This window comes from Epinephelus lanceolatus, chromosome 11 (assembly GCF_041903045.1).
Source record: "Epinephelus lanceolatus isolate andai-2023 chromosome 11, ASM4190304v1, whole genome shotgun sequence".
In the NCBI taxonomy this organism is placed as follows: domain Eukaryota; kingdom Metazoa; phylum Chordata; class Actinopteri; order Perciformes; family Serranidae; genus Epinephelus; species Epinephelus lanceolatus.
Window position 1 is genome coordinate 12,102,152 of NC_135744.1, and position 72,089 is coordinate 12,174,240.

General features: G+C 43.2%; 1 protein-coding gene across 1 annotated transcript; it reads right to left on the bottom strand.

Annotated features, from left to right (window-relative positions):
* Positions 1 to 7,596: 7,596 nt before the first annotated feature.
* Positions 7,597 to 29,876, bottom strand: fgfr4 (fibroblast growth factor receptor 4). The gene is made up of 21 exons (XM_033643974.2): positions 29,200 to 29,876; positions 26,201 to 26,395; positions 20,913 to 21,085; positions 20,645 to 20,795; positions 20,497 to 20,547; positions 19,539 to 19,808; positions 18,959 to 19,048; positions 18,687 to 18,853; positions 18,418 to 18,541; positions 17,347 to 17,537; positions 17,007 to 17,145; positions 16,603 to 16,796; positions 16,290 to 16,435; positions 15,839 to 15,960; positions 15,643 to 15,753; positions 15,233 to 15,423; positions 12,581 to 12,703; positions 11,963 to 12,033; positions 11,602 to 11,739; positions 11,092 to 11,197; positions 7,597 to 10,643 (listed from the first exon to the last, which is right to left on the bottom strand). The coding sequence occupies exons 2-21, from the start codon at positions 26,286 to 26,288 to the stop codon at positions 10,467 to 10,469; spliced, it is 2,823 nt and encodes a 940-aa protein (XP_033499865.2). The 5' UTR covers positions 26,289 to 26,395; positions 29,200 to 29,876; the 3' UTR covers positions 7,597 to 10,466.
* Positions 29,877 to 72,089: the final 42,213 nt, after the last annotated feature.

Sequence of the window (72,089 nt, forward strand, 5' to 3'; positions counted from 1 at the left end):
GCATGACGGGCGTGACATTTAACACAAAAGCATCGGCTTCTAGTGGGATATATAATATAGGCACCTGCAGCACTTTATAGATAATAACACTGACATTAACATGGCAATAACAATCATTTTCGGTCCCTCTCATATCCCAGCTGATCTCATCCTCTGCTCGGAAGGTAAGGAGTTCCTGGACCTCACTGTTTTCATTATTTGTGGACATTTTAGGCCACTGTTCTTCTTCTTTGAGTTAGCTGCTAACTGCTACGAGCTGCCTTTTAAATCTCCCGCAGTGGATCGCATGCATAACACATCAAAACAACAAACTTGTGCCAGTCATGATTATAAAAGAGGCGTTGATTTACTGAATACCAAGCGTGTGACCTCAGTGATGATGAATGAATGCTGGCTGGCTTTAAGGATGTTCAATCTTCACAGGTTGTCCAGGAAAGATGGTGATGGGTAATAAATCCAGTACACACACTAAGGCTTTGTTTACACGGATGCCGATACAAATAAAAACTGATTTTTATTTATCCCGTATAAAAAAAAAATCCGGGTTTACATGATCAGTTATGAAAACGATATCCCTGTTTACACGAAAATGCAAAAACAGCAGCTTTTTGCTGCAATTAGCACGCCAGGCCAATAGGTGGCGATACGTCAAACACCATAGAAGAACGTTCTGTGCATGCACAGTGATTTGTTTTCCTCTTGGCACTAGTGATTAAAACAATGATAAACTACATTTTAACCTTATGTAGCATAGTTAGCTGCTATGCACTTACTAATATTGGGTACAGCAGACGTCTTTGTGCGCCAATGTAGCGGTGATGTTGATGCAGCAGTGCTAAGTTCATTTGTAAGCTCCTAAGTAGTCCCAAAAGTGCTAACAAAACGTGATAACAGGCGCCTAATGGGCATGCGCGAACTGGGTTACAATGTTTTCCAAAATCTCCATCTATCCTGCTTACATGTCTCCATAGAAACAGATATTTTAAAAACTTTCATTTTGGAAGCGGTTTTTGAGCATTGAGAAAAACGGCAGTAATGTGTAAAAGATAGGGTGCAAACGCAAAGATTAATACCCTTTTTCAGAAATATACGCAACCGTATAAACAGGCCCTAACTGACATGCCGCTAATTTACTGTCGGTTGGTTAGAATATCCCTTTGTGACGTGGTTACTACAATAAAAGGATTTAACAGAGAACATGTACATATGTTAATAATATGTAATAATAAACATGTTACATATTGTATGTACATAAACAGTATGGCATGAAATACACAATGAAGTGAATTAAGATAAATCATTACAAAGACGAATAGGTGAGGAAAATACTTCCCTTATTACTGTAGGGGAGTGTCGACCTTCTGAACAGTGATCCCATCCTGCTGGCTGTCCTGTTTATACAGAGGGTGTTTGGGTGCTGTTACTACTGCTGAGGCCGGCTTAAGGCATGACAACTCTGTCCCCCCATTCTGAAAAGAGCAGAAAAAAGCTCTTGAAGGTCTGCAGTTGTCGGGAGAGCTCCTCAGAACTGTTTGGTTTGCCAGCATAGCGGAATCAAAAGAGATGTGATGGGCGTGACATGGAACAAAACAGCGTCGACCTCTAGTGTGACATATAAGATACATATAAGGTACAATCATTTACTGTCCCTGTTATAGGGCTGCTGATCTCGTCCTCTGCTCAGAGGGTTAGGAGCTCCTGGACCTCATTGTTTTCCCAATTTGCAGACATTTTCAGCCACTGTTCTTTGTCTTTGAGTTAGCTGCTAACTGCCATCAGCTGCTTTTTAAATCTCCCACAGTGGGTCACACTCACATCATTTGTGCTTTTTGACCTGTTGGACTTCTTTTTAGTTCCCAAAGTTCAGTAGTTATCGTGTAAATGTTGTTGTCATAACCAGCAGAAATTATGGCCCAAACTGTAATTCGAGAATTTCACACAAAATCTGCACTAAAACTTGACTTGTTTGTGCCGCTTCTTTGACGTACCACATCATCATAATCATACAATACCACATAAATGTGTCAGATTGTTTTCATTTCAGTAATTTAAATTAAAAAAATAAACAGAGAGCCAGCGACAGACATCGAGGGAAACAAATGTGAGAAAGATGAAAGACAGAGACGGGCACAGAGAGACGGCGAGACGGAAGAATGACGAGATGGAGGTTAAAGGTCAAGAGGAGGGAGGAGAGGGCAGCAGTGATCCCATCCAGCCAGGGCGTTTGATGTGTGTGTGTGTGTGTGTGTGTGTATGTGTGTACATGATCATGTGTCAGTGTGTGTGTGTTATGTTCTATGTACATGGTGTGTGGTCTGTACATGTGTGTGTCTTATCTCACATGTACAATAAATCTTGATCAGTCAGAGTCTCTGTGTCTGTCTCTGAGCTCTCCTGCTTGAGCTGATTAATCTCACAGTCTGGATGTCTGGAGGTGTGTGTGTGTGTGTGTGTGTGTGTGGGTGTGTGTGGGTGTGTGTAAAGTTAATTACTACCAGCATTATTTTTCTAAGTGCCATTACAAACTGCAGAAAATAAGAAAAGTTCAAACTGACAGACGTTGAGGTTGAGGTGTGTGCGGTGGTATCAGCTCTTTCTGAGGAGAAACTGGTTCTTGTAGTTTCTGGGATTCTTGTCCGTCTCTGGCCTTTGAGATTACAGATAGAAATGAAAACAAAGTGCTGCTTGGCACAAACTCATATAAATGATCACAGAATGTTGTAGGTTGTTTAGTTACACAATGTCTGCAAGCGACTCGCTCTTCTTGAGAGTGCTGACGTGCTTACAATGATGAGCGAGAGTGTAAATGACCTTCGCCACATTCTGTTGTAATTTGCTTTTATTTGTTAGTTGAATTGTAAAAGTGTGCTTATTTTGAAAGGCAAAAGCCAGGAAGTTGAAAAGGTAAAGGTGGATGCTTTTATTTTTGAAAGGGGTTCATTTCCAGTAGTGTGAGAGAAACCAGACTAATTTTGTGTACAGCGTAAATATGTCTAACATTGCTGTTAGCGCAGTGTGCGTACAGTTTGTTACGCTAAGAAAGAAAGGTAATATTTTGTTTTCGTGTTGTTTCATTGTAGCTCTTACGGTGCGTCCATGGTATGTTTGGACGCTTTCCTTGCATACTTCACATTTCCTGCTACCTTATACCTCTACTCCACTACAAACGTTGCACTTCACTCCATTTACTTAACTGCTAACTGCTATGCATTAAGTTTGTCACATCCCGTTCCGGCCGTTAAGGTCATGTGTTCTTGTTTTCAGTTTTTTGAGTTATCGTTCCCTCTTCTTTTCTTTTCATCACTCACCTGTGTCTCTGGTTGTAGATACCTCACTCTCTGCCCTCTTGTGTTTTCCACATGTGTGATTGTCTTCCCTGCCCTGATTAGTTTCACCTGTCCCTCATTACCTCCCTTGTGTATTTAGTCTGTGTGCTCTCCTTTGTCTGCACCAGTTCATCGTCACTGTTACTAGTAAACATTCCAGCATTCATTCCTTGTGTGCTCCTAGTCCTAGGGTTTTTTTTAGTACCTTTGCCTTGGTTTTTTAGACTGAGTCCTCTTAATCCAACTCTGATATCTTCAGTAAAACTTTTTCATTGTGTCTTTGAGTCGTACTTTTGAGTCCCACCACTGTTGTAGCCAGTTATTTCCTGACAGAATGTATTAAATATGATGCATTGTTGTTCTGTTTTCATTTATGATTAAACCTATTAAAACTAACAGGAGAACCTCGATTGTCTTGTTGCACATGATAAAAACTTGAGTGTGTAAATCATTATCTTTAGATAAAATGAATGTTATCTTTAAGGATCTTAAAGGCTGTAACACTCAGAAAGGGGCACTTTTGTATCATGAGTACTTTTGGTGCTTTAGATGCATTTTGCTAGTAATTCTGTACCTTCAGAAGAATTTCGAACACAGCATTAATTCATTAATTAATGAATTAACATTCAGTAGTCCAGTTAAATAGCTCGACTGAACTGTGTTTGTAAACATAGTGACTGACATTAACATGACAATAACAATCATTTTCTGTCTCTGTTATATGGCGGCTGATCTCATCCTCTGCTTAGAAGGTAAGGAGCTCCTGGACCTCATTGTTTTTCCAGTTTGCGGTCATTTTCGGCTGCTGCTCCTCATCTTTGAGTTAGCTGCCAACTGCTAACAGCTACTTTTTATACTCTTGCACTGGGTCACGTGCATGACACGTCATCAAAACATCCATGATCCCATTCTGGTGCATTTAATTTAAAACCAAAACATGATCTTTTCCTAACAATTACCACTGACCACACTGTCACAGTTCAAGTGTCTTAAGGTGTGTTTTTTATTTCATTCATTCATGCTGTTTCCTGTTTTACTTTGAAACTCATATCTCCTCTGGTTTCAGATCACTTCACTTCCTGCCCCTGTGTGTTTTCCCTCCCTTTCGTTGACTTCACCTGTGTCTGATTGTCTGTCCTGCCCTGATCAGCCTCACCTGTGTCTCGTCATCCTTCCCCTCACCACAGTATTTAGTGTGTGTCTTGTTTTCTCTTAGCGTCAGTTCGTCTTAGCTCTTTGTGTGTCGAACATGTCAGTCTTTTGTTTTGCCTGTGTCTTTTTGTTGTTTTTTGGATTTAGCCTGATTGACTCCGCCTCTGCCTCATCCCTATTGGATTTATTTGTCTCCACTGATGGTCCTTCTGTGTACCAAACCTACCCTTTGACCAGTAAAGACTGTGATATTTTACCTGAACTGTCTCCAGAGTCGTGTGTTTGAGTCCAGTCTCACCTGGTTCACCAGTTGTTACACACACATTAACCACAGTGTTGTTGAAAGGGACAATATATCTGTTATGTCAAAATGTACAAATGTTAAATATCTGTGGTTTGTAGAAACGTACAACCAACTAAAAATCTTAAACGCACTGAAAATAAACACACAATGAATGAGCAGTCGTTTGTCACACATAGTAAAGCTGGAATCATGCCTTTGCAAAGATATGTGTAAATGTCACACTGCAAATGTATGCAAAGGAAGATGTTTTGGGTAATCCTAACCGATAGTCAGAGGAGCCAGCGTAGATTCAAACAGAAAATAAAAAACATTATGTGACTTATATGTACAAGTATAAAACAAATATCCATGTGAAAGGCTACAAATCATCTACAGGCACATTTGCCTCCGTGAAGGCCAGAGAATTAAAGCAGACAAATTTCACTAAAGCTTGCTCTCAAAATCCTGGATGAGCCTCCAACTGTCAAAGAAGCCCCTTTTAAACTGCGTGGAAAACCCACTAACAGCAGCTAACATCTGGCTTTTGTTTGTCACCCCCGGGTGAATGACTCTGCACGGCTCTGTTATGGGTCTTTATCAGCTCCAGCTCCGATTGGCATTGATGGAAACACAAAACTCCTCATCACCAGTGAGATGCATTGATGCACCACTACAAAATACTGTCTGTCTCCACCCAAGCAGTGGTCACATATTATTCAGAGCAGTTGACCCTGAGTTTGAAAGAGACACTGAGTAAGTTTATAAAAAAAGTGACCACTGCAGCATTTTCACTGGCCTCCATGCTGCTCTCTAATGTTTACTAACCTGTTTTCTGGCCTGTCTGTGATGTCGAACGTGACACACCAGAATAAAAAGCAAAGCCATTAGGCCTGTAAAGTGGGTGAAATCAGGCGAGCGTTTAGACAGACAGAGCCAGAATGGCGAGTTGATCCGAGGTGCCCAATTTTCCGCCTTGTAGGGTAGTCATATTGGCGGAACCCTTTTAGTTTAAACAGACCGAGGTGGCCCTCCGCAACGGGAGGGGCTGTTGATGACTTGTGGGAGGAGCTGTTGATGACGCCGCAAGTGCGACCCACTGGTGGTGGATAAACAGGAAACAGCTGATAGCAGGAATTAGCAAGCAGCTAGTAGCAAGAGGAAAATGTAAACCTGACAGACACTGTAAAGATGAGCAACTGGGGAGACAAAGAATTGTGCAGCCTCCTTGCCCTCACAAATGAAGAGGCCATTAACTGTCAGATGACGGAACGGTGAAGGACGGGCCGACTTAAGCCTGATTTATGGTCCTGCGTTAAATCAACGACGTCGCTACGTCGTAGGATAAGTGGCTACGCAGAAGGCTCACCGTAGCCCCCGGCGTAGCCTGACGTGCACCTCCCCAAAAATGTAACTACACGTCGAGGCGACACAGACCCAGCGTAGACCGAGAGGGCTGTGATTGGTTTGCTTAGTAGCAACGCATTTCCTGTTCCGTATTTCCAGATTGCGCCATCCCCGCCATCTTTAAACATCTTCTGTTGCGATGTAGATGTTGCAGCATTAAGGCCCATTTATGCTCAATGTTCAATACGGATACGGATACGGATACGGACGGAGCTGTCTGTCCGTGCTCTGCGTTCATTTCTCTGTGACCGCAGAGCGGTAGGAGGCTGCGGTAGGAACGCAGCCTCCTACCGCTCTGGCGGTGAATTGCACCGCGACGAAATGGAGTAACGGAGAAGTTCGAAGGGTTCACGACGGCGTCACGACAACGATGTAGGTACGTCGTAGGTACGCTGCAGGACCATAAATCAGGCTTTGCGAGAGAATCGCTGAAGGACTGACTAGCCGTGGCTTCCCTCCACGTCTCTATTTATGTCACACACTGAGCTACACGTTCTGTTACTTGCTCAAGCTCCTCATTGCCCCGAAAAAGACGCATTCTGTATAAACAAAAGTAGGTAGGCAACATTTTGCTGCACTGCCTGATTTTGTTTTTATACTGCCAATGCTGAAAGAAGACTGATTGGGCTTTCCTGTAAATTTTCACAATTCCTATTTAAAAAGGGCTACTGAAATGCTTTAGAGGTGAGCCGTAATTTATGGTTCAACCTCCATTTTACATGAATTCTCATGTAAATCAGCATCATATCAGTTTGACCTGTCCCCTCAAACTACAGTCAAACACAGAGAAAAGAAATACAAGACAACAGCTTTCATTACAGATCAGTCAGATATAATCAGGGCTTCACAAATGTACAGAGCAAGTCAGGATGAAGTTGGACACAAATCTAACCAGCATGCTCTGAGGCAATTGCTGGTGATTGAATGTGCTCAGGTCTGGTCCATCTTGAATGAGCTTATTTATGTCTGGTGCAGAGCTACGTATACGGCTCTATTCTACCACCAAAGGGAGAGGAGTGTATGACCTATTTTAGCCCGTTGTCCAGTGTTTAAAAACCTACGTACACGTGTTGATTTTGATGGAAAAGTTGTAAAAGAGTTTGAAGAAATGTGAGAAATTCAAGGTCTATGCAAGAGGTTTACTTAAACAAATTTAACTTATCAAAACTGGCAGTTACATAAAATAATGGGACGGATGAATCGGAAATATATTAAAAGCATGCAACCCAACAAAATGTTGATATCAGCTGCAGGGAGAGAGAAGTAATGAGCATGTGGCCTCGTAGCTGCAGCCAGGTGACCCAGATGAGCTGACGAGCCTCCACTGTTGGCCAGTTACCTCCTGAGAGTCGCTCTCACGCAGCTGGAGGGAAAAGACAGCGAGATCACTTCTGGTTTTGTAGTTTTGTAGAAACATGACACACCAAATGCTTTATTTTAAATTATACTTTATTTCATATAAAAACAAAACAATAAACAAATAAATTAGATATTTCTAAAATAATTCTCTTGAGGAAATGTTTAAGAACGCTGTGATTGTTTACAGTTTGTATCTGGGAGATAACTGGAATGTAAAGACGACAATGTATCCGGACACTTTGTGTGTGGATGTAAATGTAAAAAGAGCTTCATTCCAAAATGAGACACCAACAGTCAGCTGCTGGATGACAGCATGAACAGTTAACACATGAGCAGAGATGATACATGAATCCTTCATTGACAGCAAAGGGAACTGGTTTTACACACAGGGAGATGATGATGATGATGATGATGATGATGATGATGATGATGATGATGCATTTAAAGCATTTTGGAATGCTCCATTTTTTTTTTACAACACATGAAATAAAGGGACCAGAGAGAAATGGAGTGACACAAGGAATGATGCAGGAATCAGCTAAATGAAATGTGTTTCAGGAGAACCAAGGAGGCCGTGAGCTTAAAATCAGCGACATTTGAAATGAATTAAGTTTAATTTCACAAAACAAGACATTTTTTCTGTCTTCTGAGGAGTTTGGTCATTTCCACTCGACTGTCAGTGGGTATTTTGTCTGTGTCTCAATTGTTTCGTCCATGGTCAGATTCAGGAGGTGCACCAGGACTTAGTTGGCATTTTTTACCCCACAGGGGAATTTTCTGCAGCTGGTCCCGGTGCAGTGAATCTGAATCAAGATTTGTAATTTAAAAGATGGTGGCTGTGGGGATAAAGATAGGGGCGTTTGGGGGAGAAGAGGACACATTACCATAATAAGAGCCTCTTCATTTGCACACAAGCCCAAGCTATCCCCACACCACCACCACCACCACCACCCCCACCAAAAACTCCCTCTGGTCCATAGTCACACCCATTAAGCCTGCAAAGCCTTCATTGTCCGGCCAGGCTGCGGACCTGAGGACCCCTCGCCAACAGATTGGGCTGGGTGAAGGGTTACAACCAGACAAAGGAGGCTCCCTCCTCATTCTCCTCTATTTGAAATCAATCACACTGGCTTTCACATTCAGTGCCCCCCTCTCCTTGTCAGCAGTGACAGTGGGCTTGGGCCAGCTCCCCAACAGAGTCCCCAATGCCGAATCGTCAGTCCTCCTTTCAGGTCGAGTCCTCAGCCTGGACACACTGTCTCTGACAAAGCGGTCATGTAGACTGAAAGAGCAAAGCTGTTGTTAGAGGAAGACCAAGTCTCAAAAGTGCACTAGTTGTTTGAACATGTAAATGAGTCTTGTGACCTTTGAGACTTTTCTCAAAACTGGTTTTAAAGGGATAGTTCAGATTTTTTTGAAATGGGGTTGAATGAGGTACTTATCCACAGACAGTATATTACATACAGGAGATGTCAGTCGGCAATGGAAATCACTGTCTGGTTTAAGGTATAGAAGATACTCTCAACATAGCGTACACTTAACTGATACATATATATATATTTTTTGGTGGAACTTTTTTCAGGAGGCTAAAATACATTTTGTTGCTGACCCCTCCACAGCAGTAGATGGCTGAGCTTCCATGTTGGACTCCAGCTCCAGGATAAGTACCCCAAACAACCCCATTTAAAAAACTATCCCTTTAAGAAATGCATTCAAGCTGGTGGTTTTCATCTAACAAGAGCAACAAGAACTGGAACTCCTTCTGGTATTTAACCACAAATTGTTTTCCCTGGTCTGGAGGTCAAAGCAGTTTACAACAAAATGACAAATGGAGGTTTCATTCCAAAATTTCCAAAGTTGAATTCATCTTTAAAGGTCCAATGCATCAGTTTTTGACCACACACATTAGAAGTTTGAGCTGTTGATGGAAAATGACACTTTTGTTTTTCAAATTTGGTCAAAATTCAGGCGTTTACAAAACGTTGACAAAAGTAAGAGCATCTACTGTTAGTCAGTGATGACTCTGCTGCTGGGTTTTAATTTGGGAGATCATTGGAGATGATTAGGACTGAATATTTTGGAGTGAAACCTGAACATGAAGATAGCTGCGACAGGTTTGGCACTTTGAAACACTTGGTTCAATTCTTCTCTCCCTTCGCCTCCAATAACCTTCATTTTTCGTGTCATTCAGAATAATTTATAAAAGGCAATCGTCTTTCTGCTGTTGATATGTACATACAATATTTTAATATTCTAATATATTCACAGGAAATCGTAAATTCAGGCACTTTGCTGCCACTACAGCAACGTCTTAGCACAAGAGATCCTGAGATTTAAGACCGTTTTCTTTTTTAAATAAGCAACACAAAAGTAAAATAATCTTATATAGAGAGATTTATATTTAACAATCAGTTTCTTCTTTTTTATCATAGCAAAATAAATCTTTTTTTTTTTTTGTTAAAAATGTCTTTATCAGCGAGATTTCACGCCCTGGTTTTGGGTTGCGTGAGGAGATCATTGTCCGTCGCCTCTGATGACCACAGAAAGCATTTCGAGGAGTACCAGGGTTGTCTTCTGTTGGGTTTAGTGCCGCAGTTTTCCAATGTTTGCAACTGTTCTTGGGCACAGAGCCAGAGCTGATCCTCCAAAGTACCACATTGTGTTTGTCCTCTTTTCTTCTGCTCACGATGAAATGTTTCTCTTAAAACCTTCACCAGGTGATGAAGCCCACCGGCCTCAGTGCTCCACGTGCTTACATGTATTTCTGTGTGTGTATGAATGCCCATCTATATCTAAGGGCTTTGTCTGGAGTCATAATGGAGGTCCAGTGAAAAAGAAGATAAGTTAACTTTGCAGCAGTGGACCTCCAATATGGCCGCCAGTGGATGTGTTAGTGTTGTGTTTGTGTCTGTGTGTATGCGTGGGTGCCTTCAGTTGCGAGTCTATCGGAGCGCCGTCTTCATGTCTATCCGAGAGCGCACGTCCTGGTAGCCCAGGAGGCAGGGGTCGGTGGACAGGGCATCATGGGTGAACACAGAGTCGTTGTCGGAGGAGCAGGAGCTGGACGTGTCCTCACACGACGGGGAGTACTGCTCGAAGGGCGTCGACAGGTCCAAGTACTGAAGAGAAGGACAGAGGTCAGACATTAGGGATATGTTAGAACTTATCCACATTTAAATGTTTGTAAAATTGGGAGTTAACAGCTTCTCAATGCTTAACTGCTGCCGTTCCACTTTAAGACCATCTTACTGTTTTGATTTTAAACATAAAACTAAAATTTTTTAGTGCAACAACAAATCAATCACACAACTTGTCGACCCCTCTGCAGCCAAACCCAGTTTGATTTTATTTCTGTTGTTTGGAGTTAATAAGGCCTGGATTCTGCTCTGTGTGCATTCACTCTCTGTACTGATGACATCTGGACAGCAGATTGTGAAAAGGAGGAAGAAAATGTGTGTGTGTGTGTGTGTGTGTGTGTGTGTGTGTGTGTGTCTGTGCACGCACATACATGAGTGTATACAGTTTCATAGGAGGGAGAAGGTGTGTGAACGTGTGTTTGAGACTCACCTCGTCAGAGATGGACAGCAGCACTCTGTCCAGCTCCTCCACCAGTTGTTTGAAGGTCGGCCTCTGGGTAGGAACAGCATGCCAGCACTCGCGCATCATCATATAGCTACAGAGGACAAAAACAAAAACACAAGTGTGAAAATGATCTCTGTGATTTAGAAACTCTGCAGTGAGATAAAAGTTTAACAGTAAGTGTTTGTGGACTAAACAGTTGTGGGGAGCTCCAGCGATAACTGCAGAGCTTCAGGAGTTTTTTTCTGTTCTTTCTTGTTTTTAGTGCCCTTAAAATATACATCCTGTCCACAAAATCTTTTTGGGTCAAAGAAATGACTCCATTAGTCCCCTCTACCCCTGGATGCTAGAGTAGAGGTGGAGTTCATGAAAAATGATGTATGCTTTCTATATCATATGTTGCACCATTTGTGTCGAAGTGAACACCACTCTTTCACTGCTGTTACCCAAAAACATCCTAAAAAGAGACTGTTTGGCTGAAGAGGAGTTGCTGCTTACAGTTCATGTGTGCAGTTGGAGGGTTTGTCCATGCGGTGTCCCTCCTTCAGCAGCTTGAAGAGCTCCTCCACGGGGATACCAGGGTATGGTGAGCCGCCCAGTGTGAAGATCTCCCACATCAGTACGCCAAATGACCACCTGAGCACAGACGAGAGGAAACACAGAGTGTTTATGACAGGACACATGGTTAATTTTGTTTAGTGCAGGATACGAGGGTGCACAATTATGTCACTATAACTGAGTGTTTCAAGGTACAGTTTTTCAGAGGAGCTCAGAGTTGATGAGCACCATTTGATCAGGAAAGGTAATAACTTCACAGAACTTTCCTGCAGTGATTCTGAGTATGAGAAGCTAAACTTACACGTCACTCTGGTGTGTGTAGACTCTGTCGAACAAAGCCTCTGGTGCCATCCACTTCACCGGCAGTCGTCCCTGCAGAGCGGACATGGAACACATTTACCACAGCGACTCAACACTTTCCATCATGAACACATTTTTCTGTCTGTCTCACTGTATAAAATTGTTTCGCTCCATGCATGCTCGCTCACAATCCTCCCCCTCCTCCCTCCTTGTCTCCCCTTTTTTTCTAATTAAGTCCCATTAAGCCTGCTGCCAATCAGAGGGAAACATCAGACATCATCTGTCTTGAGGAGTATTAAAGCTGTGAAAGGAACCATGGAGGCTGGGAGGAACCTGACTGGGGGGCAGACATGTTTACAAGCAGTTTTTTTTAATAAATCCCAGCATCCACTTTCACATTTTAACAATCCAAATGTCTTGACATTATGATATTTGATTTGTTCGATCTTTCAGAGGAAATGTTCATGTAATTTCAGAGGTTCAGAGGTCAAATATTTACAAGCAGAACATAATTTAGCTTCACTTTTACTTTCTGTCACTACTGGAAAACAGAAGTTCTCCACTGGAAAGCTACAGGAGCGAAAAACAAACAAAAAAAAGATTCTTGAAAACTACTCACGTTGGTGGTTTTCTTGTAGTAGTCGATCTGGTGGACTCCTCTGGCCAGGCCAAAGTCGGCGATCTTCATCACGTTGTCCTCAGTCACCAGAACGTTCCTGGCTGCCAGGTCTCTATGGATGCACTGCAGAGAGAGAGAGGAAAGACAATTAGAGACTGACACAAACCCTGAAGTGAGCTGAGAGCCGACTGCTGGGTCTCCACATCATGTCTCATTTGAAATGTGGGCTAAATGTGTCACTTTTCTTTTTTCGTTATGTCGCCTCTTTTACTCTGTGTTGTTCTGACCTCTGCTCTCCTTTTGGTAAAAGTATAAACTGACAGTCCTGCCTGAACCAGAAGGTCAAACTTCATCATCAAAGCTTTTACGTTCATGAAATGCTCTTTTGAATGTCGACTTGTGACGCGGCACGTCCTCATCTGTTCCAAGCTGTGGTTTTGGAGCGTCATGTAAAAACATGGAGGTAGAAATGATTCACAGCAGATCTTCAAAAATGAAAAGACTCAAAAGTATAAAGTCAACACACAGTGCCTCATTTTAGTGAACGCTACAAAATGAAAATGTCTTTATATAGAAACCCCGGAGTCTGAAGAAAAAACAACCCCTTTGGGAGGAAAAAAAGAAAGGCACTGTTTGCCCACATTGAATGGATGTCATTAAGTTTATTTTGGTTTTCATTCGAAATAGACGTGGGATTTGTGGGGACGTGCGAAATGAACCAGTCTTGGTTTGTGGGTCTCCCCATAATGGAGGGTTAGTTTCAGGCTCCTGCATTCCTAGGAGGCCGTAGAGCCAGAAACCTGATGCCTACACCCAGACGACGGCTCTGGTGCCTGTTTGCTAACAGATTTATGGCAGCGCTAAAAAGGACAAAGCCCTGCTACGGAGGGACGGACAGATGGATGGAGGAGAGTAAACAGGACTGAAGCTGCAGCAGCTCTCTGCTCAGGAATGCCTGTCTGAGACACCGGCTGGCAGACAAAGAGACGTGTTGATAAGAAGTGCACAGACAGAGAGCATGCTGGGAAAATGAAAGGAGTAGAAACGTGGGGGGTGGGGATGGGAAGAAAGGGACAGACAGGGGATGGCAAGAGAGGAAAGAGAGAGAGGAGAAGGCTGGTGCTGCCATTCATCTGAAGGCCAAGTGCCCAAATCCAAAATAAGACTGAATCACACAAAACTCAATCTGAATCACAATCCCCTTTTTAACGTCTGATATTACAAAGCATTTCACTGTCCTGCTTTGATTATATGGCTCTATTTCCCACCCAGGGATGTGGATTTGTTTCACTGTAACGAGCTCTGATTCGTAAACACTCCTCTTAGGTTCCTTAAGAGCACCCAAAAACCATAAACCCACAGCTGGGCTCACACCAAAAGTATAATTTCTATGTTTCAGAAATCTCAAGTTATATTGGAGTACTGAACATGTCTCTACGCAAGCATGTGGATACTTCTGCTAAAATTAGCAAAAAATACAGGTTTGTAGTTTACAGTAAAAGCTACAGTAGAGCACAAAGAGCTCTGTGATCCTTTTTACTCTCATTTGATAAATCATTTCATCTATTAAATGTCAAAAATCATTTTAAGTTACCAGAACCCAAGATCATGTCTTCAAATATGTTGTTTCTCCAGACTAAAAGTATAAAATGTACTTTATAATGACATAAAGCTGAAAAATGGTCAAATCCAAGATGCTGGAAACACAGAAATTTGGCTTTTTTTAACTTAACTAACTGCTGATTGGATTAATCGATTATCAAAATAGTTGTTAGTGAACTTCCTGTCAGTCAGCTGGTTATTTAATTGAATCGTTTCTGCACTAAATCGTAGTCTCCTGACAAACTTCCCAACTATTAGTGAAACTCTCCAAGCACAAAGTTTACAAAAAAACAACCATATAATTATACCACCAAAATGAAACTGAAACAGTGTTTGACTCGAGGTATACCTGCCTCTTGCATTCATAAGCAGATTTTGAGACAATGGGCCCCTGGGCACAGATATGCAAAGGGCCCCACCACCTCTCCCACACAGGAGCAAGACACACAAGCCCTGTTTAAACTGTCTGTTCAAGGCACAGATATTGTGGCATTATGTCGCCTCGCTGTGCTGTGCATAAGGTGCAATCACAGATGGGGGGGCAGAGGTGTCTTGTCTTTAATCCACCATAGGAGGTAGTAACAGCGCTGAAACTGTGTTTGTAAGAAGAGGTCAGCCAGCAGGACCGGACCATGGGCAGGACTGGTGTGATGTTTTGTGACATGTGCTACTTGTGTGACCCATTAATAGCAGTTAGCAGCTAACTCAAAGAAGAAGAATGGTGGTCGAAAATGACCACAAATTTGGAAAATAATGACTTCCGAGCGCTCCTTACCCTCCGAGCAGAGGATGGTATCAGCTGGCATATAATAGAGATGGTAAATGCTTGTTATTGACATGTTATTCCAAGGTTACTGTTTACAGAATGCTGTCCTAACACTTGAGCCCCTAGGCTTGTGCCCGGTAGGCCCATTCAGTAATCCATCCATGCCACGCTTGCAGAAAAGATTTAGAGCCACCGGAGCTTCAGCTAGTTTCTCAGATGATCCTTCTTCTACTAGTTATTACTAGTTAGTTAAATTAAATTTCTGCCCTATAAAGTGAACGTACCCTTTTAGAAGCCAGGTACTCCATCCCTCTAGCCACCTGGTAGGCGCAGGACAGCAGGTCTTTGAAGGTGAGCTGCTCCTCAGGCACCTTGGTCACATCAAAGGTGTAGTCCATGCCTGGGGGTCTCCGGGCCCGCAGATACTCCCTTAGACTTCCTTTGGAGGCGTACTCCACCAGCACATACAGAGGGCCTGAGGGGGAGCACAAACAAGATGAGGGATGGGGGTTGTTTCTGTTGTTGTTGTAGCCTGGAGGCCCAAGACCACCATTGTTGAAACACTCATTATGTTTAGTTGTTTGTTGAGATTTACAATAACAACAGGACGGTAAGAGCAACCGTTTCACCTGAGCCCCCAGTTGAAGCGGGGTAGGAGATAAAACAAACAATAAAGGTTTCGTCAGACACTCACCATCCTGTGTGCAGACTCCGAGCAGGTTGATGATGTTCTTGTGTTTGTCCATCACCTTCATCAGCTCCATCTCTGAGATGAGGTCTGCCAGATCTTTGTCTGTGGCATCGTCTTTGAAGAAAAAATAAACCTTATTTAGAGACGACTTAAGCTGATGTCTCGTGGTATTCTTGTGCCTGTATCATTTCTCCCCCACCTTTGAGCATCTTAACCGCCACAGTGGAGGACGGATCCGGAGAGTCCTTGTTGATGCCGTACGCCTCAGCTCTGACCACCTGACCAAAGCAGCCTTCTCCTAGAGGTTTGCCCAGTGTTAAACTAGAGAGCGGAAGAGCGAAAGTTAGTGACAATAAGTATGGCCATATGAAAACTGTACAAATCCATAATTTGGGGCTCTGGTTTCTTAAAATATAGGTTGGGTAGAGCCAAAAATGGGCTGCGGGCTTTTTTCTTTTTTGGTCCCCACATGATCCGAGAGCTACGATGTTTAAATCCGTCCCAGAAGCCAAACAAAACTTAGAGAAGAAATATTCTCTTTGCAAACCAAATTCTGTAAATACACCTCTCTCCTGATAATTTCAAACGTAAGAATAGAGTGTACTTTGCAAATGGTGACAGAAGTGATTTTAACTTTGCTGATAACTTACTTCTCCCTGGGGAACTCCCAGTCAGGATCGTAGGGCAATTCAAACTCCATGACTCCAGCCAGCATTGGGGAGCAGCTGGACGAGAGGCGAGCCACCCTCATCAGCGATGCACTGGACTTCCCTGATGAGTTGGACTCCACCGAATACTGAAGTAAGAGATACAGAAAATTCAGCTATCAGGAACGTAAAGAAAAGCTTTGTGTGTGGCCACTCTGAACAGCTAACAACACTTTTGCCTTTGGATGACTCTTTGGTTGAACTTTACCCCAGCCAGTCATAGTAGACAAGTATGCACGATGTACAGTGTACGAACCTGTCTGCGAAGAGGAAACTTGGAGAGCTTCTGAACAGGGAGGGCGTCAAACGGCTCCCTTCTGGGATGAACCTGCATTCGGCACAACACTACGATGACGATGGCCATGATCAGAGCCAGGAAACCGCAGGCATAGATGATGATGTCAGTGTACTTGGTCTCCATGGTGTCCATAGCATCTGCTGCTTCCTCCTCTGTCGGAAGAGGGGGATTTATTTTTTTTAAGTTCCAAGATATCACTCGCGTAATCTTTCGCTGCCAATTTAGAGCCACGAATATCAAGTGTTTTGAGTGTAGTGTAGTTTTAAATTTAAGATAGTCTGTTAGTATTTTTTTGAGTTACATTATTCAAGCAATTTGGTAAAGTGTTTCCAGCACTGTATCATGTAGCCGTCAGTCTTTACCTGAGAGAACGGTGAGCCAGGCCGACTGGTGAGCGAATCCAATTGAATTTCCAGCCAGACAAGTGTACTCTCCTGCATCCTCCATGGTAACTTTGGACAGGTAGAGCACCTCCACCTCCGACATGTTCAGACTTCCGGTCTGCACAACACAGAAGCAGAAAAAGTGATGCTAACAGTTAGTATCAACAATCAATTTTAAAACTTCCACTTGAGGTTTTAAGTGTTGTAGACTATGGTCAGGAAACAAGAAGAAAGAAATTAGTTTGAAGCTGTATTACAAGCTCCAGTCTTTTGGATATTCATCAGCCCTGGAACATACTTTCTCTTAAGTTTGACCAACCTTGAGGACCCGGACGTAGGGCGTCCCATCAGAACCGTAGCGGCTGCCATTCCTTTCTATGTGTTTAAGCCACTGAATGTGAGGCTGGGCGTCGCTGTAGACCTTACAGTGGAACTGAACATCACTGCCCACCACTGCTGTGGTGTTTGCAGGTAGACCGGCCTGCAGGATGGGCCTGTGTGGAGAACGCTCTGTATGGGGAAGAAATCAGAGGAGAGGTGAGCAAAGTTGGCGAGGATGAAAGATCACATCCAGACTCAGAGCTTAAAGGATTCCTCTCTTTCTTAGGGCAACAGTTCAAAGGTGATTTAGGGACATGAAGGAGATTTAACTGTTCTGCCCTCTCACCAGGAGTCCATGCAGGCAGGACAAACGTGGGGGAATCACAGGGCACTGCGGCTCAAGTCATCCAGATATTTGGCCGTTTAACAGCCGGCAAACATGACTGCTTTGTAAACAAACGTCTAAAAATGCCCGGCAGTTGTCACTGTCACGTATAATGTGTTTGCATGCTGGCATACAAGAGCAGGAAATGTCATTTTGTGGATGAAAATCGGTTCCATTAGTGTGGCTCTTTGTCAGCTGGTCGCCGGGCTCCCTTTGATCTGTGGTTACTCTCGCTCTCTGATCTCGTTAGTTGTCTCGTTAGTCTTCTCCCCCCGTCGACGGGGACGGAAACTGACCCCGTGGTGGACGGACAGCGAACAAATGAACAAACAAACCGCAGCCCTCCTCAATCTCCTGTCACAGGTCAGGTAGAAAACTGGTGTGGACGCCTGACCGTCCACATCCTGCCCAGGCGCCCCTGTCAGCCCAGTTATCCCCTCCTTCACACTGGGGGCTTTTATTTGGAGGCATGATGCTTTTTCTACTAGTGCTGACTAATAACTGCTGCTGCTGGTAATACTGTCAGCCAGCTCGAACATCATTTAAACTCAGGTTTACAGAAGAATCTCTTGTGTCTGTTTTGCTCAGTTCAATAATTCAACCGATATCCATGACATGTAAAATTTTGTAACTTGCACACTCTCTAAAATGTGGCCAGACAGTGCTGGATTATCTCTTTCTTACCGAGGACATCCAGGACGTAGCTGTGAGTGATGGAGCCGTATTTGTTCTCCACCACGCAGGTGTAGTTTCCTCTGTCTGAAGGCACGACGCTCTCCATCACCAGGCTCCAGTGCTGGTGTCTCAGCTAACCAAAAAAACAGACAAACAAACTTAATATCAGCGTGACTGAATACTCACTTTATGATCCGGATAACAGGATGAAGCACGAATGACTGAATTGCAACATCACTGAGAGCTTTGCCAGGTAGGAGATAAGAAACTGTTCTCACCTTGATGCCCCCGATACGGTGTTCTCCTCTAAATTCACGTCCATTTTTTAGCCAGCGGATGCTCGGCATGGGGCTGCCCATGGCCGGGCAACGAAACTTCACCGTGTTGCCTGCAGGAACAGCGTACAGCTTCTTCTCCATCCGCTGGGTGTGGGTCCAGTAGGGACCTGCATGGACACGGACCAGCCATTAGTCAGAGTGCTCTGATGAAGCCTGGAATTGGAGTTGCACTAATTCCTCAGGGAACTACAACAGCAACAACAACAACACACCTCTAGAGAAGTAAACCTGGTCATTTTCAATCTCAGCCGATGAGTCCTCCAAGCCGTTGTCCTCATCATCGTCCCCCGACCCCAACGAGTCTGGAAACAAAAAAATGAAGGGAGATGAAAAAACACTTTGTGATTATCTTTGGTCTGTAAAGGTCAGAGAGAACACTGAAATTCAACATCACCTGAGTTGAATGATTCAAACCACAGTTTGCAGAATGGGGGAACAGAGTCGGAGGTAGTAACAGCGTTAAAATGATATAAACAGGACAAGCTGCACAGCTGACTTTTAAAATTTCATTCCGTCTTTCTGATGTCATATTGAACTATGGTGCCAGCTGGGTTATCATGTAAGTCTAAGAAAAGCAACAAATATTCACATTTTAGGAGCTGGAACAAGTGAATTTTAGGAATTTTAAATTTCAAATAATGGACTCGTTGCACTTCAGATGAAGTACATACTGTTGGCTTGTTAACGGCAACTTTAAATAAAAATATTAGCTGAATTAAGTCAACATGATTTGCTTTGAAAACCACAAAACTTATAGCAATACAACCACAGTAAGTGAACAGTGTTGGTTACCTGCCACCGTGATAGTGAAGTTCCTCACAGGCTCTTTGGTTCCCCGGAGAACGCAAACATAAACACCAGAATCCTCATATGTCATGTCTGTGATTTCCATGGTGGCGCCACGGATCTGGATGCGGGGCGTGGGCAGAACCCGGGCTCCCTCCTTGTACCAATTGACCGCCATGCCAGGCCTGGTGTTGGTGTCGCAGCGCAGTTTCAGGACATTTCCCGGCTCTAACAGGAGATGTTCTGTGGTGTCCTCACTCAGATCCTCCAGAACATCTGATGAAACCAAAGAGAACATCGGCACACAAGGCGTCAGCTTTCATTTTCAATTTCTTTTACTCCTTCACACACACGTCATCACTCAGGCCAATCAGCAGATTATTTCTTCATCTCTCCTCTAAAGCAAGTCGCCGTCTCCTCAACTATGACCTTCAACACTTCACCCCCATTATCTCCTCTCACCACAAACACACACAATGAAATTACCATGGAGACCAGGCCTCGACCCAGCCCTCCTGCACACACACCCTCCTTCTCCCTTCATCTTTTTGTTCCCCTGTGGATTACTGTGGGACCGAGAGTGACCGAGCTAACACTGCAAACTCCCTCCTCAAAAAAAAAAAAGATGAAGAAAAGGAAGGCTGAGGAAGAGAGGCTGAAGCTAATGAACATGTTGCAGCGTGACAGTGGACAGAGAGTAAATCTGAGGGGCGGTGAAGGTTCATTGGAGATCTAAGTGAGCGACAGGAGGAGAGAAGTTTATTCCAGCCTGGGGAGGAGGACACACCCACACAAGACGGCCCTCAACAGTTTGTATCATCTTCTCTCGGTTTTACAAACGTATTTTTTTACAGGAGTGGCTTAAAATCCTGGATCGACCAATGACAGGGATTACAACTACAGCAAAAATAAATTTCACGCATTTGCACACAACTTTTTGTCCGGCATGAGGGTGTGAAGTTACCTGAAGGAATGTCTGCAGCAGTCAGGTCCACAGTCTGAGAAATGATCGTACCTGAGGAGGGGCATAGTTGAAATTCTGTGATACTTGGTCTGATAGATGGATGAAGCTTAAACCAGAACAAGTAAAGTGTGATCATTAAGTGTCTTACCAGGCAGGACCTCCAGCCACGCCGTCTGCATGGCCTGCACTTTCTGTCCTGCGTGGGTGCTCTCGGCCATGCAGATGTACTCTCCTGCATCCTCCAGCGTGATGTTGGACAGATGCAAAGTGTTCACCTTGGATGCGTTGCTCTGCAGGGCCTGGAGGGCACAGAGGAAAGATCACTTCACCATCTTCAACACCATGAAGAGAGAATAAAACTTACAGTCTGAGTAGAGCATGACACTGTTTGTATCTGTCAGCTGATCTTTTCTCACCGTCAGAGCCCTGAGGCGAGGCGGTCCTCCCTGGATGACCTCCGTCTTCAGCCACTGCACCTTGGTGGACACAGGCCGGTGGACTCTACACACCAGCTTCACCTGACCACCCACCACCCCCGTGGTGTTTTCTGGGTAACCTGGCACGATCAGAGGCCTGGAGATCCGAAGATCTGGGTAACAAAAAGGAGGGTGGAGAAAAAACAAGAAAGATTAGAAAAGAAAATCAGTCATGATTCAAGAGTTCAAGAGAGTCACGAGGAACTTTTTCCCTCTAAATGATTCGTATCTACTAAAATAACAACCCTGTATAAAGTGGAAGTTTTGTGCTGTAACTTTTCATTATGAAGTAAATGTTGATTGCACAATGTAATGACTAAAGAATAATGACACCATCTGTGTTCAGATTGGTTCCCTATAAGCCCCACTTTGCACTGTACAGTTTGGTCTGCCGTCAGGGTGCCGTGCAGTGAACTTCTGGGGATGTTTTTGTCCCCAGATTTTGCTGCGAAGTGAGCGCTCGAGAGGAGGAGACACAAGAGAACATTATCTTCTTTCTTCCGCTTAGAAGCAGTGAATTTAAAGCTCACAGATACTTAATACGACACAGTCTCTGGCTTTTGTCTGCTATCTAATGTCAGCACAAAAGCCAGAGACTGTGTCGTATTAAGTATCTGTGAGCTTTAAATTCACTGCTTCAAAGCGTTAGAGAAAAGATAATGTTCTCTTGAACCTGAATACATTCGTATCGAACAGCCAAATCTGATTCGACTGACATAATTCTGAGTCGGTGTAGCCCTTATCCCTGGTTTCAGAGATGGCGGACAACCAAAGTAACTCTGTAAACCCTGTTGCTAGGCTCAGGGGGAAAATGTAAAGCAATCTGGTTATCTTTGCAACAGCAGCACCATTAGCAATGCCACTTCGTAAAGCTTGTTGGGGAAAAGTTGAAAAAATGTTCTGTTTCCACTTTAAAGTAACCAGATTCCTGGTTTCATGTCATGGATCTGTCACAGAATAAAGGAGTCAAGAGTCTTAATAAACTGCTATAAACCTCCTTGGTCTGATTGCCCTTTGAGTGAATGAGACAAAATTTGTGAAACCACGTCCTTACAGTTTCAGTTTACCTCTGAAAGGTGCAGCAACATAAAGTCCCCCGTGTTCCTGAGCTACCTTTGTCATTTAATTCCACCAGAAACCTGTGATGGAGCGCCCTGGCAGCTACTATCGTGTCACCATCAGCCACAGTGCCATCCATTCAGAGGGTCACTCGCCGATTCATGTGCTCGCCCACTCACTTGTTAGAGCATATGTGCGCCCTGGCTGGGGACCTCGCTCACTCTGCTCAGTCACTCAGAACGAGCAATTTTCCAGGGCAATTTTCTGTCTGATTGCTTCCTGCGAGCGCTTAGTGAAAAGGCAATCTGTTCGCTTGTCAGGCGTGAAGTGCTGCCCGGAGTACAAGCAGAGGTAAAGCTTTCAGGAGCAAACACACAGTCAGGACCTTGTAAGTGTAAAATCAGTAATGCTGATTGGTCAGAGCAGCCACAAGGAAAACTAACTCAAAGCAATGTCTTGATGGATGGTTTTAATAAACACTAACTGTGTCCACTGAGTTCAAAATATTAGGAGATCCCAACATGCCGACACATCTTCATCTAATGGAGAGGACTTGAACTCAGTAAAACAGTCGGCAGTAAATCACAGAGATGAGCACACACACTTGGAGCCATGCTAATGAACTTGCAGAGACAGGGACGGTGCCCCAGAGTTGAACTCGCGGCAGAGTGTGAATTGTCACCCAGAGGCGAGGGGGCAAACAAAACACAACACAACACAAACAAACCGCTCGGCCTGTGTGCGAGCCAGCCATCAGCCTGCCGGCTGGGATGGCAGAGGAGCAGAGGAGAGCGCTCAGTCGGGACAATGAGGAGTCTCATGCCCTGACCCGAGAGCAGAGCAGCAGAGCTACGGCTCCATTTTAGAACCACAAAGCTACATGGTTAGTTCATGCTTACATTTTTTTTGGCCAAATGTTGAGATGTAAAACAAAGTTATTTGATGAAATATCCCAACTTTAAGCTCAGAGTTGGTTATGAGTGTTTCTTATGGACATGATGTGTACAAGGACCATAAGAAATGTGAAAATCCAAGAATCATTTCTGTTTTTACAGTTATTTCTGGCTTTGATAAATGAAAACTGAAATTAAATCTGTTTGCAGCTTTGATTTTAAGGAGCTGAGGTAGCTCTTTATTTTACCTCCCTGCATTAGAATCTATAGAAAGTATAGAACAATTAATAAACTATTTAACAATTCTAACTCCTCCTGTGAAGCACTGATAGAGACATGTACAGATAATGTACGGTTAACAATACTGTTTGGTCATTATACTCATAAATACTAACGCAATAGAAATCCTTCTTCTCTATTCTCATGACAACTGAGGCAACGAGAGGCGACTGTGAGCTCTGACAGAATTCTAATAAGTGGACTCTGAGTTAGGAATTGCTTCTCTACGGTTTCAACGCTCCGAAGCAAAAGATGCAAAAGATGGCGAACGCACTGTCTTCTTGATGTTGTGAAGTCAAACTTTTAATAGCGTTGTTTTATTTTTGTGATTCTGTTTAGGAGGAAAATGTATTTTAATCTCTCATAAAGGAGCAGTGTGTAAGATTTAAGGACAATTAGTGGTGTCTAGTGATGAAGATTGTAGATTGTAACCAGGAGGTTTTTACTGGGAGCCAAATTATTTGCAGAGGTCTCTTCCTCTCCAACACACACAGACCAGGTGACTTAAAGCAGGTAAAACACTGAAAAAAGCAGGTTCATGTTAAGAAATCAGTGTTTTTGCTACTCTGCTCATCAAAGAGGGGCTGCTAATTGTGAGGGCTGATGCAAAAACACAATGATTCATATCCTCAGGTGATTATACACTAAAGAAAACACACATATTATATTATATTCCATTTCTGTCAGAATGCTCCCTGAACCCTACACACTGGACCTTTAAAGGCACAGGACCAAACAAGCCAAGGACTTAAGTTGCTGACCATCTTTTTAAACTTTGACATCATCTGTGTACATTTCCTGTTTGTATATCCCCTCTGTCTCTATAAAAGCAGCAGCAGTGAACAGACAAAAGCTTCACTCAGACTTTTCTATAATCTGCAATGATGTGGCGGAAAACTCGACTGAAATTTTTTTCCAGGGGGTAGAAGGAAAAAGAACATTGGACAAGTCAGATCCCTGCATTTAGCAGCATGCGGTTAGTAACGTTAGATGTATAATTATATTTAGCAACATGACAGGAAACGCCCCGCAGGCGGAGAAGACTATAAAGAGATTAATAAAAGCTTTGTCAGATGAAATGCATTCCTTTGAAAAAAGATGTTTGTCTTTCAGTGTTTCTTCTTTTCCATCCTGAATGTAAACTATTTTCTTTGTGTCTGAAACTCACTCTGCATGGTATCAGATCAGATCCACTCTGTCAGGAGTCTGAGCAGTGCATTGTGGGTCCATTTGACCCCTCAGCACCTCCTCTCAGCTGGACCCGACGCAAAAGAGAAGTTCATCTTTAGCCTCTTTTACACTGCCTCTTCAAGGCAGGAATTTCGTACCGTTATTGTCGCCTCGCTGTTCTGTATAAAAGGTACACTCGCAGAATATGGGAACAGAGATGTCAAGCCTCTGAGCCAGGAGCAGAGGTAGTCATGTCGCTCCAGCTCCGATTTTAGACAGCATGTCGGCGTCGTAGAATCAAAAGAGGTGTGGCGCAAGTGACATGTAACCCAACAGTGTTGGCCTCCAGTGTTACATACAATGTACGCGTTGACAGTGCTTTATAAACAACAACAATGGCCTAACATGATAATAATGATCATCTACTGTCCCTCTTATGTGGCGGCTGATCTTGTCCTTTGATTGGAGGGTAAGAAGCTCCCGGACATCATTGTTTTCCCATTTTCAGCTGCTGTTCTTCTTTGAGTTAGCTGCTAACTGCTAGCAGCTACTTTTTGAGTCTCCTGCAGTAGGTTGCATGCATAACATGGCATCAAAATGTCACACCCGTCCTGCCGACTGTCCCTTTATACAGACATTATTTTGGAGCTACCTCCGATGGCAACTTCAAGGCAAGACAACTCTGTCCCCCCATTCTGCGATTGTACCTTTTATACAGAATGGTAAGGTGGCATATTGGTGTGAGATTCCTGCCTCGAAGAGCCGTATCAGATTGCTTCCACACATACCACCAAAAAACATTCTTCCAGTTCATTCAGTTGGACAGTGGACAGTTCATTCTCGCAATCACAGAATCACAGATTTGTTGAGACTGTTTGAAACTCCAAAGCACCAAGATAAAAGTTACAATTCTGCCTCCACAGCTGCGACCTGCATGTTTTACGACCTTAAGATCTTTCGCTCATCAATCCTGGTTTGACTCTCTGCTCATCCATCTTGTAAGTAAACCTGAGAGGTTTTTTTTCTGTGCACCTCTCCACCCTCCTGCACATTGTCGTCTGAACAAGCAAGCCCCGGCTGGCCTCGCCGGGCCCTGAAGTACAAAGTGGGGCCACGGAGACGGAAAGAGACAGCTTCTGTGCTCGATGCCTCCGGGGCAACAATCCACTTTGTCTTTCATCAATCTCCACACAGAAATTGTCACTGAGTCCTTTAATCCACCTTAGAAATCATCACCTAGTTCACAGCAAAGGAGAAACAACTGATTTTACTGATTGTTTGGAACAAGTACTCTGATTACACCTTAACATTTTAATGGAGCTGACAACGGCTGACTTATTGCACTGGCTTCTGTTTGTAAAGCATCAATGAAAAGCTCTGCACCCCTCCTCCTCCTCCTCATCCTCTACAGCTGGCACACAGCCAGGCAGATTTACACTTCCGAGCCTCAGGGCCTCTGACGGATCAGGTAGCTCAGTTTACGGCAGCAAAAACACTGAGTTTTTTTCCTCCTTCACTTCATCCAAGACTCGACTGCAGCCTCTGTCATTTTTCTTGTCACCTTGACTTCCTCTGTGGTCACAGCTGCCAAGAAACTGACACTTTCTAAGAAGGGAAAGTGGACTGAGGCACAGAAACACACTTTTTTCTGAGCAGTTAAGTGCAAAAGAAGATGTAATACAATCAGATTTCCACAAACGTTTCAGCTTATACAACACAAACCCCCAAAGATAAGGAAGGAAACTTTCTGTTAACCACCTGATAAAGACGTGATTTCAGTTTCAGGCATCATCACCTGCAGAAAACCAAACACAGCTCAGGTCCTACCTTTGGTCCTACCCTCGTCAATGGCCCTGGCTGAGACTTTGTCCATCAAACAGAGCAGGAGAACGCAGAATGTGCAGATCCTCTCCATCTTCTTTACGTGTGTCCTCTGGTTGAAAAGGGTAGAAATAAACGCCTCACACTCCGGCCCCTGGCATTGGAAACTCCAGAAACCCACAAAGTCTCTAAATCTGAACCCTGCAGATGCAAACAAACACAATGGGAGACAGTTATCTGTTGGTCAGAGACTTGAGGAGATCAGGCTGCAGAGACACAAACTTCTCTGTTCAGTGTTTTAACCAGGTGGCAACAAAACACACAAACAGTTCAGACAAACAGTGAGAGAGCCTGTTTTGACCGCGAGCAGCTGTATTCTTAACCAGATGTCCTGCTAACTGTCCCACTCGCCGGCCTCACATTGTCCAGGCTCTCCTGCGTCATGAATAAGGAGCAGGGCTGTTACCGCCTGTTGTTTGTCAATGGATGGCCTGGCTCAGTCTGCCTTGGGATAATGGGCCCTCGCTAGGAAAACACTTGAAACCTGCCAGGAAGCTACAGAATCTGAAGGAGCGGTGGAGAGATTTGACTGGCAGCTGATGAGACCTCAGGTGGAAACACGACAACAGGCAGCAAAATAATCAAACAGGTGACTTTAGGGAGCATCGTCTCCTCACGCTGACTGCAGAGGGCACGTGTCATACCTTAAATCTGAGCCTTTTATATCAGTGTTTTCAGATTTGGAATCAAGGCTGGAAATGATACCTTGTTCCTTTAGTTTCAGGAATATAAATCAGGCTTGCTGCTCACTGCTTGGTCCATAAATTGTCAGAAAATAGTAGGATAAATGGCAATAATGTCTAGTTTTGTCTCACCAACAGTCCAAAGCCCAAAGACAGTCAGATTATTGGGGAATGTTTGTTACTTATGAGGGGGGAGGGGGTGGTGCAAAAGGTGGGGTGGGGGGCATGTCAAATAATTTTTGAGTAACTGGGGAGGGACTTACACCATTTATCACAGCCAGCAACTTTTAAAACAGAAATTATCATCTGGTTTTCAATTTCCACCAGTGCTTGGACGCATCATGTACAATGAACACTTCTGTCAGAAAAAGAAATCAGAACCGAATCTGAGTTTAAAATAATGATATTTCATCAAAATCTGTTTCTTCTGTGCCTCATTTAAAGTTTGGCCAAAAATAAACTATTTGCATGAACTAACCAGGATTCGCTTTTTTCAACTCCAGGATTTCTTCTTCAACTTTTAACTTTCAAACATCAAGTTTTCAAAATCAGATTACGTATTTATGATGGAGGGGGGTTATGCATTTTCCATCAGTCACTCAAAATATCTGTAGCTTCGTTGAAGGTCAAAATAAAATAGATTTTTTTGTAAAAATGAAGTCACACCCCAGCCCTCCTCTGATAAGTACAGTATTATTACAGAAGACACAAACCCTCCGGATTATGAAGTTGGAGCTAAAATCAGGATCTATTTGACACTTTTGCCTTAAAGGTGACTAAAAAGATCCCCCAAAATTCTTGATTCTTGTTTCAGCTCTAACTTTAACATGTTTTAACCCCTTTAAAGCTGAATAAAACATGTTTAACTGCTGAATAGATTAATTGTATTTAAGTTTACTGATCTAAACAAGAACAAATTTAATACACAAACTTAATACAAACGTGTGTCTCTGTTAAATGATCCAAATACCTCAGTTCCATGAGAAAACTGGATTCTGCCCTTATTACTGATGAAGATATTATTAATAATTCAAATATAAGTACAACACCGTCCCATGAACTCATTCTGCAAACAAACTATTAACTCTAACCGCCTACAGCAGAAACACTAAAGGAATAATGCAGTGATTTTGCTGCTGCGAGTCGGGACAAACTGCGCACAGGCGCCAGACCCTGGTGCGTGCGCTCCATGCAGGCCGCGCCCACACACACACACACACACACACACACACACCCACCGTTTAAAGAACCAGCCTGCTGAATGAAACGTATTCTTTCTCAATTAAGGACTGGAAAAAACTTTTTTCTCCTGCTGCTGCTAATTCCGCTGGCACGCTGCCTCGCTGCTGCAGCCAAAACACTTCTACTGTATTCTACTCTCCAGCCTCCAAACACGAAAACACTGTGGAGGCTTTTATTTTTTAATGTACTGCATATTTCTGTCTCATAAATCTCACTTAATAAAATCTGTCGTATGCGCTATTAGTCTCAAACAGTCCTTGTAGGAGAACCTATGTGAACAAGTTACTATTTTTGTTATGGCCTACAGTTATATTGACTTGCAGGGTCACATTGTTCAGTCAATCAGCAGTCAGTCATCCTGGGATCACTAGAAGAAACTCAAAAATAAAAGCTTTTTAAGTAAAGTTTGACCTTAAATGTGCGTAAAATCGATCCAAAAATCAGAGGATTTCCTCGCAGGAATGTCTGATCAGAACGGACATCACGCACAGGCTCTTAAGCTTAAGTTTATAAACTTAAGTTGGATCAAACTACAATTTAAAGTGTCATTTTAATTAATTTAATTTGTGTGATTGCTGTGATTTGTGGTCTGACAGGAGTTCAAACTCCGCTCCGAGCGTCTTTCCTCCTGACAAATAGTCCCAGTGTGTGTGGAAGGTTCAATGTCTAATAAGTGACTTGTTTTGGATCTGTGCACGCTGCAAAACAAGTTAAACTTGGCCTCATGAAAAGCTGCAGATTCTTCCCTGTTTAAAATGACAAATCGTGGATTTACAATGCAAATGAGCGATCCTGCTCGGTGGAGAAATAAACCGTCTTGTGCCTGAATTCAAGAAATGCGCCCTTAAATTATGTGAAATTAGATTAAAACAACTGGAAAATAAACTTCAAGTTCTCTTATAAAAAGATTTGAGGCTTCAGGTTATTCAGTGTGAGGCTTCTGGTCGCGATCTGAGCAACACTCCGCCGCTGTAAATGAATGAAACAAACCTCCAGCTGTCTCAGTCTGTATTCACCAACCTTTCCTCCCGGTCTGATGACTGGTGCCGCGGGGGAAGTCACTCCTTGTCCCGGTCGATAAGAGTGAATATTGAAATCCTCATTTGGAGCTCTGTATCCTTCACCAAAAGCTGTGCCTGAGAGCGGCTGTCGTGTATCCGGCTGAAAGCGAAGTCGAGCTTATAAATCCATCAAAAACAGCCCCGTGGAACATGAACGACAGCTGCCGGGCTGTCCTGGTAACCAGGGGAAGAGCTGCGATTCCCCTCCTGGGCAAAGTCCACTACAGCCGGCCGCTCAGAGGGCTAAATCCATGGAGAAAAAGAAAACCAAACACGGAACGTGAAAGTGGATTTGCGCGACTAATAATTCTAAAAAGTCCTTTCTCGGTTTAAAATGTTGAAAAAGATCCGATGGTGCGAGAGAATAAGAGACACAGGGGCTGATAGAGGGTGACAGAAACGTGTCTCACAGTTCAGAGTCCCCTCTTGGTCAAACTCTTGGGTAACTCTCTCCGTGCGTCTTTACGCACACGCTCTCCTCTCCTGTGTGAGTTTATCCCGGTGAGATCTGCCGCTCAAATGTGGAGCTCAGCCTCCTCAGTCCGTTTCTCTTCCACAGCAGAAAGACACTGCGTCCGTCACACACCAGCCCTCCTCCAACACTGCTGCTCTCCGGACGGCAGCCACAACAACAATGGTCTGAGAGCGGCCAGGGGAGCAGGAGGGAGGAGGGGGGGAGGGGGAGAGGGGAGGGGAGGGGTGCGCTTCTGTTACCCCCGCACTAAAAACACCCCCATCCCTCCAAAGAGCTGGCAAATAAAACCCAAGACCCTCTGCCTCGCCCTCCCTCCTCAAGCTCCTGCAATCACAAGTTACCTAACTCTTATTTTTCTATCATTCTGTGAGCAAACTGCACTTTTTAAACCATCTCCTGCAGTGACAGAGCACGTGCCAAATCAACCACATAAATCACTTTTTAAAAAAAATGAAGCCTCATAATTTATTGCAGGCTAATTGTCCTTTATGCAAACAGAGCATTGAGGCAATTAAGTTGCTGCAGTGAGTGAATGCTGTGAGCTGCCTCCATGTTTTAATTGCATCAGTAAAAGAAGAGGAGCGCGTAATCTCATTAGCTGCAGCCGGAGAATCAAGATCAGCGCTGTGTTTATCAGCTCAACACTCTGATGTCTCCCCGCATGTTAAAGTTAGACCCTGCTGCTCTTTGACTCACAAAGAAGTAAATAAGAGCAAGACGTAGTTGTGTGGTGAGATCCATGAGAGGAGCATACAGGGGAGGTTTAAAAAAATGATAGCGACAATAAAGTGATAAAAATGTGAACATGAGATCATATGAACTCACTCACTCATTAACTTCTGCCTTTTTGCCACTCTTCAGTTTAGTCTGCTGGCATTTAATAAAAAGTTGAAAACAAGGAACAACACATCTCCATCTGTGTGTCAGTTTGATCCTGATGCAGAGCTGCTCAATCCGTTTAAATCCAGAGGAAAGAAACAAATGAGTCCTTTTAATATCTACATCCTCCATGTATAGCTTTAACCCTGCAACTTGGAGAACCAGAGCAGGAAAATATTCAGTTTCTGCATCAGCAACATAAAGTTCTGTCAGAGGTACAGACTACTGGTGTTTTCCTGTGATTAAGTGAGTGGGAAAAAAATAACATAAAAATGATGATCTGTTTACTGCATGATGTCCAAAGTCAGAAAAGGTCAGGACCTTTGTGACTCTGTTTTTATTCTATGTTGTATCACCAGGAAAAATGTTGGCATTGGACAAATCTACAGATCTGTTATTATGGAGTGGATACTTTGAAACTTTACTAGGCACACAAAACATTTGATTAAGCAAAGAAATAAGATGCATCTGTAAAAAACAACTACTTGACATGCCACTCTCCCCGCTGGACAAACACTGATGGATCACTACAAAACACCCACATTTGGTGCCTAAAAATCCGATTGAAACACAGCTATGATGCTTAAAATCAAGTGGTTTTGTTGTTTGTTGGTCTGGAACAGCAATCTGCAGCTTTGCAGGCATCTCAACATCCAGCCTCTCCTCTACCTCCTGATGACAAAGTCAGCTCATATATTATGCCACTTCAGAAATGATGAAATGATGCACATGAAAGGTCTAAATATAATGTCACTGTAGTTTGCAAAGCCTTCCCAGAGGAGTGAAGGCCATTAAAGCCCTGAATTTGGAATCACAGGTGCATGTATCACATATGGGTGTCCACATACTTTTGGCTATGTAGCATATCAAAAACTGTGGAACAAGCAGCCGTCTCTCTGGATTTATTTAGATCTACAAATTCACCTCAAACAATACAGAGAAAATTATGTAATTTGACCACAGTTGGTTTGAAGCCACTCAGCTGACCCATGACCCACAGTGGTTCAACTCAACCAGTAAATTCATTTCAGGATTGTTTTTGCCTCTGCAGCACAGTTTTTACTGTGAAGAGAGACAGGAAGTGCTGGTGAGAGAAAGGGCAATCACAAGCTACAAAGGTCCTGGCCCAGACTCAAACATGGTTATGTGATACCTGCTTCAGCCGGACCGAGCCGCTGGGACGCTCCAAGAAATGTTTGACTAAAGCTAAAAAGCTCTGCCGGCTTCAAAATAAAAGTTCCAAAAATAAATCAGGAGAGAAGCTGCACACTCCGTTTACTTTTATCTGTGGGTCAAACTCCTCCAGCGTATGCAGCGTGAGCGTGTTTAGATGAAATTTATGTGTTGAAATAAATTCCAGATTTGACCTTTGACACTCGGCGGTGCTACTGCGGGTCAGACGGAGCTTTACAGCGAAAGTCAAAGTACACAAATAAACGAGGCAGAGTGGAAGTCATAAAGCAGATAAGAGCCCCTGTGTGTGTGTGTGTGTGTGTGTGTGTGTGTGTGTCATACCTGAGCATGTGTGTGTCATACCTGGGCATGTGTGTGTGTGTGTGTGTGTGTGTGTGTGTGTGTGTGTGTGCACTTGTACAGCTCTCTTTGTGAGAAACAATTTGAGTTTTAGACCTTGAGAGTGCGGATGTTTTTGGAAAGTGAGGACTGCTGACCGATCATTTACTTCAGACAGACTTTCAACACGCTGCTCGAAGGTTCCATTTAGTCAGGAGCACGGGGTTATCTCTGAGTCTGAAAAGTGAAGCCAATGTAGAAGTATCATATACCTGCATTCTTTCTAACGGCCTGCGGGGGGCGACTTCTTTGGTTGCAAAAACAAGTTTGATTGTACAGAAGGTTGTGAGGCACTGGCTCCACTTCTTACCTGATTTATTACCTCAGTAAACATTTTCCTAATGACTTTATGGTCTCACCAGTCTCAAGTCTTCTTCAAACAGCACAGTGTTCATTCTGTAAAATTATGGTCCCATTTAGATTCAAATAGATGCTGGGTCTTCAACAGAGGGTTTATGACCTCTAGGAGGTCTTCAGTTACTGCAGAGGGGCCGCCAAACTCTTGTTTAGTCATTTAGCGCAATTTAAGTTTTGATTTCTTTTTCTTTTCTTTTTTTTTTTTAACTAAAATATGTCTGAAAGTCTTCTTCTTTGGGCTGTTCGCTCACAGCCAATCATCTGCCTCCTTCTAACCCTATCTTCTGCATCCTCTTCTCTCACACCAGTTTACTTCATGTCCTCTTTCACAACATCCATAAATCTCCTCCTTGGTCTTCCTCTAGGCCTCTTGCCTGGCAGTTCCAACCCCAGCATCCTTCTACCGATATATTCGCTATCCCTCCTCTGAACATGTCCAAACCATCTCAGTCTGGCCTCTCTGACTTTATCTCCAAAACATCTAACATAAGCTGTCCCTCTGATGTCCTCAGTCCTGATCCTCTCCATCCTCGTCACTCCCAAAGAGAACCTCAACATCTTCATTTCTGCTACCTCCAGCTCTGCCTCCTGTCTTTTCCTCAGTGCCACTGTCTCTAAACCAAACAACATGGCTGCTCTCACCACCGTCTTGTGAAATATGCCTGAAAGTGCACATTACAATAAATCTAACATATTATTAGCAAAGACAAATTGGCCCATTCATTAAAAAAAAAACATTTAATTTATTATCATATTTATTACTATATATTAAGATATATTTTTAAACACTTGATGAGCCACTCATTACTAAAAGTGTCTGTCATATACAAACTAAAGTAATGGTCAAAGTTGTCACAGTGAAATTTAAGGTGTGCTGGTGGATTCACGTCATCAACTCATGCATTACAAGTTAACATTCCACCTTAAAAGTTGCCGGCAGTTAGACGCTAAAGCAGGGTATGCTTTAGGGTTTGGCTACCTTGTGATTTACAAGTTGCAACCACAGCACCCCTCACCCCTCACTAGCTCCACCCTGTCATCCAAATATGGTCATTTCTGGCTCAAAAAAACAGGATGTCGGTGGCCAAAGTGCCAAACTCAAAGTTTCAAAATGGTATTTTGTGATTTACTGAGGCCTGAAATGTCTGATTTCACAGCAGCTTTTATAAAAAATTGTGATGCATGTTGTAATGTTTATAGGTCTCTTTATTTTTTATTTTTCATTTTGCAGTGAAATTGCAGGGGCAAGTACAATTTGCAGAAATGGTTGTATTGCTGTCAGCTATTGTTGTGAGCATTCAGTGTTTCTGTGGTGGGGTTGGGGGGCAATCAGGTGCTGCTGCTGCTGCTGCTGCTGCTGTTCGAAGCGGCGCTGAAGGACTGACTCCCTGAGCTGCTCTCCTCCTGCTGTCTCTGCTCGGTTAGTGCAAGCGAACACAGCACAATGTGATCTCATCACTACTCGTCATGTTTTGCCGCTTTGGCAGAAGCTGTTAACATCTGACACCGAGCCAATCTCCCACCAACACAAAACTGTTAGCCGTGGGATGCTAACTGTTAGCCTTGTCACTGTGTGTGTGTGTGTGTGTGTGTGTGTGTGTGTGTGTTTAGACTGATAGATTATTAAGATACCTGTGTCTCTGGGAGGAGACAGCAGTGTTAATGTTATTGCACCTTGTTGTGCTAATGAGACACAGGTGGGACTGCAGCCACCTCAATAGCTTCAGTCACACTATCTCTCTCTCTCACACATACACACACACACACACACACACACACACAACCTGATATTCATTTCAAAGCCCTAAACTGGCCATTTAAAGTAAATACACCCTACAACTTTACATATTTACCATCAGCTTATATGCCAACGTACGGACAGTAAAGACACTTGTCTGCTTTTCATGCAAACACTTAAGCACAACGCTTTCTGACAAAACATTATCTCACACAAAAAAGCACATCTGTGACAGCTCTGAATCTAAAGAGTATAAATAATTAATACACAAGCTTGATTGTCTCGAGACCAGAATGCACTGCAGCCACATGACATGTATTAGTTAGAGGACCAATCATATAGTTGGTGATGTATGAGCTGACAGAAAGATTCATCACTACTGAGGTTTAAGGAGTTAAAATTAATTTAATTCTCACAGGGAAACTTGCTGGTTTGCACCTGCAGGTCTTTTCTACAGGATCTTAATGATCCACAACCTGAACTTTTAAGAACCTGGAAGACTTCAAAGCTTTGGTTCTGCCTTAAGAATATACAGATATAAGTTATTTTAACTTTAAGTGTTTTATCCTGTAAATCTTATGCAGAATACTTAGTTTGTTTATATGCTTTTTATACTTTCTTTTGTGTTCTATCTGCATGTCTGTGTTTCACGTTGGTTTGTATTTGTGTGCTTTTGCTAGTTTGTTTTCTTGGTGAGTATGTGAAAAATGAGATTGGGTTTGGTCAAGATTGAGGTCAAAGGAAACATATCGACAGAGAAACTGTCTTGGACACAACACTGGCATGTCGGATGCTGTAACACACAGTGCCATTCATGTTCATTTGTTGCAAACGGACACATTCAGTTCACCGTTCACCAAAAACATAAGCATGTTCATGCAACACTGACCGTCACCGACATCATCCGTAACTTTCTGTAACCAGGCCAGCTTTGTGGAGGATTACGCTTCTCTCTCACACTCCCACTTTTCACGTGAACAACTGAGTGCAGCATTATGAAGTCATCCACGAGACACTGTCTGAAAATGTACGCCATTCCTCCCATGTTTAAACTCACTGTAGCCCCTGAATTTCATGCCCTTATTCCACCTTGACATTCAGTATACAAGATACAACTGCAGAATAGGGGGGCAGAGTTGTTTCACCTTTAAGACGCCATCTGAGGTAGCAACAGTGTCGGAACGCTGTCTGTATAAATGGGACAGTCAGCAAGACATTTAAAAACAGGGGGACAGTGCACACTTTCAGACTGCCGGACATTTTTCACAATTTACGCCTGCTGTTCTTCTTCTTTGAGTTAGCCACCCACTGCTATTAGCTACTTTTTGAATCTCCTTTGGTGGGCTGTACGCATAACATGTCATCATATCGTCACACCAGTGCCGCCCATGATCCCGTCCAGCCAGCTGTCCCTTTTGTACAGACATCGTTTTCAGCCTCTGTTGCCACATAAAAGGCGAGACAACTCTGTCCCCCCATTCCACAATGATACCGTTTGTACAGAACAGTGAGGTGGAATAACAGCATGAAATTCCCACTTTCAAGAGGCTGTGTTACGACTGCTGGCCTTTTACTCTGCCTTCCAGTGTGGCCATCCATAACAGCTATAAACACTTTTCATTTCCTGACAACACAACCACTGAACCGCTTCTTTTCTAGGATAACCCGGTTATAAGTTGTTTCCCAAAATGTTGAACTATTCCCTTGACATTTGTGCACCAAAATATTGCAGTACAACTTTGTTTTCTTGAGTTTTGTTTGGGAACGTCATTAACTGAAGCACAGCAAAAGTCTTCTGTATCCAAGTACTAAATACTACAATATCATGATGGAATCAAATACCTTACCTTGAGATCCCACTCGACCGGGACCAGACCCTCTTCCCTCCCACATCTTTATCTGATGACATCAGTGATATGGCAGATCCCTCTCGACCCTCCCGGTGCCCTCAGGTCCAGATAGCATTGATAGGCTGCTGCATACAGATGCTAATGCTAATGGGGAATACCAGGGCTGCTTGGTGCCTGACAGCTGATAACAGATTGTGGAGGAGGGGTGATGTCGGGGTGAATGATAATCATCGGGGTGAGGTGAGGTTAGGAGGGTGTGTGTGTGGAGGGAAAGTGAGGTGGAATAAAGGTCAGGAGGAATGTGCGAGGTGTGGCCACTCGCTCATTAGTCTACTTCACAGCAGGGACACATTATGGAAACATCAGGTCTCATTTACATTTCAATTTCAGACTGTTGAGAGAATGCTCCTCTGCAAGATGTCAACAACAGTGTATCTTCATTTAAAAGCATTATTCCCTTTAATTAGTTTATACTGGAGCCAGAAATCACTTCAGATTCCCCCCCAAAAGAGGAAATATGGAGATCAGAATCGTGGTGTGTTTGAGCCTCAGCCTATTTTGCCAGTCTCTGCCGAACCCATGCATGACTGTCTCATGGATTCTGTTGAGTTAAATGAAAGAAATTAAGCACATTTAATGCAAACAGCCTGTGTTTAGTCTGAGCTTTGGGTCAGACAGACTTTCATCAGAGCATCAGGTCTGTTTGACCCAAAGCTCAGACATTAAACTCAGTGTTTGTAATGAAGATAAATGTGCCAATACTTTTTCTTTTTCATTTACAGAATTATTTTTTCTCCAGCAGCCTCTTGACTTTAGGTCTGCGGTTAGTGGCTCTGGAAGTTGCAAAGAGATTGGAAAAACTGATTATTGAGTCTCTCAGTAAGGTGTCGAGAGTCTCCAGGACAAAAATGCATTGTCACAGATGAAGGTGAACAACATGGTGAGGGAAATATGTAAACTACGAAGCTAAAATCACACAGTATTCGTGGCATCTTGTGGCTTGGGGTCACCCCGTAACCTTAAGGCCATGGACTCCCACGCTGGCTGGGTGCTGCAGCTCCCATTGTTGTGTGTTTGTGTTAATCATTACCTGCGATGTTCACAACACAATGGGACAAGCTGAGAGTACGGGCTTTGTGATGCGGGGGAGCACTGCTGCCAAAACACAGGGCTGAAAGAGAGACAGAGCCGAGAGGGAGACGGGGGAGGGGAGGGGAGAGAAAGGAGCGGAGAGGGCAGGGAGGAGGATCCCACGGCAAGAGACCTTCATCTGACGTACTGGTGGTCCTGTCAGTACGGACGCATGCTGAGCAGCCAAACTTTGCTCAAACCTGCAGAACTTTATCTTGAATTGTCGCGAAGATCCAAAGGTTTTTAAAGACATCAGTTGTGTCAGGATGAAGTTCGCAGACAAACCATCCAGATTCCATCTCGTTTTATTTCCATCTGATGGAGCAGCCATGAACAACATGGTGTCTCTGGTTTGATTATTTCACTCACTTTAAACATTTTAAATCTTCAACAAAGAGCTGGAACGAGCTGATGCACAACATACACGATACAGTCTGACAGGAAGATGAATTTAAGCTACTTACGGGGAAACAAAAGGGGTTTAAATCAGCACAGGTCTCAGGCTGCTCAGTTTACCATAGGTGTAGATTTCGGGAGAAACAGAGGGGTCAATTCCCACCCTGTATCTAGAACATGTGCATTTGTCTCCTTCAATAAAAGCATGAAGTGCTTGAAGCCTCCCATTTCAGAAGTGTCTCTCCAATGTTGAAATGAAACCTACGCCCTCTCAGTTTACTGTCATGTCTTAAATAGATTGTTTAATTTCTATCAGATAGATATCAAATCTGTTTTGTGCAGAAAACACTGTCAGAAACTCAACATTTCACAAATTAATACCTACAAACCAAACAACAAATACAAAAACTCTGAAACAAACCTTTTTAATGAACATCAGATCAGATAGAAAGAAATAGAGATAAGATCAAACTTGATTGAATCCTCAGGAGGTAAATGGAGCATTACAGGAGCAGAGGAAATACACCAGAGAGAGACAAGCCCCTTTTAAACAGAGGTGGCGCTATAGAGCAGCTACGAAGTCACTTCTGTTTGCTGCCTGGCATTTTTAAAGCCCTGACACAACAAGCTGAGGATGGTCGTCAGTCCAAGTTAGGCCATTGATGAGCCTCTGCTGCCCTTGTTGGTATGGTGTGTCCTGCACTGTTGGCCCTTCTTGGCACTAGTTGGCCTTTTTTACCTGATTCAGCATGTTGAACCGGCGTTGGGACAGTGGAGCATGTAGGTGAATGAAATCAGTCTGATTATCAGCAGTCAGCTCAGCGCACCAGAAGAGAAACAGAAAAGAGGAAAGTAAACAAGAGCTGAAGTCAAGATGGAGTGTGACCAAAACAAATCTTGTTCTATGAGGTCAGATTACTTTTCTTTATCCACTGAGCTCTTTAGCAGAAACGTTGATGGTTTGTGTTATTGTTCACTGGTGCACAGTAAATATACTCTGTTCTGTCAACATTCAAGTTGTTAACATGCTAACTGGCTAACTAGCATCAAGACGGTCTTCCTGTTTCCCTTTTTGAATGATGATTACAGACTACTGCCATCTGCTGGTATGGGGGTGTATGTCCTCTTAAACAGACGCAGAACGTATGTGCTTGTTGGCCGAGACCCAGCGATGAGAGGTGACGCAGCAGGGGGCTCTCATCGCCACTAGTTCTCCAACGGCGGTTTGGTGAGTCTGGGCCTTTACACAGAACTAAACAACAGCGGCATCGTAACGCTCGAGTGTGTGATTTTAGACAGCATGTTGAGATCAAGGAATCAAAAGAGGCGCAATGGGTATGACATGTAACATAACAGTGCATCAGCAGCGTTTTATTTAACGATGACACAACATGTTATTAACAATCATTTACTGTCTCTGTTACATGGCAGCTGATCTCGTCTTCCACTCAGAAGGTAAGGAAATTTATGGATGCTGTTCTTCATCTTTGAGTTAGCTGCTAACTGCTACAGCTACTTTTTAAATCTCCCACGGTGGCTTGAACACATAACATGTCGTAGCAATGCAGCAAGAATATGAATCCAAAAACAAGTCCACAACGAGTACTTTTACTTTAAATACTTTCACTACATTTTGTATCTGCATCTGACTTAAAGTTGCCACCCGTCCTGTTTTTCCCAGAATTGTTCTCTTTTTTCATCAGCTGTCCCGGGAAAAAAAAAAATCTCTCCCGGGACACAATTTGTCCCGTTTTTTGGGGAAAATGAAGCAGCAGCAGGCCAAGGAGTCCATCCAGAATCAGTGCAATCAGTGCAACAGGCCCCGAACGACGCATAGTGCATCCAAATTTACACCTGTTCTTCTCTATGGCTTTTCTCCGCGACCATGCGTCATAGCAAGAAGCCACGCATATCACGTGAAACAGCGGAGTTGTAGCTTTCCGAATGTTTTCAGAGTGAAAAAAAAAGATAAAGTTACACTAAAATGATGTATAACAGAGCTTTCATACAGCTCTGGATGGATTACTCGCGAATGCAGGGTCGCACAGAAATGCCACGCATATTACATGAAAGTGCAGGAGCAGAGCTTTCCAATGATACCACACACATCATTGTGCTGTCATCCCATCATGCTATAAATCCAGATCAATTGTCTACCAAATAAAATCCTGACGAATTTCTTTACAATCCATTATACAGATCTTGTTATCAGTCACTTCATATAGTGAGGAATATCGTATCTTACCACGTCTTAGGCTTGCGTGTGTTTCTCCCTGTCTATCCACATTTGTAGTCCAGCTTTCAAGATGCAAATATTTCCATATTGTCCAGTTGACACTCCATCAAACTTTGTATAACAAGACCAGCCACTTCACCTTTGCGCACCCAGACAACTGCAGCCTAATTATGCATGCTGACAGGGCCGTAGTCACCATATACATTGAGGGGGACTCATGCCCCCCCCCCCCCCCCCCCCGACTTCAATCAAAGTGGCAAATATTATCTTGGAGGACATCATTGCACTTGGTTGACTATTTTTCTATGATCTTAGATGTAAATATTGCATGTTTCTTTCAGATAAAACACATTTTTGACTTGTGAATGAGTCAATGGAATTTCTTGTAATAATGAAAAAATACTGGCAATCATGTCCGCCTGGCACAAACCACATGTTTTGGACAGCTGTGAAGTGACAGAATGTCCCACCATCATGGTTCTTATATTGCCAGATTCCAGAGAGTCTCCCCTCTTCATATATGGCAGAATATGTCAACTTCCAATTTGCTATGGTGAGATACATGTAAAAATGTAAGAATTTAGTCACACAGATTTGTTTTTTTCATTGATATAAAAATTAATATAAAATACAGGCACATAGAAGGACATGAAATGATGGCAAATCTGGTCTCCTATGTCCGAATTTCATGTTCATTGGTCAGTCTGAACTGGTAATAATGGCCGAGCCCTCCGCCTCAAACATTTGGTCGAGTGTCCCTTTTTTTCACAAATCCAAGGTGGCAACCCTAATCTGACTTCTTCTTTCACCACTGTTGGACTGATGTAATTTTTTGCCACCCTACTCTTATTTTAGCTCAGAAGGACATGAAGTTACTAACACACACGCTCACACACACACACACACACACACACACACACACACACAGCCAGTTGTTTACATGAAGATGGATTTCAATGACAGCCACTATTTTCCCTCGCCTCTTCTGCCTTTCTTCTTTGGTTTTCCTAATCACATCCAGCAGGGGAGTCCCTGTCCCCCCCTCACACACACAGAAGGCTGAACCCTGCCTGAACCCTGCTGCTTTAATTAATCTCACTGACTTTGTTAATTATTTGTTTGGCTGGCTGACTGCCTGTGTGTGTGTGTGTGTGTGTGTGTGTGTGTGTGTGTGTGTGTGTGTGCATGAACACGTCGCTCTTTGAAGTATTTGGGATGGATGCCACGGCTGAAACAACCCCAGCACTGATGATAACCTCGAGCAGAGGAGGAGGAGGAGGAGGAGGAGGATTCCCTCTTCTCTTCTCTGTAACGTCACTGTTTCTTGAATGTATCTGTGGGGAGGATGATGGTGAGTGATGTCACAGGATGCTTCGATGACCCTCAACATGTAACAAAAAAGTTAATAAAAAAAGGAGCACAGTGATCGAGAGCATTTGGACTCACGCATATCTTTGTTCATGTTGTTTGTGGCAGCGAGGGTGTGTGTCAGATAGGGGGGTAGAAAGTGCTGAAATTCACTTATTTTTCTAATGTATTAGATATTCAAAATATTCTGTTTGCTATAGTTGTGTTATTATGGATTCACGCATTCTTCTTCTGTGGTCATCAAGAATCATCTCTTCTTACTTTTGTCCTCAGAGATCATTCCCAGTGGGCCACTAACGTCTTTCAACGTGGATTTGTGCCTGAATTTCGGTTGTGACATTGCAACCGGGTGTCACTCCGAAGTCATTGAATACTGGTACTTGGTCAGTGACTTGCAGCTTCAGACACAGATGAAAAAAGCCACCCTTTCACATCAGTATGATACGCAGCTGGACACCGTTAGTGTGCAAGGGTGCGCGGCGGTGTCAGGGGGAAAAGTAGCAGGACAACAACAAAAGTTAAGGGTGTGAAAGTCCAAGTGGCAGGCATCGTCGATGGGTCCAACAACCATCGACTTTCATCCAGAAGGTTTCCCGTTTGAATATAAAGCCAAATCCTGTTCTTTCTTCCTAAAACCAACCACGTGCATGTGGTGTGTTTCCTCCTGATGCTGCTGGGTGTTGTTAAACAATAACGGTGACTAGCCATGTATCATGCTGTCGTGAAAGGAAGACTTTCTTCATAGTGGTCTGACACCAGAAGTCACTGACCAAACACTGGTTTTTGACGACATCAGAGAAAGACCTGGTTGCACCTGCCCTTATATAGTGTTCAGGAGGTGTTATATATGCTAATAGGTGAGTTACGATGGATTCAGCACACTTGGGTAAGAGCAGATTTGGACGTTTAAGAACATTGATGCATCTGGAGTTGACTTCTCTTATTTTTTCTCCTATCAGAAAATTAAGAGAAAATATAAGAGAAATTTTAAAGAATGTTGCTGCATGAGGCCGATCGTTCTCATAGATGTTCTACCTGCTCAAAGCTGCTCTGGTCTTTGATTTGGGGAGCGGAGAATTAAAAAATGAAGTGTGTGCTTAGGTAGTTTAATCTCATTTGCAGGTTTTTACAGAGGGTTGGCTGGCAACAGAGGGATAGCTGCCGTCCAAACATACTATGTGATATACCCAGGATGTACATGCAGACACATGTTTGGTTAACCTCAGCACAGCGTGGTCTGAGCGATTGCAGACTCCCGGCTGCAGTGTTCTGGAGGAAATCCGGTAACGTGTTACATATGGGGGGTATTATTCATGATTACAGTTCAATAAACAGAAAGAGAGGATGGAAACTGATCTGCGGTCTGACTCTCTCCTGTTCTCCACCTCTTCCCTGTCTGCTCTTCCTCTTCTCATCTCTTCTTTTCTCAGGGCAGATTATGTTTCTCTTTTTCCTCTTCTTCAGAGATCTTTCTGATCAGATAAAACAGTTAAATGGTAACATCTTCGCCTTGTGTTTGTGTGACTTGTTGTTGACCTTGACTGTGTCCTGAAATTTGTCAGTTGTTTTTCTTCTCATCTGGTTTTGAGAACAGGTGACACAAACTTTTTTGACAAGCTGGTATTCTGACAATATATTGTTTTTTCCAACAAGAACAAACTCCTCTCATTTTCAGCGGGCAACACTGTGAGTGGATGGAGACTCCATCTGGACACACCAGGCCTCCTGTCTTTGAAAGCTCTCAGGTCTTCACTCCTCCGCCCCTGCAGCCTGCTGCTGTGAACACATCAAAGGTCTTGAGCGCCCAGTGTCACAGTAGCTTTTGCTAATGGATCTGCCCTCTCCATTGGGGCAGGAAGCCAGACACCGCCTCCTTCACATTAAGAGCCACGAACTCCAGCTCTCCAGTGAATGAACCTTGCACACCATGTAGTCTCTTGTTGGCCTCCATCGACTTAAAGGTCCAGTGTGTAGGATTTAGTGGCACCTATCGGCAGAAATTAAATATAATATTAACCTTAGAATAGGATGTATATATCTACATATATAGCAGGTCATCTTCAACTGCCATGTTGTTCTATGGTAGCCCAGTTCACACTGCTGCAACTTTTCCCTGCTACGTTCTAAAGCAGTTTTGTCTCATGGTGAACTGGGCCTCAAGCAGACATCCACTGACACACTGGTCGTATTTAAGGACTTCAGTTGTTGGCCACTGCGTATTATACCGCCATGAAAGGTGCCTTTGTGTGTGTGGGCTGGCTTATCACCTTTAGTGTCAGCGGTCTTAGTTCTTTTACTCACTTGGCACAAGTGAGAAGTTTCAGTTGGTCGTGATCTCCCTGCTAGATGCCACTAAATTCTATGCACTAGAGTTGGCAACCTTTACTATTAAAAGAGCCATCATTGGCCAAAAAAGAAAAAAAATCTGGAGTCGAAATCATATTTGAAAAAAGGTAACAGCCTATTATATCTAAATTATCCTATCAATATTATGAATAGATCTAAATGAGCATTCATTAATATGGTTTACTACAAGGTGGCTCCCCTGCAGTCGGCTATTTATAATCATTTAGTACTTTAACTTTGCAGTGTTGGTGGTGAAAGCAAATTAATCTGTCCACACATGATTAAATCCTTTATTTTCTTCCAAGACTTTTCCTTTATTGGATTTAGAATCCGTAGCTAGCCTTGTTAGAGAGACTCCAGGCAGCCGCCGCTACTGAAGCTCAGTAGAATTTAGAGGAAAAGGCTCCAGGTAGACTTATGACGCATATTTTAGTTGATGAAACATTAAAACATTTTTTAATTCAATGTATAGGCTACACATTTTACAATTGCAGAATGCAAAGATCACTTTCAGCCTACAACAATGACAAATGAAAATATGAATAACAATAATAATAATAACTGTCATTCATTTCCATATAATTTTACGTCAAAGCCACAGGGAGCCAGTGGAGAGGGGCTAAAGAGCTGCATGTTGCCTGCCCCTGCGCTAGACCTTTAAAGCCTTGAATGGACTGCTTTTGTATAGCGCCTTTCTAGTCTTCCAACCACTCAAAGTGCTTTTACACTACATGTCACATTCACCCATTCACACACACTCACACACAGATGTAACAGACATCGGTGTGTGATTTGGGGTTCAGCATCTTCCTCAAGGATACTTCATCATGCAGACTGGAGATCCACTGATTAGTGGACAACCTGCTCTACTTCTGAGCCACAGACCAATACCTAAAGCGCCCTCTTATTTTCCAGGACTTGTTTATCAATAATATTAAATATTATTATTATTATTATCATTAAATATATGTTATACACTTTGATTTTCCAATTTTGGGACTTTTACAGCCACTATTCTTCTTCTTTGAGTTAGCTGCTAACTGCTAACTGCTACTTTCTACTCTGCCGCTGTGGGTCATACACATAACACGTCATCAAAACATTACACCTGTGCCTCCCATGATCCCGTCCTGCCAGCTGTCCCATTTATACAGACAGGGCTGTTACGACCTCCATTTCCAGCTCAGAGGTGAGACAACTCTGTCCTTTTATACAGGCCGTCGAGGCGGAATAACGGCGCAATGTTCCTGCCTTGAATAGGCAGTCTAAAAGGAGCTACCATCACAACAGGCCTTTCTCACAGCAGACATTTTGACTTGTAGAAGGCAGTGGTGTTGCTCATAACATTAACAAACAGACTTTAGACATCAACCTCATTATTAACACCTGAGCTTTTCACTACTGTGCCAACTCAAAATATCCTCTGTGAAAAAAGACTTATCCTTGTCTTTATTATCTTTGTTTTGTCTGAAGTGACAACAAATGTCGGTTCTGTTGCTTTTTTGTCGGATGTGTGGGATTATTCTGTTTTGTATTCAATGTTCCATCCAGTTCTCACAATCATTCAAGATCATACGTTGCTGCTAACGCTTTATTATGTGCGTTTTGCCCATTTGGTTGGTCGGCGTTATGAATAGATGTAATCATGTGATTAAGGCGGCAGAGAGGAGATCTCTCAGGGAGGAAAGGGGGATGGTAGAAGGGGCCTCGGGGTGATGGTTGGGTTAAGAGGTGGCTAAGCAGGGGATGAAGGAAGGGTTTGGGATGGAGAGGCTGGGAGGGAGAAAAAAGGGGAGCTGGAGGCCTTCCTGCCCATTCCCCTCACCCACCATGACACCAGCCACCATCCATTAGCTCCCTCTATACCTCTCAATCTGCCACAACCAACACAAACACTAGAAAAAATGTTGGCAATGTACGTGTCTTCATTTGAACGCTATTATCTAGCAGACACATTGAAACTTAACATTTAAGCAATGCGGTGTGTGGTCAACACATTCTAACTCACATGTCCACATTTGGTCATGGACTTTCAACGTCCACATATGACGTCCAAGGTACCCTGGGTGTGTTGGTTTTTGACGTTCTGGGACGCTGTGTCAACTTCAGCCTGTTACATGCATTGTCTTTTTTCAAAATACACTTCTGTTTTCACAGGAAATGTACAGTCTCTTTCAAAATAAATGAACTACATCACTACAACACCACAAATTGACATTTATTTCCTCCAACAACAAATACATGTGGTTGAGTTCAGGACAAAAGTACAGGGCTTGGCTTTACAATCTTACAGGAAGTGAACACCGGCCTCGGTGTTTGTTGGATCCATCCACCACCCCTCCAGCCCACCTCACTCAGACATTCGCCATCTTCACTTTTGTCCTCGTCCCGCTGCGTTTCCCCCTGACGCTGCTGGGCGCCCTTAAACCATAATGGCAACCAGTCGCCTATCATGCTGACGTTAAAGGACGCCTTTTGTTGTTGGTTTTTGATGCTGCAAGTCACTGCCCAAGTGCCGGATTTTGACAATTTCAGAGGGAGAGGGCTCATCATGAAGGATCTTTCAATCTCCGAAATGCACATTGAGAAGATGAGGACAGAGGAGAGAAGAGGCTTCTGAAGGAGCTTAGAGTGAGGAAATGTCCATGTATCCTACACGGAAGTCTTTAATCAAGTGGTGTGACTACGGACCAACGACCTCCTCCTCTCCTTAGACTCCGGACACCTCAACATTCTCATCCTCCTTGACCTCACAGCAGCCTTCGACACCATCAATCACTTCATCGTGCTCTCCCGACTGGAATCATCTCTCCACATCACCGGCACAGCACTCTCCTGGATTCACTCCTACCTCACCAATCAACACCAGTTCATCAGTATAAACAACTGCACCTGCCCCACCGCTCCCCTGTCCCAAGGTGTCCCCCAGGGGTCTGTGCTTGGTCCCCTCCTCTTCATCCTCTATATGCTCCCCCTTGGCAAGATCAATAACTGCACTCTGTCTCCCTCACCACACACCACAACCTAGGAATCATCTTCGACAGCCAGCTAAGGTTTGACCACCACATCAATCACATCACCAGGACTGCCTTCTTCCACCTCAAGAACATTGCACGTCTCCGCCCCTCACTCACCTTCTCTGCTGCAGAAACCCTCATCCATGCATTTATCACATCCAGACTGGACTATTGCAATAGCATCCTCTATGGCTCATCATTCAAACTCCTCAATAAACTTCAATAGAACTCTGCTGCCCGCCTGCTCACCCACACCCACTCCAGAGACCACATCATCCCCGTCCTCCAAAACCTACACTGGCTCCCTATCACACATCGCAAAATCCTCCTCCTACCACACAAAGCACTCAACAACCAGGCCCCCTCCTACCTCACACACCTACTCCACCACCACACCCCCTCCTGCGACCTCCGCTCATCCAAAGGAAATCTCCTCTCACTACCTGCACAGACCAAGCACCAAACCTGGGGGGACAGGGCCTTCTCCATCGCTGCCCCACCCTCTGGAACTCACTCCCCAAACCCAACACACCTCCCAACATTCAAGACCATGCTCAAAACTCACCTTTTAAATTAGCTTTTAATGTATAAATTTGTGTGTTTTATACTTTTTATTGCTGTTTTTTTATTCTGAATTAGCTCTATTTTATGATTTTTAAAAAACTGTAAAGTGTCTTTGAGCATTTGTTAAAAGCACTTCCAAATAAAATGCATTATTATTATTATTAATGGGCTCTGTGGACATTCGGTCAGTTTGACAGGTGACGAGCTACAGCTGTGTAGCAGGTCATATGTGACTACTGCCACTGAAGACTGATGCTATGGAACCAAGAATTTCTTGTGTGGCAGCTTCAGTGCCTCTGTCCTCGTGTCTCTTCCTTGCCTCCTTGGCTCCCATCTCCTGTGGGTTGGACTAGGACCCAAGGAAAGGAAGCAAGTGAGGGAAGCAAGAAGACATATTAGCATAATGAAATGCACCTTTGTCCCTCTTGTCTGTTCAGATGTGTGTCTCAGGGTGTGGCAGTCCAACTCACCTCACCTGCTCCACTCTACTCCTCCTCCTGATTACATCAGCTCACCTGTTCCTCATCAGCTCACCTGCTCCTCGTCAGCTCACCTGTTCCTCGTTAGCTCACCTGCTCCTCATCAACTCACCTGCTCCTCATCAGCACATCAGCCTGCAGGATTTAAATCATGGTTCTTCAGTCAATCGTCCCCAGATCGTTCAGTTCGTGTGTGGTACAGACGTTAAGGCCCCCTGGTACTTTTGCTTGACTTTGTGCTTCCTTGTATTTGTTGACCTCCTCTAACAGATTATCTCCTGTACTCCAGGTTCATATCCAGCGTGCCTCTCATCACCTCACCTACTCATCCTGCCTGCTCTTACAATAAACCCCGTTTAACTTATCATCAGATTCTGCATTCTGCTTCTGCGTCCTGACACTCATTGATCATAACAAGTCACTTTAGAGCGGTTGATATGATACAATATGATTCTGCCTGGTCTATGATGTCCAATAGTCATACAAAAATACAAAAAGTTGTTAAATTCTTAGAATTGTTATGTCTTCTTAGAATTCTCCCTTAAAGGAGCAATAAGCGAAATTCATCATTTCTGGATTGAAGGAATTAAAAAATTGCTATGTGAAGAACTAGAGGTGTAATTTCATCTGGAGTATAGCATGACCTCACACACCCTCTCTCTGTGTTGATCTCCAGCCCATTGTTTACAAGCCGGGCCAGCTGCGCGTTCGTGTACATTCATGTGAACGTACTCACTGAGCCTGGCGGAGAAGCGTGGAGACGTTAGCACTAATCGGCTGCCATGCTAACGCTAACAGGAAAGCAGGGAAATAGCTAAACACAGCAGAGACCGAGAGTGAGTGAAGGACATCGCTAACTGCTAAACTAAGTTGGCTGTTTAGGTTTTATTTCCTCGCCCCTGTGGTGAGTGAATCTGCCTGCAATTGAAGCGGGGGCTAACCGGTGCTTCCTCCTCATGCTCCATTTCACTCAGCTGCCAACATAGCCAGTTAGCCTCCACTATCTTACCAGCTAGCGGCTCTCCGTTTGGATCCAACCAGAGCACCAAGCCCTTGTTATTCAGGTTAATGTGGGAAGAAGCAGCAGGTATATTGGGCAGCTGAGTGAAGCTGAGCCTGCGTAAGAAACATCGGGACCGTCTGGATGTGATAGTCCGTGGAGATGGTGTGGTACTCGCCGGCACAGACGAGGTGAGTGGGGGGGGGGCGGGGGGGGGGGGGGGGGTTGAAGAGCAGAGGTAGAGGGAGGAGTGGCTAATGACACGCTTTGTTTTGCTCTACAGGCAGTGCACAACAGCGAACCTAGCGGTGAAACGATTTTGCTTATTGCCCCTTTAAACAAGACTAGGTCCTTGTGTATAAAAGTTATTCACAGAGCATCTTAGACCTTAAAAGAGCTCCTAAGAGGTGAAAAAAATTTAAGAGGGTTAAAAGTTTCTAAATCAGAGGAGAAAATGGTGGAAACACAAAGAGTTAAGAGAAATATTCTTCAAACGCTGAGTGACAGTGAGTCAATAAAATGCAACAGATAAGGTGGTGCAGGGTGATGACTTGAGTCTGTCTCAACCTTCCATCAGCAGAGTGATATATATATATATATATATATATATATATATATATATATATATATATCTTATACTTGTATAACTGCATCTCAGATCGTCATTACCCTCCATGTACCTTCCATTCCTCCGCCTACCTTTCCCTCCTCCTCCCCTTAAGGAGGCCCCCTCTCCAGGCTAGATCTCCCCCAGTAATCCCTTGGATCAGCCCCCCCCCTTCATCACAGCCCTCCTCTGCTTATTAGATCAGACCCTCTGTCAAAAAGCAGGGATCTGGGGTCTCATTGTTTGGCCCCTGATTAAGAGCTTCTCACACCGGAGGATCAGGGAGTGAAGGAGAAGGGAGCCGGGGGTAAGAAAGAGAGAGGATCTTTTCTTTCTTTTTGTCTGGGGGGGTCTTATGGGCCACATTGTTGCAGGGCTCAGAGAAGGCTTCTTTTTAAAGGTAGGCTGGATTTGGGGGACAATGGGATGTTAGACGATGAGGGATTTAAACCTTAAGCTCATACTTTCAGGGCCTGTGGCCGTCCGTTTGTCCACCATTCTGTGATGTCCCAGTCCGTCTTCATATGTGATGTCATACTGAAGGCAACATCTCAATACAAACTGACTGATTACATTAAACTGCTGCCAGGAAGGTGATCACTCAAATAAGAAGAAAAGATGGACAGTTACGACTCCCTATATATTGTTAATCATTCTTACCTTTCTTTCTTTAAATCACTCTTGGTATCTTTGCAAATTAATGTTAAGTACATTAAATCAAGTAAGTGCAACACATAAACACAACAATAAATTAGTTTTTCTTTTCAAAATTCCTTGTAGAGCCAAACAGCTTTGATTCTATTAGATATGGCATTCCACAAGGTTTTGTAATGGGCCCAGAACTTTTCTTTTTTTTCAAATATTTGTGTTAAAGTGTCAAAGGTATTGCAAAATATACACGTTTATTTTGTGTACAGACCATTTAAATACTGGAAATGCTTAAAGATCCAGTATTCAAGAGTCTGGGGAGTCAAAATACATGAGATACGGACACGTAGACGGGGCGGAGCGGTTCTTTACCTGCTGCACAGACTGTCTTAACAGTATGTGGTTGCTTCCACCTTCACTGTGCGGTCCAACAAACATTGACTTTCATCCAGGAGAGCGGTGTTCGTGTCCCCTGAGATTCTACAGCCAAACCCTGTTCTTTTTCCCTGTTCTTTCAACAAACACCCATATGTTTGTTGTTGAAGGGAAAAAAATTGCAGTGTTGTACTGATGTATTTTGAAAGAGATTGTATGTAAACATTAAATTTCCTGTGAAAACAGAAGTGTATTTTGAAAACAGACAATGCATGTAACAGGCTGAAGTTGACATGGCGTTCCAGAACATCAACAACCAACACACCCAGGGTACCTTGGACGTCATATGTGGACAAGGAAAGTCTATGACCAAAATGTCAATATGTGATGAGGTTGGAGTGAGAATGTGTTGACATGAACTGGTACTGAATTAATTAACTGGATCAGACTGATCTAATTTAATGTGAAATGTAAAAACCATCAAGGTTGCTCTGCTGCTTCACATTGCCTCTACTACAATGAGATATTTATTTTTATTATTTCTAAACAGATTGTGCCCATTTTCTACAGAGTTCATTGAAGTTCTTACCTGTTGTAGGTCCATGTAGCACAGATTAGAAAAAAATACACCAGCCATGAAAAAATAGAGTTGAGCAGTGGCGTTCCCGCATGGACAAGCACGACTTCTGTGGTCACTGCAGTTGATTATAATGGTTGCAGTCTGCTGCAGGCATGCTGACGTGTTGCGTCCATGTCCATTGTATTTTGGCTGTCAGGGGGTGAGGGAGTGTTGCAGAAAGAATCGATAGGTATTTTCATAAAAATAAATTCAAGTTGTGAGTATTGTTTAACCAGGATGAAGTGGTGCCGCAATCCTCATGTGCTGTGATCCTTGGGTGCCATAACTCACTCTTTCTCTGATGCAATGTCTCTCAGAGCTAGATCAAAAGAATGATTCATAATTTATATGTTACTGGAAGCCACATTTTTCTGCAATGAATTTTCATACTGGTTTAAATAAACACTGTTATTGTATTTTTAATTAAAAGCCTATCCCACAGAGACACCTGTCCAAATATACGCCTGCTGAATTGAGTGATTTAAGCAATTAGTAGCCTCGGCTATTAATTGAAGTTTACAGTATCCAGTAATGTGAGAAAACAGAACCAACTTTTACGACTCTAAGCACAACACAAAAACAAAAGGAGAGCATTTCTAGACGATGGATTGAAACCTAAAGGGCCATGACATATGTAATGATTTTTAATTACCTTTATTAGCAACAACATAACAGGTGGCCACTGAGAGCCAACACACAAAAGTAGTATTGTTGATGCACAGAAAACTTTCTGGTTATTAAACAACGTGGTGCTTGTTTGTGGCTCCATCCTCCTCTTTACTTTGAGAGGGGAGTTTGGACAGTAAAGTCAGGAATCTTAACAGTTGGTGAATAAAATAACCACCTGACAGTCCCTGTGTGTGGATAAACAGCTAGTATGATCATTTTGTGTTAACTTGCCAATGCAGCAGGTCTTTCCTTATTAAAAACATCCCATTTTCCACGACAGAGGCAAACCCGTGACTCTATTCAGGACTCATATTCTAATTAGCCGTGATTGTAAAGAAAGACGTTAGTTTGAAAGGACAGTGATGCAGCATTCCAGAGGGATTGAGAGGCCATGTGGGAAAAGCAAACCGAGGTGTTAATCTCAACAGACTGACTGCCCTCCCTTCATGTCCCATCATCCTCCAGGGGGGATACGCTTAATCCCACAGTCTCTGCGGCATCAGCTCATTCATTCCCTGACATCAACGGGCCCTCTTCACCATCAGCAAACACACAAAGGGTTAATTAAAGCTGGTCAAGCTGGAATGCCAGTGGACAGTTGTTGTTTGTCCCGGATGCTGATTGGTCAGGTGGTGGAGGGATTTGTGTAGAAATGCCTTTGTGAAAGTAAGAATCACTGAAATAATATAGTATTAATATTCCTGCCTGCACCCCGGACTTTCACCCAAGAGTTCACTTACTGTGTGAATGTTGAGCCAAACCATGAAGTTTTTAACTACATGCTTTTGTTGCACAAGGAAATAAATGTAAATATGAGGTGGTTAAACAAATCTGTAAGTTTATTTTGAAAAAGACTGTGTGCATCTAACGAGCAGAAACTGTACATGTCCTATGAAAATGGAAGTGTTACATCCCTGAATGTTATCAACAGACGCACGAGGAAAGTGTCATGTAGACGTGAAACGGTACTGACAAAGTGTCGATATTTGATGGGATGAGAATGTGTTGCTGCAGCTGTGTCTTGGGACACGGAGCACGGTTTAGAAACGCACACACACACACACACACACACACACACACACACACTCTGTGGTCCTGTCATTATACCACACAGCCTTTGTGTGTGTGTGTCCATACCTCACTATCACTACTGTGTAATACCTTAAAGACACACACACTCACACACAGAGGTGTATTCCCGCTCGATGACAGACAGATAGAGAGAGTTGGTGACAGAGGCGGAAACACACCTTCCTCTGAGTGTGTGTGACTGAAGAGGACAAACTGCGGTGGTGATAAACCTGCAGTGTGTCTGGGATGTTTGGGTTCTGCTGCTCAGCCGACAGTGAAGAAACACCTGAGAGAGAATCAGACCCTCCATCAGGTTCACCTCTTCATTGTTTGAATCACACTGTGTCTTTCAGTTTTCTTTACAATCAGCTTATTATTTATGTTAGAAACCCATACAGGAAAGTATATATTTATACAAAATAGGAATAACAGCGGCTCGAACAATTACAATATATCAGAGCTCCCCCTAAATTTCTAAAATGAGGCTGTCTGAGGAACTCATGCTTCCTTCGGGGGAGCCGGTCTCCTCGTAGCTTCCTTGTATTTTGAATCCTAGTAGCCTCTTTAAGGTGGGAATATTACACTGTTACACTGCCTCGCTGCTCTGTATAAAAGGTACAATCGCAGAATGGGGGGAGCTGTCTCACCTTTAAGCTGGCATCAGAGGTAGTAACAGCGTTGAAACGATGTCTGTATCAACGGGACAGCCAGCAGGACGGGATCATGGCAGCACTGGTGTGACATTTTGACAACATGTTATGCGTTTGACCCCACCGCAGGGGATTTAAAAAGCAGCTGTTAGCAGCTAACTCAAAGAAGAAGAACAGCAACTAAAAAAGTGTCCACAAATTGAGAGAACAATGAGGTCCAAGAGCTTCTTACCCTCCCAGCAGAGGACGAGATCAGCCACCATATAACAAACGGGAAATGATTGTTATTGACATGTTAATGCCACTGTTATTGTTTATAAAGTGCTGCTGACGTGTGTATGCTATTTCAATCAGGAGAGACAGAAGAATAGAGTAAAGATAATGTTTAATACAGAATATGAGTGTACAGATAAACAGATGATTAGAGATATTTTGTGATCGAGGGACATCTGAGCGGCAGCAGGATAAATCCCCCCATGGAGTCCAGACACTGGTGGAGATGGTGGCTGCTGACTCTGAGGCTGATGAATCCGTAAAGACTAGGTAGTGATGGGGAGGTGGAGGGTGTTCATGATGGCAGCAAGAAAGAACCATATTTAAAATGAGGACCAGTAAGGTGATAGGCTGACAGAGACGATGTGTCGCTGTGCTATTGGTTGATTGTGAATCAGCTGATGACTGAATTGACAGCCCCGGACAATGACATCTAGAAACAGTGAGTGAGCATACGTGCGAGGGATGAATGGCAGGGTGAGAAAGAAGACTTACAGCCTGTGCATGAAAAGTGTTGTCTTCCTGATTGTCAGAGCTTCATATGTCACATTAGAGGCCAAAGCTGTCGTGTTACATGTCACGGCCATCACGTCTCTTTTGATTCTACGATGCCAGCATGCTGTTGTTTGGTTCTGTGTAAAAATGCAAAGCCAGCATAAAGAAGGGATTTCATAGTGGCTCTATAGCGCCATCTCTGTGTAAAAAGAGCTCTCTCAATTTGTGGACATTTTCAGCCACTGTTCTTTGAGTTAGCCGCTAACTGCAACCACCTACATTTAAAATCTCCTGCAGTGGGTTGCGTCGTCAAAATGTTGACAGCCCATGCTGCCCATGATCCCGTCCTTCCGGCCATCCCGATGATCTTGTTTTTACCTGGGTTAGTGTATTGTGCTCTTACTACCACTAGATGGCACAAAAAAGTGTCTAAGTTAAGTAGAATGAAGTATAAGGTCCAGTAAATCCAAAATGTGACGTTCTGATATGAGGGCACGGGGTCTCAGGAGGAGGCAGTGTAAGAAGGGACTAAAGTTGACTTTTCAGACAGCAATCTTATCATGGCTACAAAGCTCCACTTGAGCTGTAGGGAGTAAATGCCTTGCTCATGGGCACATCAGTGGTACCTGTGAAGGCAGGGAGGATCAAATCTGTCTTTCCCCCGCATCCTTCCCTGATTTAAAAAAAACATCATCTCTTTCCCATCCCTAAAGAAAGCCTTCTCCTCCCTCCACACCAGCGTCACAAATATCTCAGTTCAGAGGGTGACAGCTCAAGCTTGATTCATTTTCACGCATGTACATATTTGTATTGGATCCCTGTCAAAAACAATTATAATGGTCCCCCCAGGATTTCAGCCCCCCTCTCCCTCCTGAGAGGCGTCTGCTGTCAAGACTGCTTGGATGATTTTCTGGAGTCAGGGTGTCCACATCTGTGCCTGATTAGCACAACAATAAGGCCCAGCACCCCCGACTTAATGAGAAGGCATCTTCAGCCTGGGCTCGAGGACTCCACTGACAAAGACGCTATACAGCCACGACACAAGTGTTTTCCTCCAGATCCATTAGGCAAAAACCTGCCACCACTGCAGTTTATCAGGAAAAAAAACAACTAAAAGTTCGAGGAAAGTCGTGATTCTCAGATCCAGAAAATGGTTCTTTGTGCTCTGACCTGAGCAAGAATGTAAACTGGAAAATAAAATGAGGCTAGACGTGGAGCTAAAAATTACTTGGGCCAAAATTAGAGGGGAAACCTGGCTCTTCAATGTGCTGCCATCGATCCTCTCATTTAAACGGCAGCTTGTGATGCTTTCTGTTTTCCTTAAGTCAAATTACCAGAAAACTTTCCCATGTGTGCAGCCTGTTGTTAAGGGTCACCTCCCCGACAGTCTGAGGAGCCCTTTGTGTAAATGTTACATGAAATTACATAGGAGATGCACTCGGACTCACAAACATACAGTCGCATAGTGTGTGTTTAAATTCTTGGTGTTTCAGTGACGCTGTCTGTCAGAGCAGCTCACTGAGTGGTGGCCTCAGACAACAATGGCTCTGTCATTATACCACAGCCTGTGTGTGTGTGTGTGTGTGTGTGTGTGTGTGCGTGTGTGTTTGTGAGGACCAATTTGAGTTTTGTGTGAGGACAGTTTGGACAGACCATTTACAGTCTACAGGGCTGCAGAGTAACGGAATTTCTTACTGTATTAGTTACTGCATTATACAGATTATGAGTTACTGTATTCTGTCAATGGGCGTAAATATAGACCTTCAGGCAGTGCGGTTGCACGGTGGGCCGTGGGGTGGGGGGGTCCATATTGACATGATGACATCACACAGTTGCTGCAGATTTTTCAGCTGCACATCCATGATGAGAATCTCCTGTTCCACCACATCCCAAAGGTGCTCCATTGGACTGAGATCTGGTGACTGTGGAGGCCATTGGAGTACAGTGAACTCATTGTCATGTTCAAGAAACCAGTTTGAGATGATCTGAGCTTTGTGACATGGTGCGTTATCCTGCTGGAAGTAGCCATCAGAAGATGGGTACACTGTGGTCATAAAGGGATGGACACGGTCAGCAACAATACTCAGGTAGGCTGTGGTCTTTAAACCATGCTCAGTTGGTACTAAGAAAATCTCCCCCACACCATTACACCACCAGCAGCAGCCTGAACCGTTGATACAAGGCAGGATGGATCCATGCTTCCATCTGAATGTGGTTTTTCCAATCTTCTATTGTCCAGTTTTGGTGAGCCTGTGTGAACTGTAGGCTCAGTTTCCTGTTGTTAGCTGACAGGAGTGGCACCTGGTGTGGTCTTCTGCTGCTGTAGCCCAACTGCTTCAAGGTTGGACATGTTGTTGCTTCAGAGATGGTCTTCTGCAGTAACCAGTGGTTATTTGACTTCCTGTTGCCCTTCTATCATCTTGAACCAGTCTGGCCATTCTCCTCTGACCTCTGGCATCAACAAGGCATTTTGGCTCACTGGATATTTTCTCTTTTTGGGACCATCCTCTGTAAACCCTAGAGATGGTGGTGCTGAAAATCCCAGTAAATACTCAGACCAGCCCGTCTGGCACCAACAACCATGCCACGTTCAAAGTCACTTAAATCACCTTTCTTCATCATTCTGATGCTCAGTTTGAACTTCAGCAGCTCGTCTTCATCATGTCTACATGACTGAATGTACTCAAAACAGAGGACTGTCTGAGGTGGAACCGTTAAACAGATCTAGGTACCATGTCTGAAAAGTTACTTCTTGTTCTAAAGGTACTACACTGAAAGTGTTTGGTGGACATGGGGCTGTTGATTGCATTTTTTTAACTGAAATGTTCGCACTGCCATTTTGAGCTGAACTCTCCCTGGGTGCCCTATAACTGTAGCTCAACTTAACTGTGTATGTAAACATACTAACTGTTTGAATATAGTTTCACTTCCATTAATTTAACTTTTCAGGCAGATTTTTGCAGCAAGAGGAGAAACTTTGCTAGGAGAGTGAGTTGGTTTGTAGCCACAGTGCAAATAAAACTAAAACTCTCGGCTGCTCCGTCTGTCATCTACATTTCATCCACTCATTTTGTAGCACACTCTCTTTGTAATTTTATTCTTTAAAATGTGCTCCTTTCTCAAACACAAACCTCACATGAAGCTTAAAATTAACTCAGAAATGAAACCAAGATGCCATAAATGAAAAGACAGACAAGTTTATATGGTGGTATATAAACATAGGTTTTTGTATGCCTTATTTTGGTGGAGCGACTGTTTCTTAAGTCGTATTTCAAGATGAATGTGGAAGGAAGATGAACTCTGACATCTGTAACTGTGCTGAATGTGAGCAGAGAAAACAACGAGGGCTAGAAAGGAGGGAAGCAAGTGATCATAAAAGTGTTAGACACTGAAAGTCCATCAGGATCAGATTTCACTTTTCTCTTGCTTCTCTACACCTGCTCCTCCTGCGAGAGGTTTCGTTGTCTGGAAACATTAAGGTGGTATCTTTCTCTTTCTCCCTTAAGAGAGGACACGTCTCACGGACTTGACCTTTCTTGGTCTCGTCAAGAATTCTGTATTATTTTTTAAATTCTAAATTCAATACCAAATCCATGGAGGTTCATTTTATATTTGTGGAATCAGACAGAAAAGCAGAAACACAACTTGTGACAGGATTCCCCCTCCTTGGTGCACAGTAAACATCAGACAACCCAGCTGATCCAGTGAGCAGCGTTTACCCAGCCTGCCTCCTCCCTTGGTTGTAAATGGTCAATTAATCTAAATCTCTCAGTGTTTATTGGTCTCCGTTAGCTAAATGAGCAGAGACTTCTCCTCCCTCTCTGGGCTGTAAAGTGAAAAAATAGTGCTAGAAAAAGAGACTTGTTGATTGGCACTGGCGCCCTGTGTGGCCTTGGAGGAGTGAAGGGAGGTGGTGGTGGTGAATGGGAGGGGACAGGAGGGGAGGAGAGAGGGGGGGTTCGAATCAGTTTTATGAGCCCCTGTAATCACCAGGTGTTAAACTCAACAATTAGGAGCTGCTATTTTGTCGCTGGTTTATGGTAAGAGGCGAGCTGGCTGCTCAGTCAGCAGGCAGGGGGAGGATGGTCTGGGCTGGGGAAACATAGGGCGGTGACGTCATGACATTTGTGGTGCTGAGTTTACACAGGTTCTGGTCTGCCTCCCTTTACTGTACATCCTCTCTCATCTTGTGATCGGAGCAGCATCAGAAAGGTTCATCAAGAAGGTACATTTTCACCCAGAATGCCTCCATAAAGACCCTCTCACACATGTGCTGGGAAGCTGAAATGATCTGGACATTACCCTGAGGAGCTGAGGAGCTGTATGTGAGAATGCAAATGTCTGAATAAGTTGGATCAGACGTTTAATGGACTTTATCCCGCCAGCTCCCGGGTGCAAAGTCCATGTAATGTGTGAACAGAGCAGGTAGTTGTCTGAAGAATAATTTGCACCAAGCGAGCCGGTGTGTTGATGACATTTCTATCTTGCAACTTGCGCGCAACTGAAAGAAAGCAAATATGTGAGGGTGAAGAAAAAGAGAGGTAATTTACACAAAGATGGCGACAAACATGTCTAACTGAGGAGATGACCTGATTCAGGGACTAAATTCAAGGAACGCCAAGAGATGCTGTTGTTTAGAAGAAGATATGTTTTATTAATCCCTGCCCCTGAGTCATCCTAAAATATGCCTGGAAACGTCCATCATGGAGGAGAAGCTCCTGGACCAACTGGTGGTACTCCCCATGATCCAGCCTCTTTTTTAGGGTCTCATGTACCCACACAGATCTCTGTTTATCTGCTGACAGCCTCTTACCCTCAACCAGAGCTACAGACAGTACCCTCTGCCTCAACATGTCAGGAACTAGGAAGAATAAATTAAACTGAATTGGAAAAAAAAGTGGCAGACTGATTACACAGAAGGTTAGGGTAAGAAGGTGATGTCATGGTTGCCTGGCAACAATAAAAAGGCGCAGCAAGTATTTTTTTTACTCGTGAAAAAGAAGGTAGTATGTTGCACCTCACGTTGCAAACATTTTGATAGGAAGAAGTTTTGTTAAAGCGACACTAATCTTTCTCTTAATTTTCACAACAGATCAAATGACTGTGTGATGAGAGGGTCACTCACAGTAATGATGACTGATCAGTACAGTGTGTTGCTGGATGACGCTGCAGCAGGGCCAGCCTTAACACTTAAATTACAGGTGTACCTAGCCGGGTCCGCTCAGGCCTCAGAGGTTGGAATGTTGAGTAATTAGACGTATCATTGTGCTCAAAGAAAATGACATGCAGCAGCTCATCAACTAACCGCCTCTAACCTTCCACAGCCCTCCTCACCTCACCTCACCTCACCTCACCTCACCTCACTTCACTTTCTCTCAGGTGAGTTTTTCTCCAAGAACCCAAAGTGTTTAATGCAAAGAAAATCAAGAGGCAAACGTCTGACTCTCTAGACACCAACTTCGTCAGCTCTTCAAGAACAACTCATTTTGATTCTGATGATAAGTATGTCAAAGATAACTGATATAGACTGATATAAACTGATATGAACGGAATGTTTCTCTTTGGGCAAAATAACAACACTACAAAGATGTTTTGTGTCCAAGCTATAATGGTTTCTGTGAAGTCAGGGGATGTCATTAGACAGTTAAGGCCCAGGTACACCAAACCGACATCAAAGAAATGGTAGCGATGAAGGCCGACTGACTGTTGTGTCGCCTCACGTTGCCTGTGTCTCAGCCAAAAAGTTGCACTTGAACACATTGCAAAGACTGCAACCAACAGCCAACCACCATGTATGTTCTGCACCTAGCGTGAGAGAAAATAACTTCACGCCAGCAGACGTGGTAGTCTGTATTCATCATTCATAAAGGAAGTTATTTCAGTTTGGCTTTGCATGCTGCCTTTCCATAATGGCAAATCTCTGTAATTATTTCACAACAGGGAAATTATTTAGGTCATTTGGTTTTGCAGCTTGACTGTTCGAATAAAGGGCACTTCAAAGTTTTTATTTTCAACACAAACTCCTGCAGGTGTTAACTTAAATCATGCACTTTAAAAAAAACCTGCCTTTTGTCTTTGCAGCAGTCAAGAAAGACTGATCTGAGCTTAGAGCACCCTTGGGTGACAGGTGTGTGAGCAGTGTCACCTGAGGGAGGCAGAGCAGGTGAGGCAGGGAGAGGTGAGGTTAGATAAGCAGAGGTCAGGGGGGAAACCTTTGCTCTGGGAGGTGCATTTTCAACATACCCAAAGACAACAAATCTGATCTAAGAACTGATAACAAACCCGAGCTAACATGCTAACTCCCCGCTCACAGATTTAACAAGTCATTTAAGGATTTCATTTGTGGCTCTCGGAAACTGTGATTAAAGTTTTCGGTCTCAACTGAAACACAGGAAAAGCCTGATGGGTTGGACCGGGTTTGAGCTTAAAATGTGTGCTGATTGGTGGGGGTTGGTACGGCTCGGGCTGTGAAAAAAAACAACCTTTTTTTTAAATAAATAAATGAAAAATATTAAAAAGTGAGCACTCTGCGCTTAATTTATTTAATTCTCATCTATTTAAAATGTAAATCCAACATATATTGTAGATATTATACATTGACTGACTGATTGATCTTATCTCCCATTCCTTTTGCTGCCAGGCTCCACACCAGGCTCTCTGTCCTTCCTCCTGGCTGCAGCAGGGAGCTTCTCTGGTGGGGAAAAACAGTCAGTACGTTTACATGACATTAGGGAGAATCGATTTATTATGTTAGCCCAACTAAAACCAGACTTTTATAATACATGTAAACATGTTAGTCCAACTGAAATCATACTAAATCAAATTTCTCAAAGTGGGACTAACACACCCAGATAATGTGACTCCTGCATGTATACAGTCAATCCGACCTAAACTGGCCGAGGCGCTCTGACCATGCTCCACAGTTTCTGCCGCGGGCTTTGACCTGGAAGTTGAATACCATTAAATGTGTAACAGAAGAAACCGGTAACAAAATGGTGAAATTTACATCCAGTTTGCATCTCATCTGTACAAAATGTGAAGCGTACAGCATGTACGAAATGCGCAGAGCTGTACAGTTGTCCTCCATGGTACCAGTTAGCTGCTAGCCAACCGTAGCTAACTTGTTTGTCCATTGTTTGGTCTGTGACGTAATAGGTCAACAGGAAAAAGGTCCAATACTAACAAGCTGAAAGGGGGCATATCTCCACCTATCGTAGAGGAGTTGGACATACTTGGGTCAATAAATGATTTCCCCTCCCGTGCTTATGTACTGGGACATGGACAGTAGTCCAGTTAAATGTCCTAGTAACTGTAGCTTCACTTCACTGTGCATGTAAATGTAGTGAGTGTGGCAAAATGGTGATCCACTGAGCTGATCCATTGTCAGCTTTGACTTGTGCCGCCACACAGCCGGTGTGTCACAAGCGAGCGTTAGAAGCCGACGAACACTTTTTGGAGGGGTCAGGCTGGGTCGGGCTCAGTATTTTTTGTGATGATCTCAGACAGGCCAGGTCTGGGAGTCCACTCAGACGGGTCAGTTTGGTTCAGGTTGTAATTTTGTCGGCCGTTGAGAACTCTAACTCTGATGGATCTTTTATGACTTTTCATGGACCAAACAACCAGTAGATTATTATTATTATTATTTTTTTTTTTTTTAAAAAAGATGTTTGCAGCTCTACATCACTTGCAACACAAGTCAAAATAAAATATTGGTGTAAAACATTTTGTTTTAACGAGGAGGTAAGATCTGATGGAGGTCTGTTTGATCAACATGTCCACCACTTGCTGTAATATTTGAAGGACAGAGTGCAGTGATCCTCTGTTTCTAACATCACCAAGCTCATTGGGTGTTTTGTTTTGTGGTCCACCTGGAAGCACTACAAAAAAAGAAAATGTCCACAGTTTGACATGCATGCGTTTGGTTTCTATACAAGCATGGAGAAGTCAAGATTCACAGAGACCACTCTGCCACCAGGATAATGGCAACAGAAACAGAATCAGTCACAGACTTTCATTGATAAGGAACCAGTTAAGGGAATCTTAAATTGGTTTGTTAAACAATCCGATCACAATCTGGATTCTGCTGGATTTCTCTTCAACTGGTCCTGCTCATACTCTGGTGTGTGCTTTGTGTGTTGCCGTCAGTAATGACGGGCAGGTGGTCAGAGCCGTCCAGCTGAGCTCTCCTGGGAGAGATCTCAGGTCACAGAGATCAGAGGTCAGTGTGCATGTGTTTGCACATGTGTGTGTGCACATATTGTAGTCTGTAGGTGAAGGTAGTTGTGTATATGAGTGTGTGTGTCTATGTGTGACTGACTAACATGCTGTCATCAGTGTGTACACACCCACAGCTGCAGTGCGGCTGATTGGTCCTTTGGGAGAACAACAGAGGAGCTTTTTGTCCGGTCACACAGACACACACTCTCGCATAGCTCTCGTCTTTTTTGGCTTTTTAAAAACAAACTTGTTGCAGAGTTGGAAGATGAAAAGCAGTGTCCGTCCAGGGACAGGAAGCAACGGGATTTATGGGAAAGGTGGTGTTGACTTAGAAACATCTGGCTATTGTCCAATAAACTATTTTTGTCCTTCACCTATAGGAAAAGGATTTATTTATTTGGATACTTGCTGTAATTATGCTCAATAATAGGTAGCTACTCTTCATCTTATATTCTAACATCCACCTTATTCCTTGCCTGGACTATAGGATGCAAATTTGAGTTATGTCTTCCACTGAACTGGTGTCAGTTTGCAATATGCCACAGGTGTCTTCTTTTTCTTAGAGGTTTTTGGGAAATAAATGCTTTGGGAACACAGCCTGTCACAACTAAAATAAAATGTTTCACATTTTAGGAAGCACACTGATTTGCTTTCATGCAGAGAGTTAGCTATTTGACACCACACTCTTATCTGTACGCTAAACATTTTGCAAGAGACTCGCAGCCTCACGCCACCAACGTCCAATGGGGAAATCAACTTACCAGTCTATACACTCTCCTCCTGCTGACTCCGCTAGCTAGCCAGCTGACTCAACATCAGTAAAAATAGAGGAAAAGATGGAGAAGTTGGGCATCAGCTTGACCACCCCTGCTTCCATATCTACAGTGGACGCACTGTGGCAACCATGGAGGAATCAAACACTGGCTGCAATCACGATTGCATGGATCTTACTGCCAAACTAGCATCCTGCTGGTCACTGATCAAGCACTGGAAAATACATTTCCAAGGGGATATCACAAACTGTAATAGTCCCGTTGATTCACGGAAACTCTGTTAAATCTTGGACAGATGACTCTTTTTCAATATGTCAGTCTGACAGAGCAGAAGACTCTGGAAGAGAAGGAGAGGAGGTGTGTGCTTTATGGTAAATAAGGACTGGTGCGACAGGCTGAATGTGAAGTGTGTGTGAGGTGTCCTGTTCCTGCTCGCCTTGCGCCACAAAGGGGAATAAACACTCTGGATCACTGCCAGACAACGTTGACACTACAGACTGGAACCAGCAGCAGCACCTACATTATTATCAGTTGAGCAAAGCAACATCAACGTCGGCAAACAGGTCAAAAGCTATGGTAACTTTCCTAGTTGACAAATAAGTGCTTACATGGACAGTGATGTTCACATTATGATTTAAGTCTAAATGACATTCATCAGCTCTGTCTCATCAGTCTCCCTTTATACTTATTTATAGCTACGATAACTGTCAGATGGTGTGCAGACTCTGCCTCCTTGGCGCACCACAGACAACTTTGCAGCCATCTTGTTGAAGTTCAAGATATGATAACAAACTATGATACATGCTCCCAGTGACGTGAGAGATGGAGCTAAATCCAGCTGCCAGGGAAAATGTTGGCATCGTACGTTTCTGCAAACCACAGATATGTTACATTTGCACATCATTATGAAGTGCATACTTTGAAATTTTACACTTCATCAACGCTGTTGTTAACATGTGGTTATGTTCAGGCACAAAAGGCACTTGGTTATGGTTAGGAGGAAATCAGGAAATCTGGTTTGGGGACACAATCCCTGCTGAAAGAGCCAACATCCAATGTCCTCACTTATCACTGCTTTGTAAGTGGACTTACACGTCTACGTATTACACACTTGGTATCCTACTGCCTCCACTGTTGATGTCCCAGGACATCAGAACCAATGACGGGATGTCAACAAAAGCACATGGTTAGCTTTAGAAAAAAAAAAAAACATCATGGTTTGGCTCAACAGTCATACAGGAAGTGAACAGTGAGCTCCCAGGTGAAAGTCTGGTGTTTGTTGGACCCATCCACCTCCCCTCCAGCACGCCCATCATCATTATCAGCCGCTTTTTCAGCTGATTCCATCCAGCAGCATGTTATAACACTGCAAAACGTTCCGTCCAGCTGAGTTACACACCAACGCTGCCCGGCGGCCGGCGTATCATATGGCTGGGTGTCGGTGTCTGTCACAGAAATCAGTGACAATGCGGTGGTATTTGACAACTTTGGAATGAGAACGGGCTGAAAATGCATTAATGTCTCATCAATAAACGTGTTTTTCATGCCTGAAAAGTCGCTGGAAACACAGCAGTGAATTACGAAATCACAAATTAATATTAAGCCACTCCGGCAACAGTACATGAACAGAACTACACTGAACAGATTGCAAAAAAAAAAAAAAAAAATCAAAACACAAGTACCAACATAAGAGTTAAAAGTTAAGGTATGCAAAAAGTAAAATAAAATGTCAAATGACAAAAACATCTTGTGTTTTGGCCCAAACTGCCTCTTTAATCTGCTTCTCTAAACCCTTTTCATACATGGAATTGTTACCAGCGCTGGCTTCATCAGTGATGGGTTTGTGATCTTTCATTTACTACAGACAACAAAAGCATCAGTGCTAAAAATCACATCCCTCAAACACACCTCACATCTGAAGAACAACAGGAAGCACTCCTGTGCTGGGAGGAGCCACCGTTGGTCCAAACATAAAAACAAAACTGCGACATTAAAACAAAAAAAACCTACCATCCTGTACATGACATCCAGGTAACTCCGAATCACAAGCAACGTAATCAGACATGTAAAAAACTCAAAGTTCAGTATGGAAGCACTTTGAGCTCTTGGCCTGAGTGGTGAACCGTGTAGTTTTGTGGTGCCACACATCTTTCCTGTGTTGGGTTATGGATGTGTGGCGACATAAGTGATTCCAGGCGTGTGTGGTAGTGCTGTGACGCAGATCCAGCCAAAGAAAATCCTTCAGACAGACGTGTGTGTGTTTGTGTGTGTCCAATCCGTAAGAGAAGCACTGTAGCTGGTGTATCAGAGTGCGAATGTGAGGATATGTTGTTTGGTTTTTAAATAGTGACAAATTGTGAGTGTGCATGTTTTTAAAGGTCTAAATATTTGTTTGGACGTCTTAATTTCTTCCCATCTGAGGAGCCGTAAACACACGACACTTGCTGTGCAGAGGATAAACAAAGAAAAAACGTATCCCAGCCTTTGGCTGCTTAATGGCCTTTGTGTGTGGATCGCTATGTTCGTGCATTTATAAGAGCAAACCCACGCTCTCCTTTTTCCCCTTGAATTGCAGTCATTATGTCCATTAATTACCTGTGAAATGGCTCTCAGGCAGAGGCAGGCCTGCTGCATTCAGGCTGCCAGCAGGCGATTTGGGTTGGCATCAAGCCACCGGGCCAAATATCCAGGGCAACGCACGCATACAAGTTTAGATTTTATATTTCAGCCCATTAGCACATAACCCACATTGATTTATTGTGACTGCATGATAAGACTGTGCTGACTAAAAGCAACTGGGACACAAAACACAAGCTCTTATCCAGATGATCTAAAACATTATCTGGAGGCAGCGCTTAAGAGTCTGCTCTGAAACTGCAGCTGGTGAGGCTACAAGCTACCACTGGAGGTTGCAGCCGTGGATTTCACATAAGTAAAAGTAGCAAAATTAATACATAGAATTAACCAGTTATAAGTAAAAGACGTGCACTCAAACAGTTTACTTTAAGAGTCAAGACTGCCGGCATGGTGTAGAGCTGGAAAATATAGTGCCTTCCTCTCTCTGTTAGTGGCCGTATTTTTGCCCGACATTTTCTCACAAATAAGTGTAACTATTCTTTTATTTGTGCATCAAATGTTATGGCTTTGTTAATGCTTTGGTTTTGTCTTTTCCTTTGATACTATCAATCTAAGTCGCCAAAATCAGAAATTATAAAATCATTCATATCGGGGATTTAATTGAAAGGTTGGAAATCTCTTTAAAAATGTATACTATTAAAAACGTAAAGCTGCATGTAAGGTATAATGGTCTAATATGTGTTGTATGGCTCTTAAGGCCCAGACACATCAAACTGATTTTGGAGAACTAGCAGAAACAAAGGCCCCCTGCTGCGCTATCTGACATCACCTGTGTCATCATCACTGATCTGATCTTGATGTTTCAGAGTTCAGTGAATAAAGAAAAGTACTCTTACCTTAGGGAACAAGTTTGTTTCGATCTCACTCCCTCTTGACTTTAGCTCTTTGTTTACTTTCCTCACTTCTGTTTATCTTCTCGTGTGCTGAGCTGAACTGTCAGTCAGAGTGATTTCATTCACTGACGCCAGTGCAGTCGCCAATTCAAGATGCTTTTATTGGCCCAAAAAAAGCAGAGGGGCAACAGGCACTCACCAACGGCCCAACACTGACGAACAGCCAACCGTTGGCTTGGTTTGTCAGAGCCTTTACACACACAGGTAAGAACTTTTATCTAAAACATCTACCATGGCATACCATTCTGAAAGCAATGGATGCTTTACATCAGGACGTCATTACATATATTTCAAAAACGCTATGGTTAATTTGTGGTTAGGTTTAGGCACAAAAAACACTTGGTTATGGTCAGGAAAAGATCATGTTTTTGGCATAAAATGCCTGGTTCTGGGGGCACAATCCCTGCAGGAAGTCTTGGGAAAAAAATAATCACTTTTCATGGCACTATCCCCACTGGAAACACAGCAACAGGTTGCTAAAAAACACCCACGTTTGGTGCCTGAAAGCTGCTGGAAACACAGCGATGTCTTGCTAAAAAACAATCGGTTTTGTTGTTTGTTGGTCTCTAACATTGGTCTGCAGCTTGGCAGGTGTCTCTCTCAGGTGACACGCCATCCAAATGAAATTAAATGTGCAAATGCAACATTTATGTACAACGCCAACATTTTCTTCTGGTGACCGGGCTGAAATCACAGACACGTGTGTAACTTAACCCAACAGTTTGGTTGAAACCACTTTAATTGACTCAGTCATGAACAAACAAACACACACACACAAACACACACTTGAAGATGGCCACAAATGTTTACAGTATTTATACACAGAAGCCAACAGCAAATATGTCTTCTGTGATACCACACATGGAGCAACACTGCGGTCGCAGCTACTTGTGTTTGATGTGTTTCACATTAACAAAGTCTCTCTCACACACGCACACACACACACACACACACACACACACACACGCACACACACATCGAAACTTAAGAAGAAAAAACACTGAATTCTTTTTATTATTAGTCTTCACTTGCTCTCACAGTTTGGCTGATTTAAAATAAACACACACAAGACCAAATTTTATTTTTCCTTTTCGACTTTTGGCACTACAGTTCCCATAGAGCTTAGGGTGATGCAAACAGGAAGTGTAATCTTGCCACTGAGTCACATGAGCCCCACATCTTCAACTTAAACTTGTCTACATTTTGGTAAATGTGAGGCCTTTGGCCGACTCACGAGGCCTTCTTCAGTCAGCGTGTCTCTATTTGTGTTTTCAGTCCGGTGGCGAAAGAAGTACTCAGAACTTTTCAAGTAGAACTCGTCACCACCATGTAGAAATAGTGTTACAAATAAAAGTCCTGCATTTAAAATTTTACGTAGGTTAAACTACAAAAGTCGTAGCATCAAAATACGCTTACAGAGTCAGACACCGACACAAAAAAGCAACTTTCGCTATGATAACCTGCTGTCAGAGTCAGTTTGAAATTGAAAGTTTGACTGGTCGTTATGAAACACCCACACTCTGAGCCTAAAAGCTGATAAAAACACACAGATGGGTCGCTACAAAACACCCATATTTGGAGCCTTAAAAGTTGATAGAAATGCACCAACCAGTTGCTCCAAAACATTCATACTTGGAGCCTAAAAGCCGATGGAAATACACTGACGCTTTGCTACAAAACGCCAATGCTTGGAACCTTAAAAGTCAATAGAAATGCGCCAACTGGTCACTTCAAAATGCCTACACTTGGAGCCTAAAAAGCCAAAAGAAATGCACCAACGAGTCGCGACAAAACACCTATGCTTGGAGCCTAAAACACTGATGGAAATGCGCTGACAGGTCGCTACAAAATTCCCGCATTTTGAGCTTAAAAGCTGTTCGAAACACAGCAATGAGACACTAAAATACGACTGGTTTTGTTGTTTGTTGGTCTTGAGCAGTGGTCTGCAGCTTGGCAGGCGTATTGCTTAGATGAGGCACCATCTTCCATCCCCTCCACCTCCTGATGACAAAGTCATCTCATATACTATGGCACTTTAGAATGTTGATATGATTTGATTTGTGATTTTTCAGGAGTGGACAATGCCAACATTTCCTCTGGCGACTGAGCTGATTTATGAGTTAATTCATATTTTGTATTAATAATCAAAATCTGCAACGTAACAAAAAATGCCAAATAAATGTATTGGATTAAAAAGAACTATATTTGCCTCTAAGGTGCAGAGGAGTAGAAGTACAAGGTAGCAGAAAATGAAAATACTTAAGTACTTAAAAAAAAAGTTTAGTTTTTTCCATCACTGAGATAATTAACTACAGTTTAACATTATCACTTTTGTTTTTCATAGATATGGCATCATAATTTACATGATATGTTTCACTCTCCTGAATTTCCATAATAACGCTGCAGTATACTTTTGTCTCAGTGACTGTGTTCAGAGTGGACGGGCCCCTCCCAGCATGCAGTGCAGCGAGGCCCCCGGCAGCATGCATCCTCTCAGTGAAAGAGCAGCCAGGTGGAGAGGCCCATTCACTGCAAACTGACCTTGACAGAGTTTGATTGAATCCTGCTTCCTCTCACTGCTTCCCTCTCTGCCGCCCAGACGGCAGGAGTTTCTCCCCCCCTCCTCCTCCATCTTTCATTCACCTCCTCTGACTGACACCTCCCATCAATGTGCTTTTTGTTCCAGGCTCCGTCTTGTTTATCTCCTTTCTCAGCTTTTCTCTCCCGCTCGCTACTTTCCCTCTCCTCGACAGGATGAAGATATTTGTCACGCTCCGCTGATTCCCGTCTTCGCCTTCTTTCTCTCCCTCCATGTATCCCTGTCTGTTTCCTGTCTGTCTCCCTGTCTGCCTCTCCGTCCTCTGAAGGATGAAGACATCTGTTGCACACGACTATTTACCCTCTCATTTTTTAGTCTTTAATTGGATGTCACACATGCAAAAGCAAAGGAACTTTTGTTAATTCTGAAAAAAGAAGGTTTAAAACAATAAGCTAATAGTTTTGCAAATTCTGTGTTATATAATAATAATTTAAAGATATATTAATAAAAAGGTATTTCGTGCGTCCCTTAAGGAAAGGGCTGAGTTTGGGGTTTTTGCTCGTTTGTTAACATGTCACATAAGTCATCCTAATTGAGAGTTTGTTGCTATTGTTAAAATGTAAAGATTATTCAATAGAAATAATAAGAGACGGTCAGACGGTTAATAGATGCATAGTTGATTATTAGAAGATTATTAGAAGATAGACAGGCCCACATGAGAGGCCCTGTGAGGCTCCAAAGGCCTAAAACAAGCTTATATGTCCACATCTAAAAGAAAAGTTATTAATGTTCATCCTGTGGGGAGCATGAATGTCTGTCATAAATTTCATGTCAATCCCTCCAGAACTTGTTGGGACATTTTAAGAAAATGTCATCCTGCCGGAGGCTCCAGATGAAAACTCAAAAGAGCCAAAGTCAGTACAGAACAGCCCCTGCAAGATGTTGTGATGTTGCAATCCTAACAGTTACCATATTTAACCAAACCCCATGAATTCTGCATAACTTTTTTTTTCCAAATCACCGCAATTTTTTTCCACAAATTTGATAAATCACAGTAGTGTCCCCTGAGTTTCACCAATCATAGCAGCCCCCTGTATATTGTCCCCAAACACCCATTCTTCTTTCTGGTTGTGAAAATGCAGACGTGCAACACGAACGTCTCACATCTACCAACAAATCTTACTGTTGAAGACCGCGCAAGGTGATTCCCTGTTGTTCTGCATGAAGGCGGGTTAAACTGATTTGCATCAGGGGCAACATTGTGGTGGAACACAAACGAAAGTCACTGATTGACAAAAACCTCTCTACCTCAAGACGTGTGTGGACAACAGACAGGACAGATCACCATGACAGAGGCTGCTGCATCCACATCTATTGCACAAGTTGAAAGAATCAAGGTGAGTCAGATGAAATATGTGGTTAGTGGTGACATCAGTGTATTATAGATTATTAATAAATTATTCTGAGAAAAGTGCAGTTTATTCTTACTGGAACAAGTTGCCTTTGATTTTTGATTAATTATACAACAAATGCAACTATCTACACAAATTTCACTAGCTCCCACAATTTCATTGCAAAAAAACCCCATCACAACCTGCACTGCACTTTTTTTAAAGTTACCTTGAAATCAAGCATTTTAGGCTGCAACATTCCCAAAGAAAAAACCAGTGAAATCCTGGAGGGACTGACAAAAGATGCAACATCAAAACACACATCTCAACAGTTAACAAGACACCAAGGAGGGAACAAGAGTCACTGTAAAGCATATCAAATATACATAGATAGATATACACTGTGTGGGAAGCATGGGAAGTTTTTGCCAAACCATCTAGTACATGTAGAGTTAACCTGCTGATGGCACTAGATGAAAACTCAAGGGATACAGGAAGTTCTGCAGGATTCAACCTCTGGGGGCGTTAAATGTCTGCCACAAATTTCATTACAATCCTGATTGAATAGTTATCGAGATATTTCAGTCAAAACCACAAATGCAAACCTTCTGGTCAAGCCAGATAAAAAGTCTACTGAGTGTTCAAGGTCCATTCTCTAGGGAACATGAATGTAGATGCAATATGTCATCAAAATCCAGTGACAATTTGTTGAGATATTTAAGTCAAAACCATAAATGTCAACCTGCATCTGGAGCCAGACAGAAAGTCAGAGGGTCACCAAAGTGCTCAAGATTCATCCTCTGGGGAACATGAATGTAGACATAATATGTAATTGAAATCCATTGACAGTTTGTTGAATTATTTTGGTCAAAACCACAGATGTCAGTCTGCATCCGAGGCCAGACAAAAAGTCACAGAGTCACCAAAGTGCTCATGATTCATCCTCTGGGGAACATAAATGTAGATGTAATATGTCATGTAAATCTAATGACAATTTGTTGAGATATTTAAATCAAAACCACAAAAGTCAACCTACTGTTCGAGCCAGATAGAAAGTTAGGAGGCTGCCAAAGTGTTCAGGATTCATCCTCTGGGGAACATGAATGTAGATGTAATATGTCATGAAAATCTAATGACAATTTGTTGAGATATTTCAGTCTTTACCAAAGTGATGGACCAACTGATAAAGCCATCCACAGAGCCATGCTGCTAGTGAAACTACAGAAAATATTTTAATGTGTTTTTAATACATGTTTTTTGGGTTTAGATGAATCCACTTTGCACCAATCACATAATTTACCAGGAACAAGTTGAGGACATTGGTGCTCATGTTCTCATGATTTAATGAGCAATGTGACCATGAGGTCAGTCTCCCAACAACAAAGATGGTGGGAACATGTGGGTTCTTTATGTGTCCCTGCAGGACGCTCAGCTGGCTCTCTGTTATCACTCTGAGGGGGCCTGAGCGTCGGACTCTCGTTACGTTTATCTGTGTTTCTCAGTCTCTGCAGTCCTGAAATAGAGAATGATAAACAGCCATGATGAACTACACTGTACCTCATGACTGCTCGCAGGGGTTAGAGG

What these genes read in the sequence shown, in the direction of transcription:
- fgfr4 (XM_033643974.2), bottom strand. Translation starts at nt 26,288, where the DNA reads ATGGAGAGGATCTGCACATTCTGCGTTCTCCTGCTCTGTTTGATGGAC. An exon ending in CCAGGTTTACTTCTCTAGAG is followed by an intron (nt 18,854 to 18,958) that starts GTGTGTTGTTGT and finishes GTGTCCATGCAG; the next exon opens with GTCCCTACTGGACCCACACC. An exon ending in TCCAACTGCACACATGAACT is followed by an intron (nt 11,198 to 11,601) that starts GTAAGCAGCAAC and finishes TGTCCTCTGTAG; the next exon opens with CTATATGATGATGCGCGAGT.